Source organism: Microcaecilia unicolor, chromosome 2 (genome assembly GCF_901765095.1).
Source record: "Microcaecilia unicolor chromosome 2, aMicUni1.1, whole genome shotgun sequence".
Classification (NCBI taxonomy): domain Eukaryota; kingdom Metazoa; phylum Chordata; class Amphibia; order Gymnophiona; family Siphonopidae; genus Microcaecilia; species Microcaecilia unicolor.
The window spans coordinates 627,772,351-627,844,439 of NC_044032.1; the positions used below are offsets into that span (position 1 = coordinate 627,772,351).

Genomic DNA, 72,089 nt, shown 5'->3' on the forward strand with positions numbered 1-72,089 from the left:
AAAATAAGTTTATTTTTCTTCTATACTGGTGTAATATTTTCAATGATGCCTGTTTATATGCTCCACGGCCAGTAAAAGGGGTATGGCTAATGCAGAGAGTGGATACTGTAGGGGCGGAGCCATAGTGACCCCACCCCTGGATAGGGCACTGGCTGCAGGACGACGCCAGAAACCCTAGCACCGACCCTGTACAAAATACTGAGAACTTCAATAGGTGGCTCAAAGCCTGGTATCACCAAGAAGGTTTTAGGTACATAGAAGGATGCAGAAATACATGGAAAAACAAAAGTCTATATTGTAACGATGGGCTGCATCTCACTGTGGCATGAAGAGGATGCAAACATACTGGGCTATAATTTATTTATGAAGGACAGAAATATAGAAACATGATGGCAGATAAAGGCCAAATGGCCCATCTAGTCTGCCCATCCTCAGAAACCACTAACTTACTTTTCCTAAGGGATCCCATGTGCTTGTCCCAAGCGTTCTTAAATTTTGACACAGTCCTCACCTCCACGACCTCTACCGGGAGGCCATTCCATGCTTCCACCACCCTTTCCATGAATGAATACTTTCTTAGATTCCTCCTAAGCCTATTCCTCTTAACTTCATCGTATGCCCCCTCATTCCAGTTTTCCTTCATTTGAAAAAGGCTCATTTCCTGTACATTAATGCCCATGAGATATTTAAACATCTCTATCACATCTCCTCTCTCCCTCCTCTCTTCCAGCTGAGGTTCCTGAGCTTGTCTCTATATGTTTTATGTCCAAGTCTTACCAATTTTGTAGCCACCCTCTGGACTGACTCCATTCTGTTTATATCCTTCTGTAGGTGCGGTCCCCAGAATTGCACACAGTACTCTAAATGGGGTCTCACCAGACTTATATATACAAGGGCACTATCACCTCCAAAATTTAGAGACTCTGCTGTAGTTTACTTGCCTTAAATTAACTTTGAGTGTATTTTTTTTAAACACTTGAATTAGGTTTCTGAGATTCCACATGTTTCTGTTACAAAGCGTTCATCACATTTTGACCAGCTAAGTGTACCTAGCTCTGTGACGTATCATTAAAATGATGCCACTGCACTCCTGAAACATAAGGTAAACGGGATTAAGAAAAGAAATACTTGAGACAATATGTACTGCTTGTTGTCCAGTCATAAAAGTGTTTTTATTATAATGCTGGTCATTATCAACCATCTCCATGTTTTACAGTCAATGCTTATAGAAATGAAACTTTCATAATACAGTCAACCTCTGAAATCTTGTAACATCTGCTTACTGTAAAAATAAAAAAAAATAAAAAAAATTCCAAAAACAAGCAGCAACTAAGTCTCTGACAAAGGTATAAACATCTTTTCCTAATTATGTAAGGGAGGAATTGGAACTATAGTTAGACATAAAGGCAAAATTTAGAAACAACCGCCAGATTGAGATAAGCAGGCAATGCATGTTTATTTTGATACCCAATGCTCAGTAACCCTGGTTTGGAGCAGGACTTGGAATATTCTTTCCTAACTTTGAATGAATAGCTTATTTATTTTGGTTAGGAGTGCCATCTTTTCCCCCGCCCCCAGAAAAACATTCCTCATATTACGTGGATACATTTTGGTGAGACATCAAGTGTTGTGGCCAAAATCTGAGTTAGGCAGCCCCAAATGTTAAAAAAAAACAAAACAACAAAAAACGAAAGCTCATGTAAGTCAGCACTCAATACTGATCACATAAATGCTTTTGAGTATTATCCCCCCCCAAAATATCCATTTTGCTAGCCTGTGGCTCAGGCTGAAGTATTGTGCACTGCAGTGTGAAGAAGCCACTGGGGGCTTCACTACAGCAGTTGATGTGAACAGGTATAGGGAAGACAGCTACTGCAGTAGTGCCAGCCAACAAGTGGTACTGAAAGGGTGCCCCTTCTCTTTTTAGACTGCTAGGGATACTGTGAGCCATCTTTTCCAGGGGAGAAAGAACTGATGAAGGCTGCCTGGGGGGGGGGGGGGGGGGAAATAGAGATAAAGATAGAAAAAAATCTATTTTGCTTTGATTAATGCAGCAATCACATACAGGTATGTATCACTCCATGTTCCAAATCAATCCTTAAATAAGATTAACCAACCTAGAATTTCTACAGAAAACACCATACATATTTCTGTCATAAACGATTTTGATACTTCCTTGCATCATCATAGCTACCCAAGTGTCATGTGGTGATTCTGTTAAGCAGTATATACATTAATATTTCCCACAAGCTATACTGCAACAGAGTAAAGGACTCTCATTCTTGACACTCTTCATAGTGGGCATAGCCACTGGCATAGGTCCTTCCTAAATTTAACTGGCTAAATGGTTCGGAGGCTTCTGTATCAGAGTCTTTGCCATCACCATCCCCTTCCTCATCTTCATCATCTTCCTCTTCCTCCTCCTCCTCATCAATTTCATAATCATCGTAATCATCGCTCTTGCCAGATGCTAAATTCTTCCAGTAGGCGTCGTAACCAGAAGCTCCATCACCATCTCCATCATCAGCCCCACTCTGCCTACCAAACTTAAGATTGCGTGCTGCAGAAAGAAATTAAAAAGAAGCTTGAGAGATTCCTTCAGGATCTAAAACGAGAGACCATGACAAAGGAAAAGTACGTGGAATAGTGCCATACAACAGTAATCTAGACTGACTGCCACTCTTGCACAATGCATGTTCAGCTGGACGGATATCTTGTTTTCTTTCAGAAGACTGGGACACAAACCTGGCCCACCCCTCAAGACAGTGAAGGATAGGTTTAGGTTTATTATTTATAGCCCACCTTTACCCAAGGTGAGAAAAAAATAACAAACATAATAAAACATAAAAAAAACAAAGACACTCCACACATAAGTATTCCTAACCAAAAATTACAAATGACGGAAAAATATGAGAACTACAAACTGCATCCAGTCAAATCTGGACCAAGGTTCAAAGCAATGAATAAGCCTGTGGCAAAAGATAACGTCTTAACAGTTTCTTACAGGAAGCAACAATTTGTGGCTGTTCTAATGTCAAAGTTAAAGGATATTAGCAACTATATGTGAAAACAGTCCCTTATCATATCGACGGTTATTACTGACCAAATAAATGATAAGATAAAGCACTAGCCCAACCTGCGCCATCTGCTGGAGGTAGAGAAATACTGACTAGCTCTAGGCTGCACCCTCTCTTGTACCAGTGATGCCACTGGAAACTGTCTGTTTTTCTTTACCTCTATCTGCTGGTCAGGTGATATAACCCATTGGTTTGGGCTGGTCTAGCTGAACGACAGGAAATTGGCAAATGATTTGAACTTAAAAAACATTAAAAATAAAAAGAAAGAAAGTGCAATTTCCTCTGCCCTGCCCCAGGCTGCTCCTTCCATTTCCTCCCACAAAGCACAGACAACTATGGGGTGATGAGCACTTCCTATCAGCCATGGATCGCGAAAAGAGAGTTTGTAATCATTCAAATCAAGGGGTTATAGGAGGCATTTCATATTTTGGAAGTGCTGAAATACCCACCAGAGTTAGGCAAGCACTTCCCTCTGCCTCACCCACATGACAGCAATCTAATTTGGCATTATCCTATGCAAGATAATATGAATGCACAAACCAAAGTGGCAGTGGAGGGATTCATCGCAGCCAATTTAATGATCTGCATAGGTAGGCTTTATGAAACATATGCACAGTATTCTCTGGAATGCTAAGAGAAGGCTGTGTTCAGTGAAAGCTTTTTACCATTCAGTGCCCACATGTTTTTTTAGGTTAACACCAGTGGCTAGATTTATCCAACAGTGCTACTGCATTAATGCACAGTAACATACATTTACTTTAAGTCCCATTTTATATAATGGGACCTATCTCCTAATAACACGTATTAACTGAATAGGATGTGTTAACTTAGTAGCACACTTTAATAAACTAGCCCAAAAAGTCCCAACATGCAGGTATATAAAACATTTCATCAAGCAGGAATAAGGGGCCTAATATCTCAAAGCCAGTAAGCCATGCTTTGAGTAGCTTTCCTTCCCCCTTGTAAAGCCATGTTCAGGAAAAGATGCAGAGCTATTTCAATGAGTTTAGTAATTGTAAGATTTGGCAGACTGGCATCTAATTAACTGGAAAGTGAAGATCAAGAATTTAATAAAAATGTCTGTTGAGATGTCCTAAAGATGAGGGACTAATGAGCCCTTTTACCAAGCTGCGGTAAGCACTAAAGCAGTGATGGCGAACCTTTCAGAGACCGAGTGCCCAAACAGCAACCCAAAATCTAATGATTTATTGCAGTGCCAACAGGGCAATTTAACAGGTGGTGCATTCCCCCTCATCCCCCCTCCCTCTCCTGTCCCCCCCCCCTCCACCTGCCTCCAAGTTCCAGGCTCCCCTCCCTCCCAGTTCCAGGGTTCCCCCTCCCTCCAAATTTTAAAAGTCATCTATCTTACCTCGTCGGGGTTAGGGCGGCAGCAGCAGTAAAAAGCATGCAGGCTCGGCTCGGTGTTTAGTTCAGTTTTCCCTTCTCTCTTTCTCTCAGCTCTGGTCCCGCCCTCATTTCCTGTTTCCGCAAGGGCAGGACTAGAGCTGAGAGACAGAGAGAAGGGAAAACTGAACTAAGCACCGAGCCAAGCCTGCATACTGCTGCCCTAACCCCGACGAGGTAAAATAGATAGGTTCGCCATCACTGCACTAAAGCATGCATACCACAACAAAAAACTGGCTTACTGTGCGGCACGCTGAAACGTCCTGTGGTAATTTTTAGATGTCTGTGTGTGCTGGGGGTGGAGAGTGACAATGTTCTGAGTTAATCAGCACAGTTACATTGTTGCGTGCAAACTGATTAGCACATTCTTAGTGTGTGAGCCCTTACCACCTACATAATGGGCAGCAGTAAGGGCTCATATGCTAAAGGGAAAAATAGCAAGTGGCCACAAATACTAAAAAAAAAAGAAAAATCAGTCATTTTACCCTAGTGGTAAAAATGGCCTTAGTGCACGGGAATGACCCATGTAAGGACGAACTAAGGTCACTTTTTACTGCTGTTTGATAAAAGGGCTCCTAAAATCACTAGCTAGGAAGCAATAGGCAAATCCTGCTAAGTTACCTAAATCCTGGCTTTTCAACATCACCCTTAATCCTGTCTTAGGCTTCAACAAGGGAAAAGAGCGTCAGCTGTACCAACAACAACGATCCTTTTCTAGTATGAGCAAAGGTATTCTGATTTGTGGTTACCCCTGCATTGCTCTATGGCTATACCACCAACAGATCCCTAGCAGAAGGCTCCACAGGTCACTTCACTGGCTTCCGATCAGGTACCGCATACAGTTCAAGCTTCTCCACTTACCTACAAGTGCACTCAATCTGCAGCCCCTCATTACCTCTCTACCCTCGTCTCCCTTACGCTCCTACCCGTAGCCTCCGCTCACAGGACAAATCCCTCCTCTCGGTACCCTTCTCCACCACCGCCAACTCCAGGCTCCACCCTTTCTGCCTCGCCTCACCCTATGCTTGGAATAAACTCCCTGAGCCCCTACGCCAAGCCCCCTCCCTGCCCAAATCCTTGCTCAAAGCCCACCTCTTCAATGTCGCTTTCGGCACCTAACCATTATACTTCTACTCAGGAAATCTAAACTGCCCCAATTTGATTGACTGCACTTTTTGTCCTTTAGGTTGTAAGCTCCTTTGAGCAGGGACTGTCCTCTGTGTTAGATTGTACAGCGCTGCATAACCCTGGTAGCGCTTTAGAAATGTTAAGTAGTAGTAGTATTAAGAAGAGCAATGCAGTCACCCCAAGCACTTTTTTCAGTCATCCTTAAATCTAAGTAAAACCGCTTATGTATTGCGTTACCCAAAGTTTCACAACTCTAGTGAAGTGAGAAGCCGACCCACAGAAGCAGAGAGATGTTTATGAAGTCAGTTTTCAACACTCACTTGACATGCTCAGATCTTTGGTCTCCTGAGTCTCATGTCCGCATTTGGGGCAGGGGGGTTCTTTTCCTTTTTCCTGTTTGAAAACTTTGCTCCGAGTGTGATCTTCACAGAAACAAGCCTGTAAGATAGGAGGGAAAAAAAAAAACCCCTTAACTTAGATAAAAGGAGTACAGCAAGAAACAGAAAAAAAAAAGCCCAGGATTACCTAACACATCCAGTAAGAGTCCATTTCAAACATGACATTCATAGAACATTACATAGGGCCTACGTGAAGCCCCTCACCAGTGCACGCAGACAGAGCTGGGAGAGGGGAGGGGTGCCTCCATGCTGTAGATACCTGCATCTCTCAATGGATGGGTTCTGCATGTCATTCCCACCATTTTCTTCTTTTACAATAAGCAGCCGCCAATCATACCAACCAGGATAATTTTCTTAGCATTTTACCTTACACCGCAGGCATGAGTGCTGTCCCATTCGATTACAGGAAACACCTGTATGACAGAAGATACACACAGTGTAGCTTTGTGTTGTCCGTCACATCCTATCAGCTATCCCATTACTGTCAAGAATTATTCAAAGCCACGTTCAGTTAGCACCATATACCATGTGTTTCCTTCACAGTAGTCCCAAGCTTCAAAATAAATTAGCATCACTGGAAAAATTCAGGAAACATTCCTTTAAAGTTCTCTCTAAAGGACTTGGTACCATAAACCATAGACTGACTGTTGTTGAAACTTTCAACATGTTACTCAATCTGATTTTAGACTTGATGCTATGTAACTGCTGCCTGTTTAACTTTTGTAAACCACATAGAACTAGATTTTGGTATCTGGATGTTTGTGGGATGTAAGTTTAATAAAATGAAATGAAATAAACTGCAGGGGAAAAAGCTTCATATTTTAATAAACAGGTCAAAAATTACTTCTATGGTACAAAAAGTCCTTACTCAACTGTCAAGATTCATCTTTTTTTTTCTCCGAGATCAATGTCACACAGAGGGGCATAATCGAACGAAAACGTCTATCTCCATGGGCGTTTATCTCCGAGAACGGGTCCGTGAAGGGGCGGACCGAACCGTATTTTCGAAAAAAATAGACAATTTGTGAGCTGGGCGTTTTTGTTTTTCAGCGATAATGAAAAATGAAAGCGCCCAGCTCAAAAACGAATAAATTCAAGGCATTTGTTCGTGGGAGGGGCCAGGATTCGTAGTGCACTGGTCCCCCTCACATGCCAGGACACCAACCGGGCACCCTAGGGGGCACTTTTAAAAAAACAAAAAAAAAGGTAAAAGAGCTCCCAGGTGCATAGTACCCTTCCCTTGTGTGTTGAGCCCCCCAAATCCCCCTCAAAACCCACTGCCCATAAGTCTACACCATTTCTATAGCCCTAAGGGGTGAAGGGGGGCACCTACATGTGGGTACAGTGGGTTTGGGGGGGTTGAACGACTAAGCATTAAGCAGCACAACTGTAACAGGTAGGGGGGGATGGGCCTGGGTCCACCTGCCTGAAGTCCACTGCACCCCCTAACAACTGCTCCAGGGACCTGCATACTGCTGCCAGGGAGGTGGGTATGACATTTGAGGGTGAAAATAAAATGTTGTGAAACATCATTTTTTTGTGGTGGGAGGGGGTTAGTGACCACTGGGGAAGTCAGGGGAGGTCATCCCCGATTCCCTCTGGGGGTAATCTGGTCATTTAGGGCACTTTTTGGGGCCTTATTCGTGAAAAAACAGGGTCCAGGAAAAGTGCCCTAAATTCTAGCTACAAACGCATACTTTTTTTCCATTATCGGCGAAAGGCGCCCATGATAACCATGCCCCAGTCTCGCCTTCACCACGCCTCCGACACGCCCCCGTCAACTTTGTACGCTTCCGCGATGGAGTGCAGTTGAAAACGTCCAAGTTCGGCTTTCGATTATACCGCGTTATTCGTTTTTGTGAGATAAACGTCCATCTCCCGATTTAGGTCGGAACTTGGGCGTTTTTCTCGTTCGATTATAAGCAGGACAGTGACTTTTACAAAGAGGCTGAAAAGTTATGTTTGTAACTCGACCTGGAACTACCGCCACGCTGGGCCAGCGGAAGTGAATAAAAAGCAGTAAGCCCACATTGGGCTCACCGCCGCTCTGTAAAAGGGTCCCAGGGTGATCAAAGTGCTAGAGAAATAGTACCTCAGGATTGAAGGTTGGTGAATGATAATGCTATTTTCAACAGTTAAAGATTAAAATATAGACCATATATACTTGAATATAAACCGAGAAAGTTTTGCAAAAAAAAAAAAAAAAAAGGTGAGTGGGAGTGTCAAAATTGCCTCTCAGTTTATTTTACAAAAGAAAAAAAAGGGGTCAAAACTGCTTCTCAGTTTATATTTGAGTCCCCATGGTGTCCAGCATTTTCCCCCATACCTTCTCCTTTCTCGGTAAGGAGGAGCAGAGTCTTTCAGGTCAACGGCATTCCCGGATACAGAGTCTAGGGCAGTAACTCTTTGTAGCATCACGGTCAGCCAGTGTGGAGGCCTTGAGTATCTGTGCACGCTCAAGGCCTGCTGGCTTCTGCCTCTTAGCTGTCAAAGGCCGGTGGAAGCCGCAACTTGCTTCTGCACTACCACACACCATGCAGCACTGGCTCTTCTCTGCCAAGGCCATCCTGCAGCACCCCCACTGGAGACTGTGCTCCCGACCTGCAACTCGCCCCCCCCCTCCCCCGAGCCCTGCAAGACCACTCACCATCTTCTCTGTTCCTATGTTGGAGCTTTTGGGGAGGGGATCAAGGCACCCCAGGAGAGGCTCTGCAGGAGAGGTGGGGAAAGACCCAGAACGCACAGTGTGCAACCCCCAAGACTGAACCCAGTAATACCAGGCCACTACAGTCTGAAATCAAGCCTCAAGTGACTATATTTTTTAACCCCTTCTTCGAGGGCTGGACAACTCAGTGCCAGAAATCTTTAAACTGCTCTTCTTCGCTTAGTTTTTTTTTTTTTCTTTTTGTGTGCTCATCCTGAAGAGGTCCCCTAACTGGCTTCCTCAAACCAAACTGGAATGCACCTACCATCTGTTGGAAACTAAGAATGCCGGCTGGTTCAGGGATGCTCAGGATCCCTTATAGGGTGATGTCACAGCCTTAGTAGCCTGGGTCTCCATCTGCTGGTAGAAGACCATAACCCATTTGTCTGGACTTGTTTGGAGAGTCGAAGGGGAAATAGATGTTTATGCTGCATGCACCTGGTGCATAAATGTCTATTTCTCCCGTATTTTAGAATAGCAGATTCCGTTCCAAAATACTAGTAAACTTGAGATGCACTGACCTGCATCTCTCAATTCCTACTTCTATGCCCTGTCTAAAACGGGGCTGCCCATGTATTAAGTTATGCACTGGTGCTTAACTTAATATGGTGATCCTACCAGCTAAATACCGGCCTAAGGGAGACCATTGAAGCATCGTGTGAGGCACTAGAGGGACCTGGTAGCAAAATACTTACATTTAAAGGTTTCTGCCTCTAGGACCTGGCAGCTAGCTTGATGTTCAAACTGGTCATCTTCACAGAGGAAGTTATGACAAAAAGAGCAGCAAAATATTCTTCCACCTGGTTAAATTACAAAGGGGGGGGAGGGGAAGAAGAGACAGACATGGAATAAGCCTTCTCAAGTAGTTCCATATTACAGCAATATCATATGGCTGTTTCTGGTGGGAACATTAACGTTATACTATTGCCACTAGCAAAGAGTACAACTTTAGTTACAGTGATCTGACACTGCTCTCCGTATATAATCATTCTAATACAAATCTAACCAATTACTTTCTGATTCTAACACCTTGATACAATTACCAAATATTCAATTTGTTTTCTCTGTAAAGACTACTACTACTTATTTCTATAGCACTACTAGACGTACGCAGCGCTGTACACTTGAACATGAAGAGACAGTCCCTGCTTGACAAAGCTTACAAGCTAATTAGGACAGACAAACAAGAGATAAGGGAATATTAAAGTGAGGATGATAACATAAGGGTTCTGAACAAGTGAATAAGGGTTAGGAGTTAAAAGCAGCTTCAAAAAGGTGGGCTTTTAGCTTAGATTTGAAGACGGCCAGAGATGGAGCTTGACGTACCGGCTCAGGAAGTCTATTCCAGGCATAAGGTGCAGCAAGATAAAAGGAACGGAGTCTGGAGTTAGCAGTGGAGGAGAAGGGTGCAGATAAGAGAGATTTACCCAGTGAACGGAGTTCCCAGGGAGGAAGTAGGGAGAGATGAGAGTGGAGAGGTACTGAGGAGCTGCAGAGTGAATACACTTATAGGTCAATAAGAGGAGTTTGAACTGTATGCTGGAAACGGATAGGAAGCCAAGTGAAGTGACTTGAGGAGAGGGACTAATATGAGCATAACTGACACTGGCGGAATATTAGTTGTGCAGCAGGATTTTGAACAGATTGAAGAGGAGAGAGATGGCTAAGTGGGAGACCTGTGAGGAGCAAGTTGCAATAGTCTAAGCGAGAGGTGATAAGAGTGTGGATGAGGGTTCTGGTAGTGTGCTCAGAAAGGAAAGGGCGAATTTTGCTGATATTACAGAGAAAGAAACGACAGGTTTTAGCAGTCTGTTGAATATGTGCAGAGAAGGAGAGGGAGGAGTCGAAGATGACCCCACTAGTATACAAAGCACTTTATCTCTAAGACATATAAATGCAAAGCACTTGCACATAAAGACAAAAGGATTCCTCTCCCCACTGCAAACACGAGAGATACTGAAAGCACTTATCAGCAAGAATCCTACAGAAAATCATCTTATAATATTGTAAGCTTTATTCTGCTGAAAGCATTGGTTTTCAGGCCAGTCCTTGGGACACATCCAGCCTGTGGAGTATTCAGGAGCTGCACAATGAATATGGATGAAGGAGATTTCTACACACCACCTTCACTATATACAAACCTCTTTCAATATTCTATATGGATATCCTGAAAACCTCAATCAGATGCATCCAAAGGACTGAGGCGAGAACCACTGCTCTAATCCAATATTTAGTCTAAGCTTACCATGATCCCAGACGCCTCTCTCACACTCAACGCATTCTGCGTCGGTAAGAGGACAGATACAGGCATGGGTACTGAGACATTTCTTCCCGTGGCATACCCAGGCTTCACAGAAATCACAGATTGCTCCCTGCAAAACACAAAAGAGTTAAATGTTACTGTATGGACCATAATTGCTCAGACAGTAAGTGAACTGTAACACACATTTTCTTAGGATACAATGGAGGGCTCCAAGTTGATGGGAAGTGAGGTCATATTTAACAAAATCTTTCTTGGAGGAATACTACGAAGAACTTGGTTAGAAATTATTTTAGTTTGCCAATACCTTATGAGTTTAAGATCTCTGGTACATCTGTCAATGAATCAAATCAAATCAAAATCAATTCTTGTATACCACTAATATCCCCCTTGTCAGGGTTCAGGGCAGTCTACATTGTAAGTGAGACAAAAGCCAGTAATGTTAGTGTGAAGTATGAGAACAATTAGAGACCATTGGTGTAATGCATGAGACCAAAATCATTATAGGAAACAATAATGGATGATACTAGGAGGTAGAAGTCAACAGATTGTTATGAAGCAGTCTTTGGGAAGAGAAAGATTTTTAGCCTCTTCCTGAAGCTAAGGTAACGAATATATATTTTCCTTGTCAATAAATGACTTCAATTAAGGTACTGTAGAAGTATGTAATCTAAATGTCCACACATCCTGTCTCTACTACTCATGTCAATAATACAATCGGAAAAAAAGTTATTTCAAAGACAGTAGCAAAATATGAGCCCTGAGTGGGGTAGGTGTGCGGTAGGAGTAGGGGCGTGGGCAGGGCATATCAGGTGGCAGATGTTTCTCTAGTGCCCATCCATCCAACCTGTTGGCCCACCCAAACTTTGCCTTCTGGCTACGCCAATGATTCATAAGCATGTCAAACCCAAACCAAATTCCCTTGAAATCTCTTCATGGTGTAGATCTAAGCTAAAAGCCCACCTTTTTGATGCTGCTTTTAACTCCTAACCCTTGTTCACTTATTCAGAACCCTTATTTTATCATCTTACTTGAATCGTACCTATCTCTTGTTGTCCGTTGTCTGTCCTATAGATTGAAGCTCTGTCGAGCAGGGCGTCTCTTCATGTTACGTGACGGATACGTTAGTCTAGTACGCTTTAGAATGAAAAGCAAGTAGTAGTTAGTATTAGACCCCTCAAATCTAGAAACAGATCCTGTGCTGACGCGTTGATGATCTGCAAGGGCAAGCTTCTTGATAGTGTCTGAGTCAGAAACCGGAAGAAGCAGAAGCCTGCCCTTGCAAGGCCACTTCTGATGCCGCTTTTAATCCTAACCCCTTATTCACTTGTTCCGAATTATTTTATCTCCTCACCTTACTATTCCCTATCTCTTGGTTGCCTTTTGTCTGTCTAATCGATTGGTAGCTCGTCGAGAGGGACTGTCTCTTCATGTCAAGTGTACAGTGTGCGTACGTTTTAGTAGCGCTTAGAAATGGATAGTGTCGTAGTCGTTTACTAAGCTGCGTTTATGCAATTAGTTTTAACGGCGTTAACCATAAGTGTTACAATATCTCATAGGCACCTAACACGTGAGTGATGCCTACTTGTAGGTGTGTTAAAAATGCCAACGCGCCTTAGTAAACATATACCAGAGGGCTAAGCACAAATGTCCTCTCAATCATTGTTCAAAAGCTATGGTTGAAACGAGTATTTTAATATTACATGTGGCTTGGAGGAGGTGCAAAAGCTGAAGGGGGATTTTTTTTTTGTATGTATCTTCCTGTGTAAGATCAGGGATTCAGATTTACACATATTTTCTGGACTATCCAAAATATGTCCAAAGCATCCCTTTGAATCTGTTCATGTCGGAGCGGTTACATGTGGTATTGAAAAAACTGGCCTTTGCATGTGGATAGGAACAGGAAAGTATGAAAAAAAACCTTCCAATCCAATAAGGAGCAATATTAGAAATGTTTTAATGATGATTTTAAACAAGTATGCAAGAATCAACACGGCTCGCTCAACGCCTGCCTCTGGAGTCGAGTATCTTGTGTAGAGCTTGCTTTACAGCAGTATTTTGAACAAGCACCTAATGGTGCAACAGCAATAAAAGTATCTCGTCTCAAACCTCCTAACAAGGTCAATGCCGTGATGCAAGATACTCGACTCGAGGCAGGCGCTGAGCACCAGCGCTGTGTACGTCTAGTAGCGCTATGGAAATGATTAGTAGTAGATCACCAAAACATAGGTGTGTCTCAAGTCTGCTTGCATACTTAAAAGTAGTCTTTAAAACATTTCTGATATTACTCCTTATTGGATTGAAAGGTTTTTCCATGCTTCCCTACTTTTTCCTGCTTGGATTTGTTGTTGTTCTAATTTACACGTGGATGCCATCTATATATACAAATGCCATTATTTATATATGTAATTACCATGGAAGAATTCTAAAATAATCTCTTGATGTCTTAGGTACCTACTTAGACTGTAACTTCATTTAGGAAAGGGCTTGCATCTGAATTCTAATAACGTTACAAGACACCTTTAGTATCATTCTAAAGTAAGCTAAATAGTCCTATTCCCCCCTCCCCCATCTGGTCCAAAGAAAATTTTTTTAAAAGGAAGGAGAAACTTCACAAACAAAAGCTAACTAGCTACACATAGTTCTGGAAGTGTTGCACTGTGTTCTCCTTTAAGGGATTCACTGTATCAGTCGCACCATTCATGGTATACTTTTTTTTTTTTTTTGTTACATTTGTACCCCACGCTTTCCCACTCATGGCAGGCTCAATGCGGCTGCTGCCTGTGCCTGAAGTGGGAATCGAACTCAGTTCCTCAGTTCCCCAGGACCAAAGTCCACCACCCTAACCACTAGGCCACTCCTCCACTTCAGGTAGTCACAACATTAATTACTACTACAACTACTTATCATTTCTATAGCGCTATTAGATGTACGCAGCGCTGTACACTGAACATATAAGAGACCGTTCCTGCTCGACAGAGCTTACAATCTAATCAAGACAGGCAAACAAGATAAATAAGAGAATTACTTAAGGTGGGAATGTTAAAACAGACATGGATACTGAAAAAGTGAATAGGAGTTAGGAGTTAAAAGCTCCCTCAAAAAGGTGGACTTTTAGCCTAGATTTGAAGACAGCCAGAGCTGCAGCTTGACATACTGATTCAGCAAGTCTATTCCAGATGTGTGGTGCAGTAGAGCAGTCAGTGCTACGTCACCCTTCCTCCAATGATGCAGGTAACATAGGACTAGAAGCACACTTCCTCTGAGGCACACCTCCAGTGCTGCTGTTTAGGTGGTAGCAAATGACACTCTTGTGGCATCCACCTCTCCTGGACCTGATAGTGTTTTTCTCTATGACAGACCCAAGCCCCATCAGCCCCTCTGGATGGGAGAACAGAATCCAGATCTCCTACCTCACAGATACCCCCAATTGAGCCTGCAAATAGGTGGGAAAATGTGGGATACAAATGTAATAAATAAAAATGTGTTTTCAGTTCTGAAAAATATTTGTACATAGGAAAATTCAACACTGTCTTACAATAAAAACTGAAAACTCTTCCAATTCGCCTACAGTACATTACAGGCAGACAGAGTGCATATCTCTCCCCTACTCCCATTCTATGGATCACCTTCGTATTCATGTACAGAGAGCACCCTCTTCTGGCAAAAGAACATAGAAGTGTGATTAAATTATCTTGCAGTAAGAAAAAAACAGCACAAAGGGCTCTCAAGAGTGGAATAAACAAATGTGCTTTATTCAGAGGCCCGACACTGGGCCGTGTTTTAGTGTCACTGCACTAGCGTCAGGGCGGTCAGTCTAAAAGCAACACACAAAATATGTACCAGAGCAGAATAAAATGTAACTTTTGGTCCACTCAATGAAGTCTTTCCGATAAATTCAAGAGCACAAAGAGTTATGTTGCGCTGGTGCCAAAAAGGTGTGGCATAGCTCTTTGCTCTTGAATTTGTTGGGAAGATTTCATCGAGCGGGCCAAAGGTAAAATTATGTATCATACCTGATAATTTTCTTTCCATTAATCAGAGCTGATCAATCCATAGACTGGTGGGTTGTGTCCATCTACCAGCAGGTGGAGATAGAGAGCAATCCTTTTGCCTCCCTATATGTGGTCATGTGCTGCCGGAAACTCCTCAGTATGTCGATATCAAAGCTCCATCCGCAGGACTCAGCACTTAGAGAATTACACCCACAAAGGGACACTCTGCCCAGCTCACCACCGCCGAAATGGGGGAGGGGAATTAACCCAGCTCATCCCCACACAAGTGGGGGAGGGGAATCCGTCCAGCTCATCCCCACGGAGCGGGGGAGGGACACCACCCCGCCGATGCGGGGGGATCTGGCTTATCCTGCAACCGCGGGAGGAGCTGACTGACCCTAACACCGCCGAAGCGGGAGGGGTTCAAAGCTGCCCTACAGCCGCATGAAGCGAGAGGGAGCGCCGGCAGAATTTAGGTCTCAATCCAGCCCCGTAAAACGGAGGGGAGAGGAATGCAGCAGCTCACTGTAACACAAAATCGTCTCAACTCCTTAAGAATCCAACTGAAAAAACTTGAACACGAAGATCCTCCTGAACAGGAACTGAAGACTAAACTTGAACCTGAAATGCAACCAGAATATAAACAGTACAGATATCTGGGAGGGGCTATGGATTGATCAGCTATGATTAATGGAAAGAAAATTATCAGGTATGATACATAATTTTACCTTCCATATTATCATGCTGATCAATCCATAGACTGGTGGGATGTACCGAAGCAGTACTCACCCAGGGCGGTACATAGAAATCCCTGACCGCAACACTGAAGCTCCAAACCGGGCCTCCGCCCGAGCAGCCACAGTCAAGTGGTAATGCCTGGAGAAGGTATGAGCCGATGCCCAAGTTGCCGCCTTGCAAATCTCTTCCAAGGAGACGGACACGGCCTCCGCCATCGAGGCCGCCTGAGCTCTAGTGGAGTGAGCCTTCAGCCGGATAGGCGGCACCTTCCCCGCGGCCACATAAGCCGCTGCAATGGCTTCCTTGACCCATCTTGCCACTGTAGGCTTAGCAGCCTGCAGACCCTTACGAGGACCTGCAAACAGGACAAACAGATGATCCGACTTCCGGAAATCATTGGTCACTTCCAAGTATCTGATGATGACTCGTCTCACATCTAGATATTTGAGAGCAGAGTACTCCTCTGGGTAGTCCTCCCTACGAAAGGATGGGAGACAGAGCTGCTGATTCACATGGAAGCGAGAAACAATCTTGAGCAGGAAGGAAGGCACTGTGCGAATAGACACTCCTGCCTCAGTGAACTGCAGAAAGGGCTCTCGACATGATAGCGCCTGGAGCTCGGAAACTCTTCTGGCTGAAGTGATAGCCACCAAAAAGACTGCTTTCAACGTCAGGTCTTTCAGAGATGCCCTCGACAAGGGTTCAAAAGGCGGCTTCTGCAAGGCTCTTAGCACTAGATTGAGATTCCACGCAAGTACCACTGAGTGCAGAGGAGGGCGCAGGTGATTAACTACCTTGAGAAAGTGCACCACATCTGGCTGCGAAGCCAGGGAAGCACCCTTCAGGCGGCCCCTGAAGCAAGCCAGAGCCGCTACCTGGACTTTAAGGGAACTGAGCGACAGGCCTTTCTCCAGACCTTCTTGCAGGAACACCAACACTGACGAAATTGGAGCAGTGAAGGGAGAAAGGGAGCCTGCCTCACACCACGATGCAAAGGTACGCCAAACCCTGGCGTAAGCAGTAGAAGTAGAGCACTTCCTCGCTCTCAGCATAGTGGCGATGACCTTGTCTGAGAAGCCTTTCTTCCTCAGACGCTGCCGCTCAATAGCCAGGCCGTAAGACCAAAGGGGGAGGGATCCTCCATCACCACGGGACCCTGATGCAACAGGCCCTGCTCCGCTGGCAGTCGCAGAGGTCCGTCCACTGAGAGCCTGATCAAGTCCGCATACCAGGGACGTCTGGGCCAGTCCGGACCCACCAGGATTACCCGGCCCGGATGCTTTGCCACCCGGTCTAGTACCCTGCCCAACATGGGCCAGGGCGGGAACACATAGAGAAGCTCCTGTGTCGGCCACTGTTGGAGAAGAGCATCTACTCCCAGAGATCGAGGGTCCCGTCCTCTGCTGAAAAAGCACAGCACTTGGCAATTGGCCGATGACGCCATCAGGTCTAGGCTCGGCTGGCCCCAGCGCTTCGTGATGTCCAAGAACGCCTGAGCAGATAGCTGCCACTCTCCCGGATCCAAGGTATGGCGACTGAGAAAGTCCGCCTTGACATTCATGACTCCAGCAATGTGGGCCACCGACTGCTGTTCCAGGTTCGCTTCTGCCCACTGGCATAGATTCATGGCCTCCTTGGCTAGAGGAGCGCTCTTGGTACCTCCCTGGCGATTGACATAGGCCACAGCCATGGCATTGTCCGACAGGACCCGTACTGGCTTCAACGCCAGTACCGGGAGGAACTCCAAAAGCACTTTTTATTGGAGAAGGTATTAGATGCCGCGGAAGGTGGTGGAGATGAAAACGGTAACAGAATTCAAACATGCGTGGGATAAACATAAAGGAATCCTGTTCACAAGGAATGTATCCTTGGGAGCTTAGCCGAGTTTAGGTGGCAGAGCCGGTGGTGGGAGGCGGGGCTGGTGGTTCGGACGTGGGAATAGTGCTGGGCAGACTTATACGGTCTGTGCCAGAGCTGGTGGTGGGAGGCGGGACTGGTAGTTGGGAGGCGGGGATAGTGCTGGGCAGACTTATACGGTCTGTGCCAGAGCTGGTGGTGGGAGGTGGGACTGGTAGTTGGGAGGCGGGGATAGTGCTGGGCAGACTTATACGGTCTGTACCAGAGCTGGTGGTGGGAGGCGGGACTGGTAGTTGGGAGGCGGGGATAGTGCTGGGCAGACTTATACGGTCTGTGCCAGAGCTGGTGGTGGGAGGCGGGGCTGGTGGTTGGGGGTGCGGGTCTGGTGTTGGCCGGTCTTGTGCGGTCTGTGCCCTGGAGAGGACAGGTACAGATAAAGGGTAGCACATGTGGGTTTGTCTTGTTGGGCGGACTGGATGGACCGTGCAGGTCTTTTTCTGCCGTCATCTACTATGTTACTATGCCTAGAATGCACTCCTAGTGAAGGTGTGGGGGGAAAAAAGCAGTAACAGAATTCAAGAATGTGTGAGATTAAAACAAAGGATCCCTATATAGAAAGAGGATGGAATCAAAACAAAAAACTTAAATGACCGCATAGCTTTTGATGTGTTATGATGAGTGGACTGGTGCTTACACAGCAACTCCAGTAGTTGGAAAGTAAGGCCAGCGCCCAGCAGACTTGTCTGTCTGTCCCCCGAACAAGAAAGATCAGGATCAAATATACATACTTTATATCACATTCATCTCAAATGCCATGAGTGCAAGAGCTGTGTATCTCAAGGAGGGAGGGGAAAATATCTTAAGGTTGAAATTAATAAGTAAAATCTTTGTCAGCAATATTGTTGGTTTAAATCATGCAACAGCATCATACATAATTGTCTATATGTGGTTCGTATGGTGATAAATTGCCAACTGCCCTGTAATGCCAGTGTTCAATCACAGAGGAGAGTAACCTGCATGGAGCAGCGAATGCAGCTCTTTATCTGCTATCACTGGACTATCTACCAAACTAATTCTGCACTGTCTTAGCTATGGGAAAAGGGTGCTAATGAGGATTATAGCAATTTTCTCTCTCCTACTGTGGACTAGGGCAGGGCCATGGGGGGGGGAGGGGGGGAAGATTTCCCAGGCCCGGCACCAATGGTCAAAAGAGACTGCTCTGCCAGCCGCAGGTCCTTCTTCCTGCCGCGTCCTACCTCCTGTGAAGTAACTTCCATTTTCCGCACAGGTAGGACGCGGCAGTAAGGAGGACCTGTAGCTGGCAGAGCACGTTCTCTCCTGTGAGAGGGAGGCGGTGGGGGAAGCAACGGTGGGGTGGGCGGCGGGCCTCTGAAGATTGTTTGCCCCAGGCCCAGCTGTGTCTCTCAGCAGCCCTGACTAGGGATAGGTCAAAAGAACAAGTAAGGCTAAATTGTCAATTTGCTTAATGGTGAAAAGTAAATAATGGAGCACCCCCAGGGATCTATACTAGAAGCAGTATTTTAGGTTTTTCAAAACACTTTTTATAAATGATCTGGAAATGGAAGCAAGTGATGTGATACAAAATTAGAGTTGTTTTAATCTCAAGCAGATTAAAGGAAAGCAAATTAGCAGGTAAGATCTAATTTCTCCTTTCTTGGCATCAGTACTAGACCAATCCAAGAACGTGTGGGATGTAACAAAGTAATCCTCAAGATGGAAGGAACAGATGCTCATGCTCTGGTCACTGAAGTTCCAAAAAACAGCAGTGGTGGTCCAGGAAAGGAGGATAAAAAAAGACTTTTATTGAAGTCTTTTGTGAACTTTTGGTCTTCCCCTCCTTTCCTGGACCACCACCATTGTTTTTTGGACTTTTGGCTGACAATGCAGAGGTTCTCTCTCAGTGGGTTTTTTTTTTAAACTAGCTTTATTCCTCAATTTTTAAAGCAGCCCATCCAATTTAAATTAAAAGATTTCCTATGGGCTGCCTGAAGCTGCAGGAAATCCCAGGGGTGGGTTTGGGAGCCAGGAGGATAAGGGTCTCCCACAGGGTCTGAGTCAAGTGACTTACCAAGTTATCACCTGTGGACGATGACTCAAAGCTGCAGAGTCCAGCTCCGGGCTCTACCAGGTCTTGTCCACGAAGCGGAAACCTAGGAGCAACGCTGTTAGGCTCTACCAAGCAGTGTGGCTGTAGCCTGACCAGCTTGGAATTAGGCCAGGGACAAAGTGCACCAGTCCACACAACCTACCATTTGCTGGAGGTAAAGAAAATACCAGCATTTTCCAGAGCACCAGTGATGTCACTGGGAAGTCAGTTTCTCTACCTCCATCGGCTGGTAGGAAGGGGATACAACCCAATTGTACAGGATGGTGCAGCTGGGCTCTAAGGAAGGGTGCAAATTTTTGTAGGGGAAGGAGGGGGCTGTAACAAAAATAAAATAAATAAAATAAAAGGTTAACTTTCAAACGCTTCCTCTCACAGAAACACAAAGAGTGACAACATGTTATACTCATGCAATCTGGCCTCTTAAGACCCTAATTCTGAAGTGCTAATCATCTTCTGTGCCCATCTTATGCCTCTTAGAAATTATTGTATTTAAATAGGCACTTGAGTACTATATGCTTTGCTACAATTTCCATCCACTTCATTCTGTGGTAGCCTGCTGTTCTGTGCCACTGTCAGTATTTCCACTTGCCATCTAGTTAATAATACCATTCAAGTCACTGAGCCGTCTCCTACTTCTGCAATATTTTCTTTGCCTGCTTTCCAATTAAAAAAAAGCCCCTTCACTTCCTTAAGGCAGGGAATGGAAAAAAAAAGGCCTTTCTGAATAAGAACCATTAAATTCTGACACGCAATTTTTGACATATCACCTCAGTAGGGAGGGTACTCCATGCATTTTTCACCCTTTTTGTCTGTTCTAGATTTAGCCCCATCCAGTTCCATTTATAACTGTTCAAGAACAGAGCTTCCCCAACTGGGGTCAGGACCCCCAAATGGAGTCAAAGAGGCATATTTTCAAAGCACTTAGTCATCTAAAGTTCTTTAGAAACCTATGGAACTTTGGAAGGCGAAGTGCTTTGAAAATATACCTCAAAGTGCATGTTTGGGGTCAAGACCTAGGTGGGCTCTCCATAGGTGCATCATTATTCTGCACCTCCGGGAAAGGGGAAAAAGGGGGTGGGATTTGATATACCACCTTTCTGTGGTTACAACCAAAGCAGTTTATATATTATATGCAGGTACTTATTTTGTAGCTGGGGCAATGGAGGGTTAAGTAACTTGGCCAGTCACAAGGAGCTATAGTGGGCATTGAACCCAGTCATTCTGATTCTCAGGCTGCTGCACTAACCATTAGGCCACACAATTTTATTTTGCTGCAATCATGGGGTGGGGTCAGCACCACAAAAACATTGTTAAGCACTGCTCTAGAATATCTTTACCAAGAAAAGAAAAGAGCCCCACCCCACCACAAGAGACAGTTCTCTTGTATATTATTTATACTCTTAGTATATATAAATGTCTATCATATCCCCCCCTTTCCGACTATACCAGAGAGCCATCCTGTGGTTCATCTCTACTCAGACAGCCCTACCAAATATGTGCCTGAAAAACCAGACCTAAGACTCCAGGTGAGATCTCATCTATGAGCTGTTCCCATGGTATTGCACAACCATGATATCTGCTGGGCCAGCTTCTTTGTATCCACCCTAACATCCCAGTAGCTGTCCACAAAATCCATTATTGCTACTTATTTCTGTAATACTACTAGACTTGCATAATAGCCTCACAAGATAGTCCTCGCTCCGAGATACACAAAAACATGACATTTATGTAAGGACCCATTGGTATCCTTACCAAGGACGGTGGCCTAGTAGAGAGGTCATACTATGCAATGTAAACTAGCAGGATGTACTATCCTTGTCATACCAACCTCTCCTGGGAGGCTCTGCAATAATTTACTCCTGCTTTCATAACAACAAGAGACTCCCAATGTGTGTGGTATGTGTGGATTTATGAGTTGAAGTTTTGAGAGAAAGAAGGAACTTTTTATTCTCTTAGTCCTCCATTTTGAAGTGGCAATCTTGGTCCTTGGCGTTTGCTAAAAGATTAACCACTATTTCAAGGGGCTGATGACTGATTTCTCTTTTGAAATGGAAGAAATGTTTTATGCACCTCCTGGCTACAGTAAAAAGGATTGAGGTGGGTTAGGACCTGGAAGAGGACAGGGGTGGGGGAAGTTTCTGGAACCAGCTCAGTCACCCTTGTCTCTCAGTCTACAAGACTGCCAACAAGGCAGAAATCTGGAGAAGGCATGGATATACAGCCAATGCCACACAGAGGAGAGAGAAAGCTGGTTTGCTGCTCACCCAGATCAGACTGCACAGGAGCTACTCACAAAGTACAACAGAAGAAGTAAGTACTGGAAAGTACAGATCAAGCACTGAACCTTCGATATTGAAGGAAATCCTTATCAGCTAGGATGAACCTTTCCAGTTTGCCCAGTCAGCCCCAAAATCCAAAAGGGAGCAGAAGGAACCCACAAAAGACAAGCAGAAAACACAGATTCACCAATTTATTGACTTTGCTTGCCATTTCAGAAGCTAAGAGAGAAAACTGTACAAAGGACTACTGAAGGAGTCCAGCCTGATTGCTGGAACTCAGAATTCTATGCATAGAACTAAACCATAAAGGTCAAGCCTTTTCCCCAGTGATTTTGAGAGTGAGTTAGGGGCCAAGCCCTAGTACAGAGTGCCCTTTACCCTTGGGAAAGCGTCACATTTACCAGTATTATAAAAAACACTTAAATTCAATATGGCTACTATAAGGAGAATTAAGATTTAAACACAGGACCTGATTATGGCCAGAGATGGGGCATGACACACTAACTCCAGAAGGCTGTTCCATGCATACGGTGCACAAGTTAGAAAGCATGGAATCTGCTGTTGGCAATGGTGAAAGAAAGCAAAGATAGGAACAGTATGCCAAATGAAGAGAGGTCAGCAGGTGTTTAGAGGAAGTACAAGAGAAGAGATCATGAGGAGCTGAAGATTCTATACATTTGCAGGTGGGCAGAAGCTTGAACAACTGGATGGGGACTTCCATCTCCTATCTACTGGTAATGGGAGAATATTTTAGACCAAAATTTGTGTGTAGTAATCACCATCACAAAAAATTTGTACAGCAAATTTAAAATGACAGAATATGATTTTAAAAAATTCTTTGGAAATTTACCACTTATCTGCCATCTGTCCCTCCCTTACCCATCGTTCCTCAAACCAACTCTCCATTATTTTTCTGTCTCACTCTTACCTCCCTTTCTCTCTGTTCTTGCTCTCCCATCACTCTCACATTCTCATACCTTGTCCGCCCTTTCATTTCTTCCATTTGCCCCATACACCCATTTCTTCTTCTCTTCTACTTCATTGATCCCTTTACCTTCTATCTTTCCTTCTCTGCCCAGTTCCCATTGCCTCTGCTATATTGTCTTCTTTTGGGACTGATCTTTCCCTGTCCGCCTCCTCTTGATGACTCGCTCCACCCCACCCCTCAACTCATCAGTCTTGGAGTTCATCTCACCAGGCTGTGCTGCTTCTCCTCTATCATCCCTCAGGCCACAGAAGCTTAGCTCTCCAGACCATGTGCTATCACTTTCTCTCTCTCTTGGCACATGGATTGGGAAGCTATGGCCCATCTGTACTTTCGTCCCTTGGGCCATAAACATATCTCCCCCTTGCTCTAGAAGTTCAATTTCCACTGAACACTAGCTCCTTGGACATACTTACACCTCTGAGGTATCTGAGCTTCTCTAACACATCTCCTATCCTTCTTCCTACATATTCTGAGGTCCTCATGTCTGAACTAAAAGGGTTTATAAATAAAATGTGTTATAAGGAAATAGTATGGTTAGAGATGACGCCAAGAAAGAGATATCAGTAACCTCAATCTTACAATTTAAAAGATTTGTTAAACCAATACAAAAGTCTCATTACAAATCTACTTTAATGGTTTAACAAACTTTAGCAGCATCTGGAGATACAGAAATCTCTAGGAAACACAACGGCCATTTTGAAAGCCACCACTGAAAACTGGTTACAAAATTAGCTCTTACAAACTATCACACTGAACATTAACAAAGCCTATAAAAATTAAACGTTTTTTTAAACATTCAAACAAAAATCATACTTTGCTGTATTTGGACTGCTATTATTTTCATGCGACAGTGCCTTCTGTGTGGCTGCAGATTGGTGCATGAATCTCTCTCCTAGTCTAGTGAAATGAAGAATGCAGACACATTATGTGGACACTAGAACTTCTTCCTTTATTGTTGCAGGTACACAACTATGGAACACTCTTACAGGACACTTATGGATTTGTAGTAATATGATGACATTTAAGAAACTTCTTAAAACACAGTTGTTTGTGGCTGCATTTTATTGAGATTCTGGAATATTACGTCCTTTGATTATAATATGAACTGACCTGTGATTTTGTATATAAATGATTGTTTGCACGTTACGTTTTATAAAACATTATTATGTATGTTCATTTGTAAATCACTTAGTTGATTAAGTGATATATAAGATTTTAAAATAAATAAATAAAATAAATATATGCTGATAAATAAAACCACGTTAAACGAGCCTAAACAAAACACCTATAGTAGTTGTATACTCCAACATAAGATAAAATATAAATATTAAAATATTAGCAAAATGCAACTATACAGTTGCTTTTGCTCGGGCTCAATTAATGTAGTATTTATAATTATAGTCTTCCATTTCATTAGATCTTTGGTGTTTGATAAATAAAACATAATATTAACAGGTTACAGGAATATACTTTTTTTTTTATTTGTACCCCGCGCTTTCCCACTCATGGCAGGCTCAATGCGGCTTACATGGGGCAATGGAGGGTTAAGTGACTTGCCCAGAGTCACAAGGAGCTGCCTGTGCCTGAAGTGGGAATCAACAGTCCACCACCCTAACCACTAGGCCACTCCTCCACTGTTGCTACTATTGGAGATTCTACATGGAATGTTGCTATTCCACTAGAAGTCGGCCCTTGCAGATCACCAATGTGGCCGCGCAGGCTTCTGCTTCTGTGAGTCTGACGTCCTGCACGTACGTGCAGGACGTCAGACTCACAGAAACAGAAGCCTGCGCAGCCTTCTACATGGAATGTTGCTAGTGGAATAGCAACATTCCATGTAGAATCTCCAATGGTAGCAACATTCCACGTAGAATCTCCAGTAGTAGCAACATTCCACGTAGAAGTCAGCCCTTGCAGATCACCAATGTGGCCGCACAGGCTTCTACATAGAATGTTGCTAGTGGAATAGCAACATTCCATGTAGAATCTCCAATAGTATCTATTTTATTTTTGTTACATTTGTACCCTGCGCTTTCCCACTCATGGCAGACTCAATGAGGCTTACATGGGGCAATGGAGGGTTAAGTGACTTGCCCAGAGTCACAAGGAGCTGCCTGTGCCTGCAGTGGGAATCGAACCCAGTTCCCCAGGACCAAAGTCCACCACCCTAACCACTAGGCCACTCCTCCACTCCATTGGTCATTGTGCTTTATATTCTTGGGCTCAAGTCTCAAAAGATGGAAAACAAACGAAGCAGATCGCAAAAATAAAACAGTAATTTATTATTAAAACCTGAAGTTATATATACATAAATAGCCCGACACAGGCCGTGTTTCGCCCGACAGGGCTGCTTCAGGGGCTATACAACAATCCTTTACTCACAAGTTTAATTGATAATATTGGATATGTGCTGAGATGAACTAAAATTTCATACATAGGAGATCACCTTGATTAATTAATTTAGAAAAACAGCTCTATCAGAGATGCCAAAAGAGCCCCTGAAGCAGCCCTGTCGGGCAAAACACGGCCTGTGTCGGGCTATTTATGTATATATAACTTCAGGTTTTAATAATAAATTACTGTTTTATTTTTGCGATCTGCTTCGTTTGTTTTCCATCTTGGAGCTTGCAGACCATTTGCCCTTGTGTTTTCTTGGACCCCAAGTCTCAAAAGATGTCATGATTTAAGCTTGTTAAAGTGATTCCCAAGTCCTAGCAATTCAGACACCAGACAAGAAGAAACTCATATCAAGCACTTATACAAAATGCTTTCATGTTTGTTAATATAGATCATATGACTGAGAGGTTATCACAACCAGAGCTTTAGGACAGAGAACTTATAAGCCTGGATTCTTTGTAGACTGAATACCCTTTGTTTGATCAACATTTAAAAAAAAAAAAAAAAGGATCCATGTCTAAAACAGGAACACATGGCTCCAAATTTCAGGTATATCATTATCTCTGGAACACCAAACAAATTTAACACACAAAAAAAACTTTATGCTGGTTTAATAAAGCTATTACTTGTCTGCACAGAAAAAATTATTTCACTTCCTATTTTCCAGGCAGAGTGTCTCTAATGCTGCTACAGCTCCATGGTCCACTAAAGCAGGCTTATCCAAGTTCAGGCACAGGCAGCTCCTTGTGACTCTGAGCAAGTCACTTAACCCTCCATTGCCCATGTAAGCCGCATTGAGCCTGCCATCAGTGGGAAAGCGCAGGGTACAAATGTAACAAAAATAAAAAAATAAGTTCAGTTCTCAAGGGCTGAAACAGGCCAGGTTTTCAGGATACCCCTGATGAATTTGAATGAGAAAGATTTGCATGCCCACTATATCTGAGTGCAGATCTCTCATGTATATTCATTACATGAATCATAAGGAACTATGTAATCCAATAACATATTATTTATTCATTACAAGCTTCGTAAATTCTTTTAAAACCTTAACGCATTTATTCATCATTCATCCCTACTAATTTAAAAAACATTTACTCAGCTCGCTCATAACACACACAGTTAAGCTTCATACTTTTTCCATTTATCTCCAACCTCCTTTCTTATATAGATAACAATTACATTTATCAATATCAAGGGTACAGTAAAGAACATATGAATGGATTGAAGCATACAGACATTGTGAGAAAGAAGCAGCTGGTAAACGTTTGGAATGGATTTGGAATTTGTATAACTCCATAACTGAGAATAAGCAGAGCAATATTTAGTTAGTACCTCTTTAACGGATTTTGGACTGTTTTAAGGGGAAAATCCAAGACAATGTTTCAAGGGGGAAGTCATTTAGACTCAAGTGTTAATAAGATAACATGTGGAGTGGAGGAGTGGCCTAGTGGTTAGGGTGGTGGACTGTTGATTCCCACTTCAGGCACAGGCAGCTCTTTGTGACTCTGGGCAAGTCACTTAACCCTCCATTGCCCCATGTAAGCCGCATTGAGCCTGCCATGAGTGGGAAAGCGCAGGGTACAAATGTAACAAAAATAAAATAGATACTATTGGAGATTCTACATGGAATGTTGCTACTATTGGAGATGCTACATGGAATGTTGCTATTCCACTAGCAACATTCCATGTAGAAGGCTGCGCAGGCACGTATGTGCAGGACGTCAGACTCACAGAAGCAGAAGCCTGCGCGGCCACATTGGTGATCTGCAAGGGCCGACTTCTACATGGAATGTTGCTAGTGAAATAGCAACATTCCATGTAGAATCTCAAATAGTAGCAACAGTGGAGGAGTGGCCTAGTGGTGGACTTTGGTCCTGGGGAACTGAGTTCGATTCCCACTTCAGGCACAGACAGCTCCTTGTGATTCTGGGCAAGTCACTTAACCCTCCATTGACCCATGTAAGCCGCATTGAGCCTGCCATGAGTGGGAAAGCGCGGGGTACAAATGTAACAAAAATAAAAAAAATAAATAAATTTAGAGATTAAAACTTGAGTGATACTCTTTAGATTATTTGAGAAAAGTTTAGTATAGGGAAGAAATATTGGGTATAGTACCCTTGATATTGATAAATGTGATTTATCTATATACGGAAGGAAGCTAGAGATAAATTATTGGAAAAAGTATGAAGCTTAACTGTGTGTATTTTGAGCGAGTTGAATGTTTTTTAAATTAGCAGGGATGAATGATGAATAAATGTGTTAAGGTTTTAAAAGGGTGGTGGACTTTGGTCCTGGGGAACTGAGGACCTGAGTTTGATTCCCACTTCAGGCACAGGCAGCTCCTTGTCACTCTGGGCAAGTCACTTAACCCTCCATTGCCCCATGTAAGCCGCATTGAGCCTGCCATGAGTGGGAAAGCGCAGGGTACAAATGTAACAAAAAATATATATATATTATGAAGCTTGTAATAAATAAAGAATGTATTATTGGATTACATAGTTACTTGTGATTCATGTATAGAAACAGTTGTAACTATATTGAAATTGAGATACCCAAAATAGTAGGTTACGCATAGTCATTAGGGATGAAAACCTGGTCTGCTTGCAGCCCTCCAAGAATGAACTTGGACACGCTTCCACTAGAGCTTGTGGGCTCCTCAGTCAAAGCATGGAGCCTTTTCAGAATCTGGCCCAGGGAAATGGCTATTCCAATTCTATGTACTTACCACCATGGCAAGGCCCGTGCTGTACACACCAGCATGCTTAATGACGCAGTCGGAGGATTTCATCATGCACTTCGTCTTACCTGAAAACCAAGGAGCACATATCATGAGAACCAAACCACCATGGGAAGACTGCAAATTCCAATGCTCGGCCCCATTACAAAAAATAAAATATTGGCATCAAAGCAGAGAAAGTGGCTAAAAAATAAAAAAAAACATACCGTTCAGACCCAAACAGCTTCTACATGGCAGTGCTTTACTAGTTTTATGGAAAGGCCTCTGCACAAAAGGCACTTGGCATCTCATTACCACCCCAACGGAAAACCGGGCCACTTAAAGCCAGTTAGAAATGTTAAAAAAAAAAAAAAAAAAAGAGAGATTCAATATTCTTTACAAGACAACACATGAAAAAGCTTACTAACACTGAACACACTCTTAAAGGCAACAAGACAAAAAAGAAACTGATCCTACATGGTTTATCTCTTAATACCAATAGGAAAATATTCTGCACTTGCACATAACTAAGTAACTGAATTTTATGTGCAAAGAAAACAATTTTTCAGCAAAGAACGCCTGTAATTCCACACATCTATCTACCTACTATGCAGGTTTGAAAGTGGTCCGTGACACGCAAGGTCTGACAGTATCTCCATTTCTCCTCACCTCTCATGTTGTAAACAAAGTGCTTTCGTAAGCTAATGTAAGCCAGGGCAAACATCTGTATTAGATCTCTGCTATTTGAATTTCAGTGCTATTAAAACTAGGAGTGGCCTAGTGGTTAGGGTGATGGACTTTGGTCCTGGGGAACTGAGGAACTGAGTTTGATTCCCACCTCAGGCACAGGCAGCTCCTTGTGACTCTGGGCAAGTCACTTAACCCTCCATTGCCCCATGCAAGCCGCATTAAGCCTGTCATGAGTGGGAAAGTGCAGAGTAGAAATGTAACAAAAATAAAAATATATTTTGCACCCGGTTTCATGGTAGTCCTATTATTAGGCTTCAATTTGTTGTTTTCAAGTTTACCTCATTTATTGTATTTAAGTTTATATTTGGTTATTTTACTATTGTTATGCTGTTAACAAAATTGTAAGTTTGATGTTAAACTGTACCTGCTGTACACTGCCTTAGGTGAATCTCTTCATAAAAGCGGTTAATAAATCCCAATAAATAAATAAATCTGTACAGTCAACCTTTAAGTGCAAAAAAGGGAACATTCCTTTAGGCCAGTGGTGGGCAACCTGCAGCCCATGAGGCCATGGGAAGTAAACACAGAAAGTATCATTAACCAGAGTTTTGGTCATTTTAAACATTGCATTTCGTTCAGAACAACCACTCTAGCAGTTTGTTACCACTATTTTTAGTTACATTTTTACTTATTTAACACTATCAAAAAAGGCCCGTTTAACGCAATGAAACGGGCGCTAGCAATGTAATGAGTTCCTGCCATTAATGTTTCCACGGTTGTATTCTGAATATAATTGTTGTTTACATGTGTAAGATTTCTTTATATACAATATTTTTTGTGTAAACTGTGTTACAATGTGGTAAAAGTTTTTCTTGTTCAGGCCCTTCAATCAGTTTAACAATCACATCAGAAGAGCTCCTTACTCATGAGAATGCAACATACAGTTGCCCATGTGAGAGACTGAGAGTGACAGTGTGTTTTACAGACAGTGTAAGAGAGAGATACACAGAGTGATTGAGTGTGTGCGTGTGTGATGTCTGTGTGTGTGTGTGTGATGTCTGTGTGTGACAAAGCGATTAAATGTTTGTCTTCCCTTCCGTTCTGTGCACTTGCCTCCACTGATGTTCGTACCTCCCTGTATATGATTGTTTGTTAGAGATTCAATCCACTCCACTTCCCTCCTCCAAGTTCCGTTCTGTCTGATTGGTTCTTCGTTGACAGTGAGAGCCAATGAAACGCTGAACTACAGACTTACGAAACCTACACTGCCACAGTGTCAGGGAGTCAGCTTCAGAATGCTGGAGGTGCTTTTTATTATATAGGATAGGTGGTCTATGAGCTTCCAAAATTCTAAACGAGAAGCTAAACATGAGCAGTAAAACCTCTCCTCAGTGACATACAAGATTATCAGACAGCACACTTCCTTACATATGGAAAGCAGCTCAGGCAGCTGTATTGATCATGGAGAAAAAAATACTTTTTAATGACGACACCAAAAATGTGCGTCAGTACACAAGCTTCTGAGACCCTTCAAAAGATGTGTGAGATCTTGATAGTTCCTATACTACTCCGATTACTATAATTTTGCTTGTATGCAGATACATGTGGCTTTCCTTCAAGTAACAGTGCCTCCTATTGTTGGCAGAATTACAAGATGGCATTAGGAGGATACATTTTTATGAAGTAGTTAAGGATTCTACTGATCAGTCCTTTACCAAACAGACCATGTAGAAGTCTAGCACATAATACAGAAGTACAATAAACGCTTAGGTTGATATATTAGCATATTGTGAGAGAAGTTAATATTATTGTTTTCCATTTCTGAACTTTTCGTGATGTATGGTGCTGTGGGTTTAGGCAGATCCAGTTGGGAAAGACTTCTTGAAAAGATGTGTTTTCAGGTTTTTTCTGAATTGTAGGTAGTTTTCTGTGAGTTTCAGGTCTTTGGGTAGTGAGTTCCAAAGTTGTGTGCCTATAAAGGAGAGGCTGGTGGCATGTGAAGATTTGGCATTTTATACCTTTGCAATTGGGGTAGTGAAGGGTTAGGTAGGTTCTTGCTGTTTGAGTGATGTGTGGACACCTAGGAAGCTGCAGAACTTGATGGGGAGCCATAAGAAATGTGGCCATTGCTCTGTATGCCACATCATGCTGGGGGGAGATACATTCATCCACCAAAAATCGGGCAAAAGATGCAGGTTGAAAAGTAATGCGACATGTGAATCCATGGGGGGTGGTATATGTGATCAGATGCCCGTGTGATTTACTTTATGTTGGTCAGATGTCTAGAAGTTTGAAGACCAGATTGATGGAGCATCGCTCAGGTTTAAAAAATTTGAAGTGAGAAGCGCCTTTGGTGATGCATTGTGAAGAGAAGTAGCATCAATTTGATTGTTTTCAATGTATAGTCATTAAGCAACTTCAACCATCTTTAAGGAGAGGCAATAAGAGTCAGGTCCTCAGACAAATGGAGCAGAATTGGATTTTTTTCTTCGAATCAGTGGAACCGGACGGGTTGAACATCCGGGTGGAGTGGTCGGCGTTTTTTTGACAATTTTTTTTTTTTATTCTCTTTTTTTGAAATTACATGTTCTATTCTGAAGAATTGTTTTTGTTCTTTTTTATTTTTTGGATTTTTGGATGGCAATTTGGTGTTTGAATTCGTTGGGACATTCAATAACGGCTAATGATGAGAATGACGTCAGGACCCCTGGGTTCGTGGGATTGGAGGATTCAACCACAAAGTCACTTAACCCTCCATTGCCTGCCGCATTGCGCCTGTCATGAGTGGGAAAAAGTGCGGGGTACAAATTTAAAAAAAAAAAAAAGGGGGTGGAGCATTAAGTATATATATAGAGGAGGAATGGCGTTTGTGGTCAGTTACCTGCCGTGTCTTCGACTCAGAAATTGGGATGCAGGAGTAGAACCCCTGAGGCAGCTTCTGCCGAAACGGGGACTCCCTGTGGGTGAACTGGACTCAACTCAGTGGTGTATTGGGCAGCACAGCGCTGGAGACATTGACAAGGATGAGTGGAGTGTCAGGTAAGTGCTGAGGGGCTGCGACACCTGAGCTGTATGATTGAATTTTGGCATTCTGTGTCCGCTTTATATGCACAATTTGTCACTGGGACTCTTTAATATACACTCAAATACCTCTAATGTGTGGAGTTTTTTTTTAGGCAAAATGATGGTACACCTAACCCATGCCAAATAGCTGTGTATGCAGGCTGGCTGGAAGGTATTACTGAAGCCTTTTTTTCTCCACCTCGAGAGGGTGGGAGCGTTTGTGGGTCTAAGTGGCATCGGGTGCATTGGCAGAATAGTAGTATAATTGCAGCCACGGAGGCTGCGTGTTTGGACTTGAGTTAAAATTTAATGCCAAAAAGTGTAGAGTGATGCACTTGGGGTGCAGAAACCCGAGAGATACCAGAGAGGAGGGGAGAGATTAGTAAGCTCGACTCAGGAGAGAGACCTTGGGGTGTTGGTGTCCGAGGATCTCAAGGTGAAGAAACAATGTGACAAGGCGATGGCCGCGGCCAGAAGGATGCTAGGCTGAATAGAGAGGGGTATAACTAGCAGAAAAAAAAGGAGGTGTTGATGCCCTTCTACAAGTCGTTGGTGAGGCCCCACTTGGAGTATTGTGTTCATCCTAGCTAAGGATGTAAAAAGACTGGAAGCGATGCAAAGAAAAATTACGAAAATGGTATGGGATTTACGTTGCAAACCATATGAGGAGAGACTTACCGACTTGAACATGAACATGTATACTTTGGAGGAAAGGAGAAACAGGGGTGACATGATACAGACGTTCAAATATTTGAAAGGTATTAATCCGCAAACAAACCTTTTCTGGAGATGGGAAGGTGGTAGAACTAGAGGACATGAATTGAGGTTGAAGGGAGGCAGACTCAGGAGTAATGTCAGGAAGTATTTTTTCACGGAGAGGGTGGTGGATACGTGGAATGCTCTCCTGCAGGAGGTGGTGATGAAAACAAACATGCGTGGGATAAACACAAAGGAATCCTGTTTAGAAGGAATGGATCCATGGAATCTTAGCAGAGATTGGGTGGCGACGCTGGTAATTAGGAAGCAAAACCAGTGTTGGGCAGACTTCTACGGTCTTCAGTGTAAATTTTAAGGGGCTTCGACGTTAGCTTCAGAACTTTTAGTACAAGAAGAGTGCTGGGCAGACTTATACGGTCTGTGCCCTGAGAATGGCAAGGACAAATCAAACTCGAGTATACATATAAAGTATCGCATATCATGTAAAATAAGTTTATCTTGTTGGGCAGACTGGATGGACTGTATAGGTCTTTATCTGCCGTCACTTACTATATATGTTATGGTTACTATTACTTCTTCAATTTCATGTCATTTAGAGGAACTTCAAAGTATTCTCAATACTTTAGAATTGTGGATGAAAATGTATAAGCTTAAGTTAAATTCAGAAAATTCTTGTTAATTGGCCATTCCACAGATATGGATGAAAACTGATATAATGTCTTCTTTATCATAATACTCTTCTTCATTTATAAAGGTATCGGGGGTTTGGTTAGATAATGAACTATCCATAGAGGTTCAAATCAATAGTCTTATACAAAGATCAATTTTTGTTGATGCAACTTACGAAGTGATCTTAAGTTTACTTGATTACTGTAACAACCTACTTGGAAGCTCCAAAACAAATACTAAAGAAATTTCACACCATTCAAAACGTTGCATTACGTTTGATTTATTCACTAAAAAGATCTGATCGTGTTTCTTCGTATTATGAAAAACTTTATTGGTTTCCAGTGCAGGCCAGGATATTGTTCAAATTTTCCTGCTTTAGTTACAAAACTATGTATGTTTTACTTCCATTATATCTCTTGGATCATTTTGTCTTTATGCAAAAATCTACAGTTACTAGAACATTGGGTTTTTTCACTTTCCCTCCTTTAAAGAATTTAAGAAGAATCAGATTATAGGACACTTTTTTTTCATATCAAGCAGTTCGTCTGGATAAGGCAATTAAAGATTCACTGTTGTCTAAGGTTAATTATGGTCAGTTTCATAAACAAATTAAGACCTATTTCTTTAGAGAGTTTGTTCTAAATTATGATTAGAATATGTATGTTAAGCAGGATTTCATTTCTTTTGCATAATGTTTGTATCTCCTGGGAATTCCCAGTTTTCTTAGAGAATGGCGGAATATAAATTTATTGTTAATATTAGTCTGGCTCATGAACTTTCTTTTTGCTAGCAATTTATTTCTCTGAATAAAGGAAATTTTAAACCACCACTCTGCTTTGAAAATGTTAATGAAGAAGCCTGAATCCACAATATCCTCCTCAAATAGTAAATTGACCTCTGAATTATCTTTGAAATATAAGAGGAAAAGGTCAGTTGTTGATCTAAGATTACTCCCAGAGATGTTATAAAAGTCTTAAGAGCAATCAAATTATTATTTATCTTAGGAACAAACGGAGGAGGCGCTGATGTCCTCGCTATCCGAAGCGTTTCACATTTGGTGGGATTTAAATTAAGCTTATGATCTATAAGCCATTGATCCTTTCCTAAACCACAAGAAGTAGGGCACAAGTATATATCTGAGGAATGCTGTCCTGCTTTTGGTACAAAATTATACCAGCAAGAGCTCTTTTCAGGGTATGATATTCCATAGCAGTGGCTCCCAACTTTTTTTTTTAATTTACAGCACAAGCAACAAGTTCACACCATTACCTTCCCTCCTCCCACATGCCCCCGACATTCCTCCCCACCCACCCCACCTGATATTAGCATTATTTTTCCACTGTGCTGGTATCAGAACCATCTGCCCTTTCCTCTCACCCCCTAGATAATTCCTCTTACTGGCAGGAGGCTAAGTGACACATACGAACATAAGAATAGCCATACTGGTTCAGACCAATGGGTCTATCTAGCCCAGTATCCTGCTTCTAACAGTAGCCACTCCAGGTCACGAGCACCTTGCACAAAACCAATTAGTAGCACTTCTTACCTGCTATCACCTCCTCTGCTGGTTTCCTTCTTAAATTAATTGTATGATTCTCTAGTCTCTCTCTACATGCAGTTCAGACTTCAGAAGGAAGCCAGCAGAGGAAACGGCAGCATTAAGTATGGAACTTTGCTTACTAGCTTCCATGAATGGCAGCAGATCATAGGCACTGCGGCAGGGAAGGTATGAAAACAGCAAGACTGCTGTCAGCCACAACCTATTGTGGACCTCCCTATGCAGTCAGCCAAAATGTTTACAGCACACTGGTTAGGAACCTCTATCCTACTGTGTAAACAGATGACTACTTTCACCTGGCTTAAATCTTTGAGTGTGCTTTCTTTAAACATCCTTAAGTTGCTACCATGCATTCCCTGTTCCAGCCCTAAGAGCAGCAATAACTGGAAGAAAATCACAAAGCCCTCACACAATAACTACTTTCACCTATGTGACACTCAGGGCCACCGAGAGACTGGGCCAGGCCCGGGACAAGGCCGCACCCCACCCACCCGAGGTCGCTGGGCCCCACTCCACCCGCCACTGGGCCCTCTCTCCACCCCCGGGCCCTCTGCATAGACCTTAAGCGCCTCACCTTCGAAAGCGCAGCAAACAGCAGCAGACCACTCCTTCCTTCTGTGTCCCGCCCTCACGGGTTACGTCAGGCAAGGGCAGGACACAGAAGGAAGGAGTGGTCTGCTGCTGCTTGCTGCGTTTTCGAAGGTGACGTGAGGCGCTTAAGTTCATGCCAGGGAGCAACGGAGGGCGGGCGGGTGGGCCGGACTGCAGCGGCGGCGGCACCGGGCACCCCCCAGAGGCCGGGGCCCGGGGAATTTTATCCCCCCTGTCCCTCCCTCTCAGCGGCCCTGGTGACACTGATCAACAAGCAACAACAAAAGTCATAGCATAAAAACTCGAGTGTTTTTTTCTAACATAGGTGCAGGCAGGGACACAGGGAATTTCAAGGAAGCTATTTAAATGTAGGAAGACCAATTTTATAGTGAAAGTTTCAGCAAAGATAAAATGTAATGTAGGTATCTCCACAGATTCCTATAGTCAGCTTACTTTCTAAATTCAACCAAATGTAACCACTCTCCAGGATTGTTAGAATTCAGTGAAATATCAAACCTGGGACCCAATCAAACCTTTTCAAGTAAAGTGGTGCAACCAATGACTTGTTATGATAAAATCTTGAAATGTAAATTTCCTAAATAAGAAATGAAAATTTAATTTCCACTTACCACACTGTGCGCAAATAGGTAACTTTTGTACAGAACTGCAAAAGTAGCAAAAGGCTCTGTTCTTCTGCCGCCTTGATTAAAGGGAAGAAAAAGTAAAAAAACAAAACCCAAATTACCCTGTTGAATGGTTTTATTTGAAAAAAAAATGTGCTATGATATTAAAACTGGCAACTATGGGGCATCTCATTGTGCTTCTCTGTTCTGTCCATCTTTCCAGATCTTGACCATTTTTTAAATGTCATCGCCTCAGAATGCTCTCTGCTTTCCTCGCTCACTTTTGCCCTCTCTCATTCCCCTGAGGTACAGAATTAGCAATCTACTGGCATTTGAGTAAAGGAAAACAGAATGTGCTGGTCATACAGATTTACTTTATGTATTTATATCCAATATAGTATAAGCTGCATGGTTTTACCAGGTGCTCTCCGTAGACAGCAGAATACAGAAGTGGGTGACATCTGATGACAACAGAATGGAACAGTTCTCCTGGAGCTGACAACTAATAAAAAGTTCTAAGCAGGTGTGGCTACTCCCATATACAATAGTCCAATGGTCTCCTTAGTTTAAAGCTCAATGTTCATTCTCACAGAAGCAGGCAGGATTGTGTGGGTGATTAGTCCTGCTGTCTACAGAAACAGCCATACAAACAGGTTACTCACAACTTCATGGTTGCTCTGGCACTAGATAGAATTTTTTTTTTGTTACATTTGTACCCTGCGCTTTTCCACTCATGGCAGGCTCAATGCGGCTTACATGGGGCAATGGAGGGTTAAGTGACTTGCCCAGAGTCACAAGGAGCTGCCTGTGCCTGAAGTGGGAATCGAACTCAGTTCCTCAGTTCCCCAGGACCAAAGTCCACCACCCTAACCACTAGGCCACTCCTCAGTTAAGATCTCAGTTATCCCATGCTATCACAGCCACAGTCTGAGTGGAGGTTGAGCAGACAACCTCTAGAGGAAGCTCTGAGAAGCATGAACCAGTACTTAATATTTTGCAAACATTTAAAACCTACCTCTTCAAAAAATTGTTTTCTCAAACTACAATACCCAACAATAGAGCTAAAAGAGTACCAGCTCCCGCCCTCAACGCACATCTACTCTCCCTGACATTTTTCATTGTAACTTTTGTAAGCCACATTGAGCAAAATCATTTTGGAAATTTGTGGGTTATAAATATGGTTATAAATTAAATTAAATAAGGGAAACTAGTTTTGTAGAGGCCAGTGCAACATTATGAGAATCACTGCACTCAGATTGGGCTTCTTTAAAATTTCTGTACAGTTTTGGCTATTAGGGTTATGGAAGGATATACATAGAGAGAGAGACCAATCCCAGTCAATGGCTAATGCATCCTGGGCAAGACAAGCCTACTCAAAAAAGGTTTTGTGCTCTCCTTGAATTGAGGTTGAAGGGGGGCAGACTCAGGAATAATGTGATAAGATACTTGGAATGCCCTCCTGCAGGAGTTGGAGACGAAAATGGTAATGGAATTCAACAATGCATGGGATAAACTCAAAGGAATCCACTCAAAGGAATTCTGTTTAGAAGGAATGGATCCACAGAAGCTTAGTGGAGACTGGGTGGCAACACTGGTAATTGGGAAGCAAAGCCAGTGTTGGACAGACTTCTACATCTGTGCCCTGAAAATAGCAAGGACAAATCAAGGTCAGGTATACACATGAAGTTATCACATACCACGTGTAATGAGTTTATCTTGTTGGGCAGACTGGATGGACCGTACAAGTCTTTACCTGCCATCATCTACTACGTTAATATGTCCTGTCTCATGGCAGGGTTCTCTTGGCCACTGCATAAGGGGACAGAGGCAATAATCAAGGAAGACCTGCTGGACTAAGCAAAGCCAACCAGCTTCTGTGCTGAACACTCTCCATCTTAACATGTACTTCTCAGCTTCACAATGTTTGCGAAGATGGAAGAGGCACCGTTTCCCAGCCCTGGGAAACATCCTTCTACACTTGTTGTGCTGTTGTTGAGCAGAACCCAGGCAAATGACAAAGATCTCATAGTGGTTGTTCACCATCCTCCTATTGCAGGTGGAGCAGGTACAGAATCCTAGTTTGTCTTGCTCCATGCCTATGTGGTGAAAGAGGATTTAAAAAAAGCCTAAAAAGGGAAAGATTATATTTTTTCTTATCTTCAAAAAAAAAAAAAAAGGAAAAAAAAGATGAGGGTAGCACTGGTAACACAAAACACGAACTCTCTCCAAACAATCTAGTATGTATGATCAGAAAAGTGGAAAAAAAAAACAAAACAGAGGAGACAGAGGCCTGCTGCAGGTGGAAAGAGCGAGGCATGCTCAGAACATTTTCCCTAGATATGAACAGTTCTGTCCTGGTGTCATTAGATGACATCATCTCCTTTAATTAGCTCAATTCTGCTCATCAATGGAGAATATGCAATTTATAGAACCTCACTGTATATCACCACATTATAACACAAAATCAATACAAAGCATTCAATAAATCATTCAAAGGAAAACTAATCAGGTTACAGATCAAATAAGACCCACTAACCCTTCCAACCCATTAGGTACGCTACCAGAATTCTTCCATTTCATACCCCTTTATTTGAAATTGTCTTCCCAGAGTTCTCCAGAATGTTTCTAACACCCTACCTTTAAATACAGGGTTTTTTTTTTTTTTACAAAACAACCCCCCCGCCCCAAAAAAAACAAAAAACAAAAAAAAAAAAACTTACCTTTGGCATTTATCACATTCCTAAAAATGAAAACACAAAACATCATATTAAGCAGATGTAAATAAAATCAAGCAGCTTCAAAAGGTATGTAAAAGTTTATCATTTTCATGTAAATTATAAGTTGATGTGACTATGACCTGAATGTAGGTCACTAGGCCTGTCTACATGGAGACTGATCTGTGCAGGAGATTACAGGGAGGGTTTAGTTATTAACACATTAAAAGAATAAGCAGACGTTTTATATTTTAAAGCTTGCAAATGGGCAAAATTGTGCATTATTAATTTACCGTAACACACATTACATAATACCAATATACAAAATGCAAAGCACCTCATTATGCACCTAAAATAACTAACTAAGACTGCATGAAACTTCACAAGCTGTGTTGGTTATTCATGGAAAAATAAGGCCAGTTTGAAGTTTATCTCCCAGTAGCACTGAAATGCTAACATTGCAATCATCACCAAGTGTCCAAAGTTTAAAATGTGCCATGTGGCCCTTATTTGTCAGCTGGATCCCTATGGGTAATATCACAAGGGATCAACCGGTACCATTCTGAACCTGGAGCCTAATGGGGAAGGAATGACCGGGGATAGCACCTACCCCAGCTGCTAGATACCAGTGAAACCTCTAGAAGCAGGAGAGGGGACGAGGGGGTCCATTCAGCACATTTTAAACTCCACCCTCCTGGGAGCAGAATAATGCAGCTTGCAGGTTATGTTCTTTATTTACCACAGGAACCACCAACATGTGGTACTGTTGTAAATTAAGCTGCAATAAAAAGCGATATTTTACTCAGCTTAGTAACTATGCGTCTGTATGACTATCCATATATGTGATATTGGACTACCAAGAAGACCATGAATATCACATTGAAACTACTCTCTTCTCTCATCAAAACAGTGTAAAATCAATTAAAAACAGGGCTGAAAAGGCCTGAAAAAAAGGCAGCTTGTCCATCTCCCAGAGTTTAGGCAGGATCAGTCCTAGAACACCCCAGCCATATGCTTGTGCAATCCACAGCGTGTCCTGACAGATCTTCAGGTTTACCATGAAAATCCATCTGCCTGCACTCGTTTTGCTCTCTCTAACCCCTGCTCCCCTGGCCTCTCAACATGGCCTCCCATCAGCAAGGTGAGTCATCAAACAGTGCTCTTTACCTGTCACACTGTTGCGTGCTCTGTCAGCTTCCTCATAAAGTCAGAACCACATGGGGCGAGACTACAGGGCCCAATAAGATTCTGATTTCAAACAGAGGTAGCAGGTAATGCTACTTGCTTGGTTCCTCTTACTGGTGGGGAAAAAAAGGGAAGATGGGTGCTGATGTGGTTTGGGGAGATGGAAGGAGGGGTTGGGAGTCGGAAGGGGAGGGAAAGTGACGACATTCCATAAAAGTGAATCCAGTATTTCACAGCTGGGTTTATTAAATTCAGTGCAGTCTCAATTATCCAACTTTCCAGAACATCCGACAGACCCCCTCCCCCCCTCCGGGTGAGGTCACTGTATCAACCTGGCTTCTCTTTCCATTTTCCAACGGACTCCAAAGGGAAGTTTCACACCCGAGACAATTTGTTTTGGACACGGAACCCTGCTAAAGTGTTGTTAATAAACAATTTTTTTTAAACCAGGAACTCTATGCCTTTGTTTATGCATTGTTTGCAGGGTTATCATTGTTTTCTATTTTATCCAACAACGGATCGGTCCCATTTATGTCAGATAATCGAGACTGTACTGTAATAACGTCCAGTTATTTTTAGGTTTGCTTTTCTGAAGTAGGCTGTGAAAACTGTAAGGCTGTTTATAGCTATTTTACAAGCTGTTTTAGATTCTTTAATTTGTAATTTTTCAATTTGTATTTATCTTTTCATTACTTTTTGTTTTTTTTAGGGCTGCATTTCAAAATAGCTTTCATTGCGATTACAACATACCTCTAATCTCGTGATTACAAATTTTAATCGCAATGCAAGCCTAGTTAAGTGGGCACGCGCTTACCATTGATGCATTGCAAGGATGTTTAGCCAAATCTACATGCCCTCTTGATGCTCTTAGCTGCTTTTCACGTTCCCTGCGATGTTCAGCTTTCTTCCGCGCACCAGTCTTTTTTTTAGGCATTTTCACAAACTGTAAGAAACAAAAAAAAAAACAAGTATGTGTCAGGTCTTAAATATTTACTTATGCTATACCTAGATGATCTCAGTAACGTATAAACTTTTGAGATTCTATCAGGGCACCATCTGCTACTTAACATGTTTTTACAAGTTTTACTATAAGTAACTGGCTTTTTCACCCATAAAGACCACAAATCCCAACCTAATATCAAGACACATCTTCCAGGATACAGTTGGGGAAGTGAAGTGAGGAGCAGTGACACTGTCCCTACATTTGTTGCTTTTCAGGAGCTGCTGTTTATTATTTTATTTTTGTTACATTTGTACCCCGCGCTTTCCCACTCATGGCAGGCTCAATGTGGCTTACATGGGGCAATAGAGGGTTAAGTGACTTGCCCCAATAGAGGGTTAAGTGACTTGCCCAGAGTCACAAGGAGCTGCCTGTGCCTGAGGTGGGAATCAAACTCAGTTCCTCAGGACCAAAGTCCACCACCCTAACCACTAGGCCACTCCTCCACTGTTGCTACTATTTGAGATTCTACATGGAATGTTGCTATTCCACTAGTAACATTCCATGTAGAGGTCGGCCCTTGCAGATCACCAATGTGGCCGCGCAGGCTTCTGCTTCTGTGAGTCTGACGTCCTGCACGTACGTGCAGGACATCAGACACACAGAAACAGAAATCAGACACACAGAAACAGAAGCCTGCGCAGTCTTCTACATGGAATGTTGCTAGTGGAATAGCAACATTCCATGTAGAATCTCCAATAGTAGCAACATTCCATGTAGAATCTCCAGTAGTATCTATTTTATTTTTGTTACATTTGTACCCCGCGCTTTCCTACTCATGGCAGGCTCAATGCGGCTTACATGGGGCAATGGAGGGTTAAGTGACTTGCCCAGAGTCACAAGGAGCTGCCTGTGCCTGAAGTGGGAATCGAACTCAGTTCCTCAGGACCAAAGCCCACCACCCTAACCACTAGGCCACTCCTCCACTGTTGCTACTATTTGAGATTCTACATGGAATGTTGCTATTCCACTAGTAACATTCCATGTAGAGGTCGGCCCTTGCAGAACACCAATGTGGCCGCGCAGGCTTCTGCTTCTGTGAGTCTGACGTCCTGCACGTATGTGCAGGACATCAGACACACAGAAACAGAAATCAGACTCACAGAAACAGAAGCCTGCGCAGCCTTCTACATGGAATGTTGCTAGTGGAATAGCAACATTCCATGTAGAATCTCCAATAGTAGCAACATTCCATGTAGAATCTCCAATAGTATCTATTTTATTTTTGTTACATTTGTGCCCTGCGCTTTCCCACTCATGGCAGGCTCAATGCGGCTTACATGGGGCAATGGAGGGTTAAGTGACTTGCCCAAAGTCACAAGGAGCTGCCTGTGCTGGGAATCGAACTCAGTTCCTCAGTTCCCCAGGACCAAAGTCCACCACCCTAACCACTAGGCCACTCCTCCACTCTTGGACGTGCAATTACTAGCAAGGGAAAGCTTTGATTTACCCTTTGTTAGTGTTTGGTAATCCCTTGATGTAGCCTATTTGGTGAAACATAGCCATGTCAGGTTTATAAAGTACAACTGCACAAGTTTACTACAAGAAACTGAATATTTCACCCATGAAGACGAGAAATCCCAACCTAATATCAAGAAACATCTTCTAGGACACAATCCTGGTCTGCAAATATCAGTTAAAATATTTTCTATATTAAAATGAGCGGCAAGAGCTTGAGACATAGAAAAGAGAAAGACATAATATACATATAGTAGATGACGGCAGAAAAAGACCTGCACGGTCCATCCAGTCTGCCCAACAAGATAACTCATATTTGCTACTTTTTGTGTATACCCTACTTTGATTTGTACCTGTGCTCTTCAGGGCACAGACCGTATAGTCTGCCCAGCTCTATCCCCGCCTCCCAACCACCAGCCCCTCCTCCCAACCACCAGCTCTGGCACAGACCGTATAAGTCTGCCCAGCACTATCCTCACCTCCCAACCACCAGCCCTGCCTCCCAACCACCGGCTCTGGCACAGACCGTACAAGTCTATCCAGCACTATCCCTGCCTCCGAACCACCAGTCCCGCTGCCCACCACCGGCTCTGGCACAGACCGTATAAGTCTGCCCAGCACTATCCCTGCCTCCGAACCACCAGTCCCGCTGCCCACCACCGGCTCTGGCACAGACCGTATAAGTCTGCCCAGCACTATCCCCACCTCCCAACCACCAGCCCCGCCTCCCAACCACCGGCTCTGGCACAGACTGTATAAGTCTATCCAGCACTATCCCTGCCTCCGAACCACCAGTCCCGCTGCCCACCACCGGCTCTGGCACAGACCGTATAAGTCTGCCCAGCACTATCCCTGCCTCCGAACCACCAGTCCCGCTGCCCACCACCGGCTCTGGCACAGACCGTATAAGTCTGCCCAGCACTATCCTCACCTCCCAACCACCACCCCTGCCTCCCAACCACCGGGAAAAGACATGACTGATGGTGCTTCATTCTGCTCTATTGCAGTGTTTCCCAAGTCCAGTCCTGGAGTACCCCCTTGCCAGTCAGGTTTTCTGGATATCCACAATGAATATGCATGAACTTGATTTTCATACACTGCCTCCATTATATGCAAATCTCTTTCAAGCATATTCATTGCAGATATTCTGAAAGCCTGACTGGCAAGGGGTACTCAAGGACCGCACTTGGGAAACATTGTTATACTGCATAATTATTCATTCTCAGAGATACTCTCCCATATTTATTTGTTACATTTGTAAGCCACATTTTCCCACCTCTTTGCAGGCTCAATGTAACATAGTAGATGACGGCAGAAAAAGACCTGCATGGTCCATCCAGTCTGCCCAACAAGATAAACTCATATGTGCTACTTTTGTGTATACCTTACCTTGATTTGTACCTGTCCTCTTCAGGGCACAGACTGTGTAAGTCTGCCCAGCACTATCCCCGCCTCCCAACCATCAGCCCCTCCTCCCACCACCGGCTCTGGCACAGACCGTATAAGTCTGCCCAGCACTATCCCCGCATCCCGCCACCGGCTCTGCCACCCAATCTTGGCTAAGCTCCTTAGGATCCATTCATATATGTGGCTTACATGGTACTGGAATGGCATTTACCGATTCCGGTGTGAACAAGTACAATGTGGTGTGGTAGGATGAAGATCATATGGCAGGGCCACAGTAAGAATCGTTGAGCAGAAGAGTGGAATAGCAACATTAACATTCCATGTAGAATCTCAAATAGTAGCAACATTCCATCTAGAATCTCCACTAGTAGCAACATTCCATGTAGAAACTGAAATAGGGAAAGGGAACTGGGACTTGATATGCTGCTGCCTTTCTATGGGGTTTACATATTATATATTATATGTACCTGGGGCAATGGAGGGTTAAGTGACTTGCCCAGAGTCACAAGGAGCTGCCTGTGCCTGAAGTGGGAATCAAACTCAGTTCCTCAGTTCCCCAGGACCAAAGTCCACCACCCTAACCACTAGGCCACTCCTCCACTGTTGCTACTATTTGAGATTCTACATGGAATGTTGCTATTCCACTAGCAACATTCCATGTAGAAGTCGGCCCTTGCAGATCACCAATGTGGCTGCGCAGGCTTCTGCTTCTGTGAGTCTGACGTCCTGCACATACGTGCAGGACGTCAGACTCACAGAAACAGAAGCCTGCGCAGCCTTCTACATGGAATGTTGCTAGTGGAATAGCAACATTCCATGTAGAATCTCCAATAGTAGCAACATTCCATGTAGAATCTCCAATAGTATCTATTTTATTTTTGTTACATTTGTACCCTGCGCTTTCCCACTCATGGCAGGCTCAATGCGGCTTACATGGGTCAATGGAGGGTTAAGTGACTTGCCCAGAGTCACAAGGAGCTGCCTGTGCCTGCAGTGGGAATCGAACCCAGTTCCCCAGGAACAAAGTCCACCACTCTAACCACTAGGCCACTCCTCGCATGTAGAAATCCACAAATGGCATTCTACAGCCACTCTCCCCACGCCCCTCGTCCCAACTGTCAAACCTGAACCAGTAAGTACCGGAAATACTAAGTCACACACGCATTCGGCTACTCTCCCAGGCCAAGCAACACATTCGGGGGGGGGGGGGGGGGCGGTCTCCCCTTCCCATGGTCTACCGTCATTCTCTCTTCTGCTCTCCTCGGTCTAAAATGTCTCCCCTGCCCCCCAATCCATTCTACCATCTCAAACTCATACCTGAGATTGCCCACCAACAGTCCTGCTGCTTTCCTTCTACGGTGGCCTGGTCCCTCCTCACACAGGCAGCAACTCGTTCTCTCCCTCCCTCCGTGACCTAACAGCCCGAAACAGGAAGTTGTGTCAGAGGGGGGGTGGACACACCGGATGGAGAAGGAAAGCTGTAGGGGCGGGGCCTATCGCAGGCAATCTCCAACCGTAAGTTGGAGTAGAGAGCTGCACGCGAACGGGGTTTGCGGGGATTCCGCGAGGATGGAACTGGTTCTTGTCTATGGAAGTGCACGAGCCTCTTCTTGGTGACCACCTCACGGAGGTTTGACTGAGAACAAGAAGACCGCATGACGTCAAAAAGTTGAAGCCACTTACGTTAGTCTGTGTATCCCTTTCCCCGCGCATCCGTCCTTCTGGTACACTCAAAATAAAGCAAATAAATCTATGAGCTGCTCTGTCTGCGTTGTCGTTCTTTATTTATTGTTTGCATTTGTATCCCACATTTTCCCACCTCTTTGCGGGCTCAGTGTGGCTTACAATAAGATATGAATAAAGAGAATACAGTTGATACAAATTGGTTATGGGTTACATTGTACAAGTTATGCGAGATAATCAAATTATCATTAGGAATATCACAATATCACACTTTATTGTTGGTAATAGCATTTTTATTTCGTCTCACTTATATTTTCAAACATGCCAGCTTGTGCAGCATACGGACGTACATAGAGGAAGTATAATAACGGAATAACTTTTCATAGTAGCAATTTGTTATAAATCGTATCAGTTTGTCATTTGGAAAGGCTGGTTATAGGGACACTCTATCAGAGATTCTCTTTTCTCGTGTAAAGGGCCACTAAAACAGAATAAGGTGTTCAACATTCAGAGTTGCTATCTGTAGATGTATTTATTTATATTATTTATGATATTTAAATCCCACATTAAACATGAATTAGGTTGAAACCTGGGAGCATTTAAAAAAAAATTTTCTGTGCCTAGATCAACAGATAAAGATGGTTTGTGTGAACTTGCCCATTTTGTTAGGTGGAATGCAGTGTTATATTATAAAAATGCAGTTAATATTGTGTATTACTACTATTTAGAAGAAAGATATTCAATAATGAGGGCAAGTCCAGAGTCAGTCTAAATCTGCTAACATTTTGCAGTTCTGTGATATATATTTATTTCTTCAAGTCATTTTCAACAGCATTTTCTCAGTTATTACCCAAATGCAAACACGGTTATGATGTTAATTATTACATTTTGTATGTTACTGAATTCTATTATTCTGTCTCACTGTATTTCCAGTGTTGGCAAAGTATAAGTCATCACAAGTACAACATAAAAGAAAACCAATGGGCTGCATTAGGGGCTTATAGCCCATTTAATTGTGTTTAAATAAATGAGAGATCTCCAACTGGAACAACTTTTGCCTTTTTACAGATGGACCACTCATAGGCAGTCCCTTATTTCTAATAATCTTTTTGCTATTGATTTCAATAGCATTTGCTATTGTTTTGGACGAACCAGTGTGTCGGCTATCTAGATAGCCTCGTTCTGGGGCCTTTTTACAAAGGCACACTGAGAAATCGCCTGCAGTAGTGTAGAGACACGTGCTTTGGGTGCATGCAGAATCATTTTTCAGCTTACCTGTAAAAAATGCCTTTTTAAATTTTTGCCAAAAATGGACATGCGGCAAAATGAAAATTGCTGTGCATCCATTTTGGGTCTGAGACCTTACTGCCAGCCATTGACCTAGCGATAAGGTCTCGCACAGTAACTGGGCAGGAATGGTCTACGCATGTAAAATGCCAATTACCGCCCGCACGCCAGAAAATAACAATATTTTCCAGCATGCATAGTAGACACGCATCAAAAATGAAATTACCACAAGGGCCATGCGGTAGCTGGGCGGTAACTCAAAATTGACGCGTGTTGGGCACACATAGGCGCCTACGTAGCTTAGTAAGAGGGCCCCTCTGTCTCCTATTCTCACTCTGACCTCCTTGACCTACCTACCCAGGGTTATCCAAGACATCTAAGTACTGCCTCCTCTTTCCTTCACTAATTTGGTGCAGCCACACTTGCTCGTTGCCCATTAAACCTCCTTGGGCTCACTGACACAGGCATGGACCAGTAGCAAGGAGGTTGGAAAAGAACAGGAGACAGCATGAGCCTGTCTGGCTTCTGGCCTGTTATGTGTGATGAAGCCAGTAGGTGGAGCGTGCCACCACCACATTGGTATACCCAAAACAATAACAAACACTATTAAAAACAATAGCAAAAGCTTATTAGAAATAATGAACTGCCTATACGTGGTCCATCTGTAAAAAGTCTAAAGCTATTCCAGTTGCATAAAAGGTGGAGGATAAAAGATTTTATTGTATTTTTTATTTATTTTGACAGCTTTATTTGAAAGTTTCCCATATCTAGATATATATCATGAAATAAAATTGAATATCACTAAAACAGCATACAAATTATTGTAGCTGGTAGAAACAGCAGTAATAAACTCTGTATTTTGTGCTCACTTTTCTACACGGCTCAATAGAATACAGTAATATAATGCCAAATTTCTGTGAAGATATCCTAATGGGTTTCTCTTAACTGTTGTTGTAAGCTGCCTTTGAAAGCCTTGTGTTATAAAGATGGAATATATTGAAATTAAATGTAAATAAAATTAAACTCTCCTTTCACTGGGGCACATGGAATCAAATCTTCACTTCATCTCTTTTGTAGAAGTTGAAATTTTAGATACACAAATGGATTCTTCTGTTTTGAGCATGTTTCAGGGACAAGTGGTTTTCTTATAATTTTGTTCTTGTGATGATCTGTTAACACGTTATACTTATGTTCCACGAGCCCTGAAGGTCATGAAACCTTGGCCACGGCCGGCAGTGGAATAGCATTGCGGGACTGAGATCCAAAGTGATACGAGCTAAAAGCTAAGTAGTTGCTCGTTATTTTGTTGAATAATTAAATAAAACATATTAAGGAATATTGGAAGGTTTTTTAGCCAATGATGAAGGAATCAGATGAGGCTTTTTCCTTCCTTTTTATAAGATTGTGGGTGTGTGTGTGTGTGTGTACATTTATACCCTGCATTATCCCACAAGAGCGGGCTCAATGTGGCTTACAATGCTACAAAAGGGTACAGTTCAGGGAGGGCACAGATCAAGGGGAGAGACAAGATCATGAGGAAAAGACAAGGGAGCATGGCAAGGTTGACATAATCGGTGGTGAGGTGGTTACAGATATAAATCAACAAAAATTATTGTAAAAAATATCAAATCACCAATATACTTGATTGGGGAGGATTATTTGATGTACATATTGTATCATTATCCTCACAGACCACTATTAGACAATTTTAAGTACATAAGTATTGCCATACTGGGAAAGACCAAAGGTCCATCGAGCCCAGCATCCTGTTTCCAACAGTGGCCAATCCAGGTCACAAATAGCTGGCAAGATCCCAAAAAAGTACAAAACATTTTATACTGCTTATCCCAGAAATAGTGGATTTTCCCCAAGTCCAATTTAATAATGGTAGGGATACTAAAAATAGCTCATTATGAACGCTATCCACCTTAAAAGATTGTTTTGTGACTGTACGTGAGGAATTGTGATATTGCATAAATAAGTGTGTGTTTGTGTTCCTAGTCAAGCATCCAAAGGTTATGTAATCCTTTCAAGAAAGCCAGTTAATCATTTAACTTATTAGTGGAACATAACCACAGAGGTATGGTCACATTTTCAATACCGTAATAGTATAACCCAGCTAAGGAACAAATTATTTTGAGTTAGTCTTCACTGGACCAAATTTGCTTTCTTTTGTGCCACCACCATCCAAGCTAAGCAGTGCCTTAAAGGTGGAGGAGAAAGAATTTTGTTTTAACTCTATTTATTTGGCATCCCACATTATCCTAAGCAAACTCAGGTTCAATGTGGCTTACATTTGAAAATACAGTAGACAGAATAATAGAATTCAGTAACATCATGGAAGCAAATAGATGGATATGTCTGAAACATTTAGTAAAGTTGAGATTAGCATATATACCCAAGTGGGCATTTAAAAGCTTGTCCTTTAATGATGCCGCGTGTTCAGAAATCATAGCCATAAGTATAGATAGTTATTCAAACATGATCACTTGCACGCACCAGAAGAGGCATCCATGTACATGCAAAAGTAAACAACTTCTACAGAGTAGTGCATTGCCAAGAGTGACCTTAGTCCAAATGTTTTTATTTTGATGGATGGAATGCTTCCTTAGATTTTTCCCTTATCTATATGTTTTGAAATCTTACATTAGTAGACTAACAGGCTCATTTTCAAAAGAGAAAAATGTCCAAAAAGTGACATGTCGGCATTTGGATGTTTTTCTCACAAAAACATCCAAATCAGTATTTTTGAACCCTCTTTTAGTTGTTTTTCTCAGAAGTCCATCAGAAGTGCGTCTAAATCTCAAGGGGGTGTGCCAGGGGCGTGTTCAAGGCAGGACTTGGGTGTTTTTCAGCCATAATGGAACAAAACAAAAATGCCCAGGACTAAAACGTATACATTTTGAGCTAGACCTGTTTTTATAACGAATAGCTGTAGTGGGAATTGAACCCACTACCAAAGGATCAAGGTCCACTGCACTAGGCTACTCCTCCCCTCCACACAAAAAGGTGACCACTGGAGGGAATCAGGGATCACCTCCCCTTATTCCCCCAGTGGTCACTAACCCCCGCCCACCCCCACAAAATGTGATGAAAAACATTACTTGCCATCCTCTGTGCCACCCTCAGATGTTATACTCAGGTCTATCAGAATAGCATGCAGGTCCCTGGAGTAGTCTAGTAGTGGGTTCAGTGCACTGCAGACTGTTGAGCCCAGCCTTCTACCTCTCCCTACCTGTTACAGTTGTGGAGGAAACTGGGAGCCCTCCCAAACTCACCAGAAACCCTATGCACCCACATATGTAGGTGCCCCCTTCACCCATAAGGGCTATGGTAGTGATGTATAATTGGGGGTAGTGGGTTTGGGGGGGCTCAGCAGACAATGTAAGAGAGCAATGGTCAGATGTGTACCTGAGAGCATTTTATGAAGTCCACTGCAGTGCTGCTATACTACTGTATTGCTGTCCTGGGATGTCAGGAGGACCAGTCTACTAAAAATGCTGACTCCTCCTACATCCCAATGGCTTGATTTTAGACATTTTGCACTTGGACATTTTATTTTCCATAATGGACCAACAAAAAAAAATCCAAATTACAAAACATCCAAAATACAAAACATCCATAGTATTTTTGGAAAAAAAAAAAAAAAGATGTTTTCCTTTTTCGAAAATGACCTTCTTTCCTGTTCAGAATTTGGATGTTTTGTGTAAAACGTCCAAATTCAGATTTAAATGTCATATTGAAAATGCCCCTCTTTGTAGTCACTGAATAAATGTATTGTACTGTAGGTCCAAGTTATTCATTTATTAATTTTTTTATGCAAATAAGTCTGCCTTAAAGAATTTGAACAGAGGATACAAAACCCACACTGCAAGTAAGAGTATTTAGCAACTACATATGCAATCTGTGTGTTAATCACTAATTATTTTACTGCTATGCTAATAGCTAATCAAGACCACAAAGATCATGGGAACTAATCAGGGGGAAACAAAGTTAATTAATGGCAATGCAGAATAAACTGTAAATACTGCTAGATCATCAGTACAAGAATAATGGGATGCTCCTGTCAGTTTAGAGAGATTATTTAACATGGACAGTTCAAAGCTTTTAAATGATCCTGGCATAGGACCAATGATATCATTTCAGCACTGTAGTTGGCCGTTGCAAACTGATGCTAGAAAAAAATCTCATGGAAGAGCAATGGCAGCACCAACCTGTGGGACCTGATTCAAACTTCTTACCTACCCATGTTGTGCAGGTGTTAATGACTTAAGAAACACTTTTATTTGACTGATTGATGACGTAATACAAGTGAAGGTGGTGGAGACAAAAGAGCTGATGGAATTTGAAAAGGATTGGGATATATACAGATGGTCTTAATGAATTTATACAAAAGTTCTCCATACTACATGAATCACAATCGGGATTTCGACCTGCGAACAGCACAGAAACAGTATTACTCAACCTGGTTTCCAAGTTCAAACAAGAAATTTCAATTGGCAACAAAATACTTCTTCTGCAGTTCGACCTATCCAGTGCATTTGACATGGTAGACCATGAAATTCTCACAAAACTACTGGACAAGCTAGGGATCGGCAGAAACATTAAATTACCACCAGAACTTATCAGGTCAAATCAACATCTTCAGTATCGCCTGTGTGGCCATCAAAATGTGGAGTCCCCCAAGGCTCACCCCTATCCCCGATCCTCTTCAACCTCATGATGATTCCTCTGGCCAAATCCCTATCTAAATCTGGCCTAAATCCCTTCATCTATGCTAATGATGTCACAATATTCATCCCCTTCCAATACAACCTCACAGAAATCTCGGATAAAATAACTACTGCCATGAACATCCTAACATCCTGGGCCAACGTTTTCAAGATGAAAATGAACAAAGAAAAAACTCAATGTCTAATCCTTTCATCACAACACTCTGCTCCCAACTACCCTGAACACCCCAGACATTACAATCCCAATATTCGACAATCCTAGGAGTAACATTAGACAAACACTTAACTTTAGACACTCATGCAAAAGCAACGACAAAGAAGATGTTCAACATGATGTGGGTACTGAAAAGAGTGAAACCATTCCTCCCACAGAAAACTTTCCGCAATCTAGTACAATCCACAGTACTTACCCATGCCGACTACTGCAACAGCATCTTCATCGGTTGCAAAGCCCAAATCATGAAAAAAAGCCAAACTGCCCAAAACACAGCAGCAAGACTCGTTTTGGGCAAATCACGTTTTGAAAGTGCAACACCACTTCGAGATAAGCTACATTGGCTCCCTATCAAGGAACGAATAAACTTCAAAGCCCACACTATGATCCACAAGATTCTCAATGGCGAATCTCCAAGCTACATGTCCAACCTGATCAATCTTCCAGCCAGGAACCGGTCTAACTCTTCTCGAACATATCCAACTGTAAAGACCTCAAATACAAAATCTACTACGCATCCAACGTCTCTGTTATAGGCAGCCAACTCTGGAACGCCATACCTCGAAATATCCGAAAAACCAGCGAACACCTACCCTTCCGAAAGCTGCTGAAGACTTACCTATTCAAACAAGCCTACCCAAACGACCCTACAAAGTCTCGAACCTAACCCACACCACAAACAATACCCACACTCCAATCCTTTCCCCACATCGCATACTTTTGTCCCACTCTTTATAACTGTGTTATCTCCATGATACTTTGTACCATACTTTGTATTATCTCTGTGATACTATGTACCATACTTTGTAAGCCGCACTGAACCTGCTATTGAGCGGGAAAGGGCGGGGTATAAATGCCACAAATAAATAAAAAAATAAAACAGGGTGGAAACGCTGGCATAGAATACTGCAACTCAGAACTGTTGCGAAATGATTTTTATACTTCTTAAGAAGAGTAGGAGATAAACCTGCACAAGGCCCGTGCCCTTATGTTCAGACCTACTGTTCTCTGTATCTAGTTCTGTGACCTCTCCTGTCTGCCTTTTTTCCTGTTGTTGTTCTTCCTGTTAGCCAAGCAGTATTGCCAGATGAAAAATTTTCCCCGCCCAAACCCAGCCCCAAACCCACATAAGTCAAACCCCACCTCCAACGTCATTAACCCCGCCTCCGACATTGCCTCCAACATCATTAACCCCGCCTCCAATGTCATTAACCCTGCCTTCGACGTCATTAACCCCGCCTCTGCGGGGCTTCTATTGGACCAAATTGGACCAATAGAAGCCCCCAGTTAAAGTGCCCAAACCTGCACGGTGGCCGCTAAAAAGCCGCCCAATTTCCCGCAGCCCGCAGCTGTCAAAATTCCCCACAACCGGCCACGGAAAGCCGCCCAATTGAGCGGGAAAACCTCCCATCTGGCAACACTGTCTAAGCCAAGCCTCGCTTTGGTCTCCCTGCTTCTGCTTCATTTCCTACTTGTGACATCATCAGCCTCCTTCTTTATAAGGATCCAGGGAGCTTTCCTATGTTGCCTTTGCAACAGGTCTATTTTCCTTTTTTTCTTGTTGTACTGTTGTTTGATTCTGAGGGAACTGGTCCTCTTTTCTTAATCTGTGTCTCTGGGCACTGCCCTGAGCCCTGTGTGAGTGGAATTACTTCCCTGTTAGGTTTGTCCTCAAACAAAGCCCTCTTCTGTTTCTCTGTGTGTGTTGTTCTGGTTTAAACCTGTATGGAGTGTTTGTTTGCCTGTTAACTTTGCTCCTCAAGCAAAGTCCTGTTCTGTTTTCTTGTGTGGTTTCCCTTGTTACCTTTCACTGTTCAGAGAGCTGGCTGTTGCCAGCCCAGCTGCTTTTCTTGATTACTTTGCTTCCACAGCCTAGCTGCTTCTGCAGCTGGGTGTACTCTGTCTCTGCCTGCTTCCCCCCCCCCCCCCCCCCCCCCCCCCCCCCACACCCGTAAGAACTTTGTTGTTTTTTTCCTTTGTTTGCTTTAAACCTTTGACTGCAGTGTAAGCCCTGCTTCTTGCTGAGTTGTGTTTTAGATGCTTTAACTCTTTGTCTGTTGTGTTTGTCTCCTGATTCTTTTGAGCTTTGCTCCTTTGTGTATGTAAAGGCAGCTTTCACTGTTTGCTTGATGTTCTCTAGTGTCTGTTATTTGATTCTGTGGCACAGCCTTGTGTATTTCCTTTGAGTAGCTTACCCTTTCCCTGAGTGCTGAATGGTTCAGCCTAGAGTGTGTTCCTATAGTTGGCTCCCTTTTCCCTTGAGTGCTGTATGGTCCAGCCTAGAGTATTCCTTTGAATGGCTTCCCCTTTCCCTGAGTGCTGTATGGTACAGCCTAGAGTGTATTCTTTGTTTATCTTTCTGCCCTCTCCCAGGTATAAAGGTACTAGTTACCTGTAACCTGGAATGTCCAGCACTCCAGGGATTATGGTCCTAACGCCACCAGGTGGAGAGACAGAAAGACACAGAAGGCTATAGTAATATGAGAATAATCAGTAATTGTTTATTACATAGTAACATAGTAGATGACGGCAGAAATAGACCTGCACGGTCCATCCAGTCTGCCCAACAAGATAAACTCATATGTGCTACTTTTTGTGTATACCTTACCTTGATTTGTATCTGCCATTTTCAGGGCATAGACCGTGGAAGTCTTGCCCAGCACTAGTCCCGCCTCCCAACCAGCAGCCCCGCCTCCCCCCCCCCCCCCCCCCCCCCCCCCCCCCCCCCCCCCACCGGCTCTGCCACCCAATCTCGGCTAAGCTTCTGAGGATCCATTCCTTCTGAACAGGGTATGAAGATGATGTACTCCTGGTGGCAAGTGTTTTACCTTTGACCTTACTTTAGATTTTCTCGAAGCAGTATTTTAAAAGGAGGGACAAAATGTTAATTGATCCGAGGCTTACTAAGTTTCTTTGAGGTGGGAACCAGGCTAGATTTTGTCTTAATTTACTGTCCAGCGTGGTCAGATGGGGAGGACTGGCACTGGCTGCATTGTATCTTTATGGTAAGGCTTGTCGTATGTGGCAGGTACACGATTGGCTTCAAAATACTCAATAATACACTGCATTGGAATGTGAGATGGAGCTTTTATCCCCTCTAGTTATGCTCTTTACGTACATGATAAGGACCTATCTCGGAGATTTAGGTGGAAACTTAGCACTTACCAATCAGGACTACAATTAGAATACATAATATAATTAATTAATGCTCATATGAGACAGCAACCAGGACACAAACGTGACCTCTGACATTAGCTCTCTGATTGCCTCTGTCCATGATTCTCCTTTTATACCCTTTTCTCTCATAGTCTAGTATTGGAAGTACAAAGTCAGCATATTCTAACATATTCCAGCATATTCTAGTAAATTCTATCTTACAGAAGCAAAGTTCTTCTTAACATATTTGCTTATCATAGTAAGGTCAGTAAGGTTATCCTACTTTGCAAAAACCATCTTTCCAGCAACCAAAGTTGTGTCTCTTCATTATCTGCTTTAATGGTCAGCAGCAAATTCCCCCTTACATTAGTACATTCATGCACAGTATTCTCCTGCCACACATATCTCTGTTATGACTCCATATCTGCCTGTCTCTCCAACAGATGGGCAAGCGGACATGAGATTCACATTCTGTGTAATTCTTATTATTTAGCTTCTCAGTGACTCTTAACCTGTTCATAGCCTGTTCACAGAGGCCTAGCTTTGCTCATAATTCTCAGTTACTGTTGTAAAGTTATTTTATGGTTCATGACCTGCATGTCCCATATAAACATCTTATAGTTGGTTCCCCCTTACCCTTGAGTGCTGCCTGGCCAGCCTTTTATATTTCTCTGAGTGGCTTCCCTTATCCTTGAGTTCTGTATGGCATAGCCAAGTTCTGTTCCTTTTGTGTGTTTTAGCCATGTTCTGCCCCTGCTCTGTGTTTGAGCTAGTTCCAGAATCCTGTTCCGGTCAAGCCAAGCCCATTCCAGAAGCCTGTTCCAGCCAAGCCAAGCCCATTCCAGAAGCCTGTTCCAGCCAAGGCTGTTCCAGAATCCTGTTCCGGTCAAGCCAAACCAAGCCCGTTCCAGAATCCTGTTCCAGCCAAGCCAAGCCCGTTCCAAAATCCTGTTCCGGCCAAGCCAAGCCCGTTTCAGAATCCTGTTTGAGAATCCTGAATCCTGTTCCTGCCTTGTGCATTGTCTTGAGTGTGCTCTGTCTACTTGCCATGTCTGGTATCTTGTTTGTATTTAGTGCCTGGTTTGCCTCTGTTCTGCACCTCCCCAGAGGACTTGTCTGCTGCAGCCCAAGGGCTCACCATCCTGGGTTCCATAACAATTACATAAGTATTGCCATACTGGGACAGACCGAAGGTCCATCAAGCCCAGCATCCTGTTTCCAACAGTGGCCAATCCAGGTCACAAATACCTGGCAAGATCCCAAAAAGTACAAAACATTTTATGCTGCTTATCCCAGAAATAATTAGTGGAGTTTTCCCAAGTCCATTTTACTAATGGTCTATGCACTTTTCCTTTAGGAAGCAATCCAAAACCTTTTTTTAAACCCCACTAAGCTAACCGCCTTTACCACATTCTCTGGAAACGAATTACAGATTTTAATTACACGTTGAGTGAAGAAACATTTTCTCCGATTCATATTAAATTTACTACTTTGTAGCTTCATCGCATGCCCCCTAATCCTACTATTTTTGGAAAGTGTAAACAGATGCTTCATATCTACCCGTTCAACTCCACTCATTATTTTATAGACCTCTATCATATCTCCCCTCAGCTGCCTTTTCTCCAAGCTGAAGAGCTCTAGCCGCTTTAGCCTTTCCTCATAGGGAAGTCGTCCCATCCCCTTTATCAGTTTCATCGCCCTTCTCTGCACCTTTTCTAACTCCACTATATCTTTTTTGAGATGTGGCGACCAGAATTGAACACAATATTCAAGATGCGGTCGCACCATGGAGCAATACAAAGGCATTATAACATCCTCATTTTTGTTTTCCATTTCTTTCCTAATAATACCTAACATTCTATTTGCTTTCTTAGCCGCAGCAGCACACTGAGCAGAAGGTTTCAATGTATCATCAACGACGACACCTAGATCCCTTTCTTGGTCTGTGACTCCTAACGTGGAGCCTTGCATGACGTAGCTATAATCCGGGTTCCTCTTTCCCACATGCATCACTTTGCACTTGCTCACATTAAACATCATCTGCCATTTATACACCCAGTCTCCCAGTCTCGTAAGGTCCTCTTGTAATTTTTCACAATCCTCCCACAATTTAACGACTTTGAATAACTTTGTGTCATCACCAAATTTAATTACCTCACTAGTTACTCCTATCTATAGGTCATTTATAAATATGTTAAAAAGCAGCAGTCCCAGCACAGACCCCTGGGGAACCCCACTAACTACCCTTCTCCATTGAGAATACTGACCGTTTAACCCTACTCTCTGTCTTCTATCTTAACCAGTTTTTATTCCACAATAGGACAGTACCTCCCATCCCATGACTCTCCAATTTCCTCTGGAGTCTTTCGTAAGGTACTTTGTCAAACAAACACCTTCTGAAAATCTAGATACGCAATATCAACCAGCTCACCTTTATCCACACGTTTGTTCACCCCTTCAAAGAAATGTAATAGATTGGTGAGACAAGATTTCCCTTCACTAAATCCATGTTGATTTTGTCTCATTAATCCATGCTTTTGACTATGCACTGTAAATTTGTTCTTTATAATTGTCTCTACCATTTTACCTGGCACCGACGTCTGGCTCACTTGAGCAATGGAGGGATAAGTGACATGTCCAAGGTCACAAGAAGCTGCAGTGGGAATCAAACCCAGGTTGTCAAGATCAAAGCCCACTGTACTATCTGGCTACTCCACTCTAAGGTGATCTGGCTTAGGCTATAGAACCTGGCGGAGTTCCAGGGAAGAAGGGTGGCCCTAGCTCAGACCTTATATGCTGAGTGAGAAGAAGTCTAAAGCTTATGCTTGATGAAATTCCAGAGTTGAGTGCCTGTAAGAGAGAAGACTGCTAAGGTAGGCTCAGAATCCCTTGGTTGCTGAATTATGGTAATTATACAACCCGTTCTGTATGCCCTAGAGGGACGAAATATGCCCTATGAAGCACTGTTATGATTTTTTAATCTGTGGATGAATAAGAAGTCATCAACAGTCTCAGGATTCAGTCTAACTCTCCTGATTTCCACAGTCCTTCCTGCAATAGAAGATGTCTTCTTAGAAGATGTGCTGGTAGCAGGATGTACAGGATCCCCCATGCAAACTTTGCTAGTTGTGACCAGCATGTTTGTTTGTTTTTCCAAAAAAAAAAATCAAAATATCGTTGTCTGCATCACCTAAACATAACAGTCCAGTTCATTAACAGGTTTCAAAGTAGAAAATGACACAGGGATAAAGTTTGTCCCCCGCCCCGTCCTTGTGGGATCTGTCCCCGTCCCCATGTAATTCTCTGTGCACTTCCTAGCCTGGAATTTGGTAAGTATGCTGTTGGCCTGGGGGATTCCCAGGATCCTTCAGTGTTGGTGGACATGTTTTCTTTTTTTATGTGACCAGTGTCATGACAGTGGAACTGCTGATGCTGTCTGAATAGTATCAGCCCATAGAGAGTGCAATGGGATGGGCCACTGGGTCCTTGGCCCCACCAATATTTTGCCCAACACAGCATCAGCATTTAGAGAGCTTGGGGGCAGGAAAGAAGATTGATATCTTTGGCCTCTCTAACCAAAAAGGTTTTCTGCCGCTCCTGTAACAGCCTTTATCAAGGTAAGATTAATAAAGTATTTATCACCATTAAATGTTTGACAGCTTTAGTGTTCACTCTGGTGGATCCTCTTCTACTTCTATCCCTCTGCCTGTCGGCGTACCTCAGGGTTCTGTCCTTGGTCCCCTCCTCTTTTCTATCTACACTTCTTCCCATGGTTCATTAATCTCATCCCATGGCTTTTCCTATCATCTCTATGCTGATGACTCCCAAATCTACCTTTCTACCCCTGATATCTCACCTTGCATCCAAACCAAAGTTTCAGCGTGCTTGTCTGACATTGCTGTCTGGATGTCTCAATGCCACCTGAAATTAAATATGACCAAAACCGAGCTTCTCATTTCCCCCCCCCCCAAACCCACCTTCCCGCTCCCCCCATTTTCTATTTCTTTTGATTGCTCTCTCATTCTCCCTGTCTCCTCAGCTCGAAACCTTGGGGTTATCTTTGACTCTTCTCTCTCCTTCTCTGCTCATATCCAGCAGATCGCCAAGACCTGTCGTTTATTTCTTTACAACATCCGTAAAATCCGCCCCTTGCTTTCTGAGCACTCTACCAAAACCCTCATCCACACCCTTGTCACCTCTCATTTGGACTACTGCAATCTGCTTCTTGCTGGCCTCCCACTTAGTCACCTCTCCCCTCTCCAGTCGGTTCAAAACTCTGCTGCCCATCTCGTCTTCCGCCAGGGTCGTTTTACTCATACTACCCCTCTCCTCAAGTCGCTTCACTGGCTCCCTATCCGTTTTCGCATCCTGTTCAAACTTCTTCTACTAACCTATAAATGTACTCTGCTGCTCCCCAGTATCTCTCCACACTCGTCCTTCCCTACACCCCTTCCCATGCACTCCATTCCCTGGATAAATCCTTCTTATCTGTTCCCTTCTCCGCTACTGCCAACTCCAGACTTCGCTCCTTCTGTCTTGCTGCGCCCTACGCCTGGAATAGACTTCCTGAGCCCCTACGTCTTGCCCCATCCTTGACCATCTTTAAATCTAGATTGAAAGCCCACCTGTTTAACATTGCTTTTTGACTCGTAACCACTTGAATCCACTCACCTCCACCTACCCTCCTCTCTTTCCTCTACACGTTAATTGATTTGTTTGCTTTATTGTCTACTAGATTGTAAGCTCTTTGAGCAGGGACTGTCTTTCTTCTATGTTTGTGCAGCGCTGCGTACGCTTTGTAGCGCTATAGAAATGCTAAATAGTAGTAGTAATTGTTCGCTGCCACCCAATCCGTGGGCTTAAGAAAGAAAATGAAACTACTATTGCAGCCCTTCTTAACTATATTTGCTTCTGGGAAATGTAGACTGACAGCGCTGATGATTCCTTGATTCATTTTTCAACGTTTTCCTTATGCAAATGATAAAAGCACTCCTTGTACTTTCTCATTTTTTATCCTTCACATGGATCAGGGATAAAACAAGAAAGATGGTGTGAGCTGGTGGTCTGCCTTTTTTTTTCTCTGAAGTTGACAATGACAGGCTTGGTAAAGGCAAGTTGTGTTATCTGGTGGTGGAGAACTAAGACAGTCTTAAGATTCATCATCAAAGCGGCCCTGCTTCTAAATCTGACATTTCAAATAGCCAGAAAGCAAATTATTTTAAAGCAGTGGTTCTCAAAAAGTGGGTTTGGGCTCATTAGTAGCTTCCAGAAGACCAGCAGGTGCTGACAGAGTGGATCACCTTTGCGGAGTTTCAGCAACTAATTTTTAAGTTTTATATGAAGCATGGTACCAAAGGCTTTGATATGGGTAGCATTGAATGCTGCTGGACTTCTTTTGAATTTTTGATTTATAAGTTTAATAGAACTTATAAATCAAGCATACACTTGCTCAGAAAACTTTTTCAAGACTGAGAAACAGAAAAAAAGACAAAGTAAAATCAATTCCAATCTACATCTCTAACCAGTAACATTGGACCACAATCACCTTAAGGGCGGACCTAGAAATATTGGGGATATCTAACAATAACATTAAATAAACAAAACATAACAGGAATAGGCTTAGCTGGTACCCTCCTGATTTAAACATTATTAAACAATTCAGCCAGTGAGGAAGCTGTCAAATCAGACTTCTTTTATAAGTTAATAAACGTATAGTAACATAGTAGATGACGGCAGAAAAAGACCTGCACGGTCCATCCAGTCTGCCCAACAAGATAACTCATATGTGCTACTTTTTGTGTATACCCTACTTTGATTTGTACCTGTGCTTTTCAGGGCACAGACCATATAAGTCTGCCCAGCACTATCCCCGCCTCCCAACCACCGGCTCTGGCACAGACCGTATAAGTCTGCCCAGCACTATCCTCGCCTCCCAACCACCAGTCCCACCTCCCGATCTCGACTAAGCTCCTGAGGATCCATTCCTTCTGCAAAGGATTCCTTTATGCTTATCCCACGCATGTTTGAATTCCGTTACCGTTTTAATTTCCACCACCTCCCGCGGGAGGGCATTCCAAGCATCCACTACTCTCTCCGTGAAAAAATACTTCCTGACATTTTTCTTGAGTCTGCCCCCCTTCAATCTTATTTCATGTCCTCTCGTTCTACCGCCTTCGCATCTCCGGAAAAGGTTCGTTTGCGGATTAATACCTTTCAAATATTTGAACGTCTGTATCATATCACCCCTGTTTCTCCTTTCCTCCAGAGTATACATGTTTAGTTCAGCAAGTCTCTCCTCATACGTCTTGTAACACAAGTCCCATACCATTCTCGTAGCTTTTCTTTACACTGCTTCAATTCTTTTTACATCCTTAGCAAGATATGGCCTCCAAAACTGAACACAATACTCCAGGTGGGGCCTCACCAACGACTTATACTGGGGCATCAACACCCCCTTTCTTCTGCTGGTCACACCTCTCTCTATACAGCCTAACAACCTTCTAGCTATGGCCACCGCCTTGTCACACTGTTTCGTCGCCTTCAAATCCTCAGATACTATCACACCAAGATCCCTGTCCCCGTCCGTACCTATCAGACTCTCCCCGCCTAACACCTACGTCTCCCGTGGATTTCTGTTCCCTAAGTGCATCACTTTGCATTTCTTCGCATTGAATTTTAATTGTCAAACCTTAGACCATTCTTTTAGCTTCCTCAGATCCTTTTTCATGTTTTCCACTCCCTCCCGGGTGTCCACTCTGTTACAGATCTTAGTATCATCCGCAAATAGGCAAACTTTACCTTCTAAAGAACATAGTTTACCTTCTAAAAGAACATAGTTGATCTGGGGCAAGGAACATATATCTGGATCCAGGGTAATTGACAAGGGTAACACAGGAAAAAAATGTTTCTCTCCATGCACCAAGAAGTAAATTTTACTGATATGCTAATAGTTAATAATGGTGCATGGAGAGAAATAACTTTCTCCTTTCCTGAGTTGAATATGCCATATTCAGGTACATAAGTATTGCCATACTGGGACAGACCGAAGGTCTATGAAGCCCAGCATCCTGTTTTCAACAGTGGCCAATTCAAGTCACAAGGACCTGGCAAGAGCCCAAAAAAGTACAAAACATTTTATGCTGCTTATCCTCGAAACAAGCAGTGGATTTTCCCAAGTCCATTTTAATAATGGCTTATGGACTTTTCTTTTAGGAAGCTATCCAAACCTTTTTTAAACCCCACTAAGCTAACTGCTTTTACTACATTCTCTGGCAACAATTTCCAGGGTTTAAATCCATAGCCTCTATCCCAAAAATAAGGAAACCACCTTCCCAAAGTAGAGGTGCATAATGTGGTTCAGATTTTGTTCGAACCCAAAACTGATGCGAGGAGGGTAGATCTTTCCTGTACTTCTTCCATAGAAGTTTCTAATATTGCAGAAATATGTAAACCATCATTTCCCCTCTCTTGATATGGTCCTTTGTGCGTGAGAACTTTGAAATTAGTTTTTCTATCTTTAAAAAAGATATTTGTTTTAAAACTATTATTGAGAATTCCTTTTATTTTTCTGGGACAAGATTATGGAATATGTTACTTTCAGATTTAAGGGAAAGGGAAATGGGACTTGATATACCACCTTTCTGAGGTTTTTGCAACTACATTCAAAGCGGTTTACAGATATTCAGGTACTTATTTTGTACCAGGGGCAATGGAGGGTTAAGTGACTTGCCCAGAGTCACAAGGAGCTGCAGTGGGAATCGAACTCTGTTCCCCAGGATCAAAGTCCACTGTACTAACCACTAGGCTACTCCTCCACTCATTCCACCAATAAGAGCCAACCTCATCAGTGATGTCACAATGGCTTGACTGCCTGATACTTGGCTCACTTCTGATATTGTGATGTCATAAGGGAAAGGGGGAAAGGGAAATGGGACTTGATATACCACCTTTCTGAGGTTTTTGCAACTACATTCAAAGCGGTTTACATATATTCAGGTATTTATTTTGTACCAGGGGCAATGGAGGGTTAAGTGACTTGCCCAGAGTCACAAGGAGCTGCAGTGGGAATTGAACCCAGTTCCCCAGAATCAAAGTCTGCACTAACCACTAGGCTACTCCTCTACATCTACCATCTAAGACATCTACCCTCTTATTTTTCTTTTAGTAAAGGTTTAAAGACTTATCTTTTTGATTGTTAATTTGCATATGTTCATTGCTGTTTTATTATTATTATTATTTATTTAGATTTTGCTCACACCTTTTTCAGTAGTAGCTCAAGGTGAGTTACATTCAGGTACACTGGGATATTTCTCTCTCCCAGGAGGGCTCACAATCTAAGTTTGTACCTGAGGCAATGGAGGGTTAAGTGACTTGCCCAAGATCACAAGGAGCAGCGGTGGGATTTGAACCGGCCACCTATGGATTTCAAGACCAGTGCTCTAACCACTAGGCCACAGTGAGGAAAGGGCCAATGTGATGAGGCGATTTGCCTCTTTTACAGCAGAGCAGACGCGAGGCGCTTCACAGATTTTTTTAAGGCTGGGTGCCGGGTGGCAGGAGAAGAGGATCGTCTATCAACAGAGCTGGTATGCAGGTGGGGACTGTGGCGCCAGTGGAACACCCCTCCCACCTGCTGACACCCGGGGTGGACCGCCCCCCCCCCCAATCACTACTTAGGCCACCAGCACCGCAGTCCCCGGTCTCACCCACCCGCCCTCAGCTCCGTCGACAGCCCCTCTCTGTCCGCCACCAGGGCCCCCTGCATTCAAATCAATTCGGCAGCACCTCACCTCTGTGTGAAAGCCCAGCGGCAGATCGCCTCCCTTCTGGCCTTCCCTCCCTGTGTCCCGCAGGGAGGAGATCTGCCGCTGCGCTTTCACACAGAGGTGAGGCGCTACTGAATCGATTTGAATGCAGGGGGCCCTGGTGGCGGACGGAGAGGGGTTGTCGACGGAGCTGAGGGTGGGTGGGTGAGACCGGGAACTGCGGTGCTGGTGGCCTGAGTAGCGATTGGGGGGGGGGGCAGCGGGGGCGAATCGATTTGAATGCAGGGGGCCTGGTGGCGGACAGAGAGGGGCTGTCAACCGAGCCGAGGGTGGCCAGGCCCGGGGAATTTTGCCCCCCCCCCCCCCTCGGCGGCCCTAGACAAAACCACACTATTATACCAACAGTGCAAGGGAAAACATTTGAGAACCAGAGCATTAAAATGGGCACTGAATGATTTAAAAAAAAAAAAACTTTGCAAAAAAACAAGATTGGCACATTGTCTTTGAGAGTGTTTTATAAGGTATGCTAGAGGGGTCTATTTGAAACTAAAAAGTGTATTGCTCAGTGATAAGACATTGAGGGTGTATCACTAAACTTGTTAGTTAGTTAGTCAGCTAGTTATTGCAAATATATACCACCTCTTTCCAAAACATTTGAGCCCGACGTGGTTTACAAAAGAAAACCATGGAAGAAAAAAAAAAGATTTCAAGGTACAGACAAGCCTTTTAAGAAATAAACCTCCCTGTTTACTAAGCCACGCTTGCGGCTGCCATACGCTAATGGTGACACAGCCCATTCAGAATGCGGCTTAGAAAACGGGGGAAAATGCTTTCAAATTTCAGTGAAATATCTTGTAAGAATGAGACTGACGAATAGAAGTTCCAGAGCAAACGGCCTGGTACGAAAAAGATTGCTCTTTTGAAGTGAATCACTTTAAAGGAAGGGAAGTGCAACATGCCAAAGATAGAATTTCGAGCCACAATGCCAGAGGGAAAACAGGCTAATGATAGGAACTCTTCTGAGGTCAACCCTTTAAAAAGTTTAAAAGCAAAACATAATATCTTAAAAATAAATCTCTCATGCACTGGAAGCCTGTGAAAATCATAGGATAAGACCATTCTTCCCAAGATCTGTCTTTCACAGCCTAGTGCAATCCCTCGTACTCAGCCATCTGGATTACTGCAACTCACTATACGCAGGTTGCAAAGAGCAAATACTGAGGAAACTTCAAACAGCCCAGAATACAGCAGCCAGACTCATCTTCGGAAAACCAAAATATGAAAGTGCAAAGCCATTACGAGAGAAACTACACTGGCTACCACTCAAGGAACGCGTCACTTTTAAAGTATACACATTAGTCCACAAAATCATTCACGACGAAGCCCCAGCCTACATGTCTAAGTTAATAGACTTACCACCCAGAAACGCCAAAAGATCATCTCGAACTTTCCTCGACCTTCACTTCCCCAATTGCAAGGGTCTGAAATACAAGACGCTACACGCGTCAACCTTCTCTCACATAAGCACACAGTTTTGGAATACACTGCCGCGCAACTTAAGAACGATCCACGAACAAGCTTCCTTCCGCAAATTATTGAAGACCCATCTTTTTGAAAAAATCTACGGAAAGAGCCAAAACACATTAAGTCCACACTCACTGTTCACTAATGCATCATACATCCACTTCTGCAATCTCATCCCCGTAATCTCACATCACTCATACCTCCACTCAGAGAAACATGTATACCATATGTCTTCATGCCTTAATATTGCCCTTTAAGCCTCCCATTGTCTCCTTCCAATGTTTCAATGTCTGTGTTCCATCGATATATTCCTTAACGTTACTTCGACTGTCTCGCTTAACTCTACACAATGTAATCCATAACCAAGTTGTAACAAATTGTATTTCCAACATTCAACTCATATTGTAAGCCACACTGAACCCGCAAAAAGGTGGGAAAATGTGGGATACAAATGCAATAAATAAATAAATAAATAGAAGAGAAGACTTCTATGATCAAAAATGAGCTGCCGTGTTCTGGATGAACTGTAATAGACCTTTTGCAATGCCTCCGTAGAGGGGGTTGCAGTAGTCTAACTGTGACAAAATCAAAAATTGAGCCAGAACAGCAAAATAAGTGGGAACAAAAAGAGAGTGGGCTGATCTTAACTGTTGTAGTTTAAACAAATACTTCTTCATTAATTCATTCACTTGGGGATGGAATGGTAGCAGTGAATCTCGAATAATACCTAAAAACTTTGGAGGAGGTATCTATCAAGAGAATAGTATTGCTGTTAAGGATTAAATTCTAGGGAAGGAAGAGGATTGTGGTCCTAACCAGAGTAGCTTGGTTTTAGCAGGGTTTAATTTCAAACGATTACCAACAGCCCAGGGGCGTAGCCAGACAACAGATTTTGGGTGGATCTAGGTAAGAAGTGGGCGGGCACCAAATGTTCTTCCCCCCCTCCCCACCAAAAAAATATCTCAGCTGGCAGGAAAATGCTTCTTTCCACCTTGGCAGTCTGCAGCAGGCATGCACTGAAAACTGAGCATGCGCAGGTGCCAGTATTGTGGAGAGTAGAATTTAGTTACTATCAGGGGAAAGTCTTCAGCTGTCAGAGCTTGGGATCTAACTGAGGGTGTGCCAAATGTAAAATTATTCTATCAGTTGAGAGCTTGGTTTGACACTGAAATATAGTTTGGATGTATTTCCAAATTTGCATCCAGAACAACTTAATCATTGGACATAAATATATCATATGGGTTAATGTACCTTTGGATCTGATACAATGCCAACAAGAGTTGTTAGGGGATAGAACCACTTTCCATGTTTTCATAGGGGTCCAAATTGCCCTATGTAGTGTGAAGGATCCCTCCACTCCTCTGAGGAAAACTCTGGCCTCCGGCCCAAGTTTTCTATATGATATTCCACTTAGGTACAACTCCCTGTAATCCTCCAGGTGTACCCTCCGACCTGAGGTACGTCAGCAGTACTATTCCAGCACAGCTCCCAAGATATCTGCCAGGGAAATTATCCCAGCGGTTTCAAGAATGCAATTCCAAAAACAAACAGTTTAGAAAAAGTAGTTTTTAATAATGCAGTTCAGGAATCTCCACAGCTTCAAAAATGAAGTTCATAAACCAACAGGACATGAATCTCAGCAGTCTCAATGATGCAATTCAAAATAAGTAATCCCAAAAGCAAAAAACATTCCACAAAGAAAAACAAGCAGCTCAAAGAAAACAAGCACTTCCAAACAGGCAGTTCAGACAAGTAGTTTAGAAATCCCATCAGTAGTTCAGAGGCAGAGAGCTCCCAGGGGTGAGCTCCCTCCCTCCCTCCCTCCTCTGGCCAGCTCTATCTCCTGGCTTCCTCCCACTTGACCCCCTCGCTCCCTGGCTCCTCCACAATAGCCACTGCCTTCCCTTGTTTACCAGCCCCCGCACCAAGCAGTTACCTGCTGTCTGAGCCTTTTACTTGTGGATCCATCGGCTCATCTTGTGTCACTTCTTCCCCCTTCCATTCCATGGGCTCCTCGCCCCACCCATTCCCCAGCTGATCCTCCTCCCCCTGATTAGCTCTGCTTAGAGGCTCCCCCTCCATTCCTGGCCTCCCCTCCGTGTCTTGGGTTTCACCTTTGCCTGCCTTTCCCTTGGGCTCCACTGGGGGCTGCTGGGATAGAAAGTCTTTGATTCTGTTGTAAGACTTCCTCAAGGGCTGCTGGGAATCGTAGTTTTTACCCTGCCTCCAGCCCTCTGGGGAAAATGATCTATGCTTTCTCCTGACATTTGGAACTCCCTGAGCTAAGAATCTGGGTTGTCCCCTTCTCTGGGCTCCTCCTCCACCGGTACCCCCCCCCCCCCCCCTGTTCCCTTATCCCCTTCTTCACAGTAGATATAGAGGGTTATAAATAACGTTTTATTATTATTATTATTATTATTATTATTATGCTGGTGGAATGAGTTGGCCTATTTACTTGGAGCCATAAATGAGACCAATCAATATTATCAATTTGTATATCCAGGTCCTTAAACCAAACATCTTGAATACCAATAGAATGGAATACGTTTAGAATTTTTATAAAATTCCAACATGAATTTACCTTTTGTAAATATAGAAACACAGAAATCATATAGATCAGGTGATGTTGATAAAGAAGTTAGATCAATATTACTTGTTTTGATAGCGTGTGTTAACTGTAACCACTGAAACATTTGGTTGGGAGGTAAGTCATATTCACAAACTAAGAGCCCCATTTACTAAGGTGCACTAGTGTTTTTAGCGCATGCTAAACGCTAGAGTTGCCCATATGTTTCTATGGGTGACTTTAGCGTTTAGCTCATGCTAATCGTTAGCGCACAATAAAAACGCTAGTGCCCCCTTAGCGCTGCTTAGTAAACAGGGCCCTAAATCTTGAAATGAAAGAAAAGCCTGTCCCAATAGGAGTTGATTTAATGACCAAATATTTAGTTATTTCCATAAGGTCTAGCTGTCTTCTAGTGATACGATCACATTTTCTCACCCGATATTCAGGCATGTGCTAACGTGTTTTAGGACCGTAATGCATAGTTTCTGTGGTATACTTATTGGAAAGAACAAAGAATGAAATACAAGTTTGGCACTAAAAAAAAAAACCCACTGTTGAATTTTACTCTTTTACAGTGGGGGAAATAAGTATTTGATCCCTTGCTGATTTTGTAAGTTTGCCCACTGACAAAGACATGAGCAGCCCATAATTGAAGGGTAGGTTATTGGTAACAGTGAGAGATAGCACATCACAAATTAAATCCGGAAAATCACATTGTGGAAAGTATATGAATTTATTTGCATTCTGCAGAGGGAAATAAGTATTTAATCCCTCTGGCAAACAAGACCTAATACTTGGTGGCAAAACCCTTGTTGGCAAGCACAGCGGTCAGACGTCTTCTGTAGTTGATGATGAGGTTTGCACACATGTCAGGAGGAATTTTGGTCCACTCCTCTTTGCAGATCATCTCTAAATCATTAAGAGTTCTGGGCTGTCGCTTGGCAACTCGCAGCTTCAGCTCCCTCCATAAGTTTTCAATGGGATTAAGGTCTGGTGACTGGCTAGGCCACTCCATGACCCTAATGTGCTTCTTCCTGAGCCACTCCTTTGTTGCCTTGGCTGTATGTTTTGGGTCATTGTCGTGCTGGAAGACCCAGCCACGACCCATTTTTAAGGCCCTGGCGGAGGGAAGGAGGTTGTCACTCAGAATTGTACGGTACATGGCCCCATCCATTCTCCCATTGATGCGGTGAAGTAGTCCTGTGCCCTTAGCAGAGAAACACCCCAAAACATAACATTTCCACCTCCATGCTTGACAGTGGGGACGGTGTTCTTTGGGTCATAGGCAGCATTTCTCTTCCTCCAAACACGGCGAGTTGAGTTCATGCCAAAGAGCTCAATTTTTGTCTCATCTGACCACAGCACCTTCTCCCAATCACTCTCGGCATCATCCAGGTGTTCACTGGCAAACTTCAGACGGGCCGTCACATGTGCCTTCCGGAGCAGGGGGACCTTGCGGGCACTGCAGGATTGCAATCCGTTATGTCGTAATGTGTTACCAATGGTTTTCGTGGTGACAGTGGTCCCAGCTGCCTTGAGATCATTGACAAGTTCCCCCCTTGTAGTTGTAGGCTGATTTCTAACCTTCCTCATGATCAAGGATACCCCACGAGGTGAGATTTTGCGTGGAGCCCCAGATCTTTGTCGATTGACAGTCATTTTGTACTTCTTCCATTTTCTTACTATGGCACCAACAGTTGTCTCCTTCTTGCCCAGCGTCTTACTGATGGTTTTGTAGCCCATTCCAGCCTTGTGCAGGTGTATGATCTTGTCCCTGACATCCTTAGACAGCTCCTTGCTCTTGGCCATTTTGTAGAGGTTAGAGTCTGACTGATTCACTGAGTCTGTGGACAGGTGTCTTTCATACAGGTGACCATTGCCGACAGCTGTCTGTCATGCAGGTAACGAGTTGATTTGGAGCATCTACCTGGTCTGTAGGGGCCAGATCTCTTACTGGTTGGTGGGGGATCAAATACTTATTTCCCTCTGCAGAATGCAAATAAATTCATATACTTTCCACAATGTGATTTTCCGGATTTAATTTGTGATGTGCTATCTCTCACTGTTACCAATAACCTACCCTTCAATTATGGGCTGCTCATGTCTTTGTCAGTGGGCAAACTTACAAAATCAGCAAGGGATCAAATACTTATTTCCCCCACTGTATACTTCAGTGAAATTGGGCATATATAATTTTGAAATCCTGTCTGTACTCCAGGCTGAATTTACTTAGCTTGCACTAGGAAATGACACCTTACAGGGAGCACAAAGTGGAACAAAAGGGTTGGTGTGTTCATTGCTTGAAGAAAATAAACTTTAATTTAACAGGAGTTGTTTTTGTGTGTGGGCGGTCTCTGAGAATGTCTGTGAGCTATCCATTATCTGTCTTTCCAGAGCTTGCTTTGCTTTGCACTGTGAATGTATGAAACATTTATAAAGCTTGGCTGCAAGTGGGTGACTTTATTAATATTTGGAAAGTGAATGTAGGATATACTCTCTGGCCCTGAGAGGACATTTTGTAATAATGGTTATGGACTGCAATTATAAGAAATACTTCCCACAGTTGTTTTTATGCAGAGTTGTCTTTAGGTTGGAGTAGGGTCTGCAAGGCTTTAGATATAGAAAAGGAAACCACAGAGGCTTGGTAATACAGAATTTCAGAAGACAAAGGACATTATTGTAGATCCCCTATGGGTGAGGTTTATAAAAGAAGGTGGTACAATAATAAAATCACGGTGTAGGGTCCCACGCTGAACACTCACCACTTAGGGGAAGGTACAAAGAAAGATGGGGAAATTCTCTATATTATACAGTGTGCAATTGAAGATGTTAAGCGAATTTCCCTAGATGTTACAAAATTTGAATGATGACAATTTTGCACACTAAATGTTAGATTTAAATAATTTATTGCACAAGATGGTTTTAAGGTGCAATGAATGTTTGAGAATAACAAATACGTTCAGCTCACAATAACTTTCAACTCTTGTATAATTTCATGTATTAACAGATCTACTAATGTCTATTTCTTTTCTTTAACAGCAAGCAATCCTAGCAAATTAATCTAACAACTGTGTCAGATAAGTTTTCAACAATTTTAACTCTCAACCAACACTTAATAATGTTAGAATTGTTTTCCTATGTGAAGAAGTGATTCTTTGTGTTGTTCTCTTTTCGGCCAGGTCTCACCATCAAGAATCCGAAGGTAAGTATACAGTATTTCAGTTTATTTCTTTTAACCTTTTAAGTTAATTAAAATTTCAGTCCAAAACTCGAGCAGGTAAGTACTTAGCTGCAAATCTGCTGCAAAACTTCTTCAGCTTCTCCCCTTTCTTGCGTTGGAGCTCTTTCAGTCGGGATGTTTGCAGGGTGGACGGTACCTGAACTATAATTAAAAAAGAGGGAAAAAAAACCCTACCTCCTTAATGAACATATACTCACTAATTTTAAACAATAAATAATTATTATTCCCTTTCTCTACCCTAGACTCACTGGTTATTCCCTATTATAAACTGTTGCAGAAGAAGGCTTTTGCACTGCATTCAGGGATCTCACACAGTAACCCATTCCATATTCAAATAGTAATACAACGTTCCATCTCACAGACTTCACATAAAAACATAACATTTCCCTGCACAGCTATCAGATCAGTCTGGAGAATACAGCACACTCATACAGAAGCAGTGCTTAATCTGCCACCTTACAAACCTTGCACTGAACTCAGAGCACTTACAAACAACAAACCTTTTCCACAGACACAGCCTAAAAGTTTCTTTCTCCAAATAACAGATTCACCTTCAATTTCCCCTTAATTCCCCTTTAAATTCTAGCACATTTCTTTCCCTGACACCTTTATAGTTTCTTTCACTTAGTATAACTACCAGCAGAAATCACAGTCTCCCACACTTCTACCAGTCTCTCTCAACATGAGTCTCAACTGTTTTTCCCTATTCTAACAAGAGTAGGCAGCCATGTGTCCACTTAATACCTTAATAATGTTAGAATTGTTTTCCTATGTGAAGAACTGATTCTTTGTGTTGTTCTCTTTTCGGCCAGGTCTCACCATCAAGAATCCAAAGGTAAGTATACAGTATTTCAGTTTATTTCTTTTAACCTTTTAAGTTAATTAAAATTTCAGTCCAAAACTCGAGCAGGTAAGTACTTAGCTGCAAATCTGCTGCAAAACTTCTTCAGCTTCTCCCCTTTCTTGCGTTGGAGCTCTTTCAGTCGGGATGTTTGCAGGGTGGACGGTACCTGAACTATAATTAAATAAGAGGGAAAAAAACCCTACCTCCTTAATGAACATATACTCACTAATTTTAAACAATAAATAATTATTATTCCCTTTCTGTACCCTAGACTCACTGGTTATTCCCTATTATAAACTGTTGCAGAAGAAGGCTTTTGCACTGCATTCAGG

General features: G+C 43.0%; 1 protein-coding gene across 1 annotated transcript; it reads right to left on the reverse strand.

Annotated features, from left to right (window-relative positions):
• Positions 1–1,144: 1,144 nt before the first annotated feature.
• LOC115461683 (zinc finger protein 330) lies at positions 1,145–45,158 on the reverse strand. Its single transcript, XM_030191699.1, has 10 exons — positions 45,062–45,158; positions 40,694–40,822; positions 38,701–38,720; positions 35,987–36,057; positions 28,079–28,158; positions 10,957–11,083; positions 9,407–9,511; positions 6,374–6,420; positions 5,930–6,047; positions 1,145–2,560 (listed from the first exon to the last, which is right to left on the reverse strand). Exons 2-10 carry the CDS (start codon positions 40,811–40,813, stop codon positions 2,277–2,279), a joined length of 972 nt encoding a protein of 323 aa, XP_030047559.1. The 5' UTR covers positions 40,814–40,822; positions 45,062–45,158; the 3' UTR covers positions 1,145–2,276.
• Between the last annotated feature and the right edge of the window lie 26,931 nt (positions 45,159–72,089).

What these genes read in the sequence shown, in the direction of transcription:
- LOC115461683 (XM_030191699.1), bottom strand. Translation starts at nt 40,813, where the DNA reads ATGCCTAAAAAAAAGACTGGTGCGCGGAAGAAAGCTGAACATCGCAGG. An exon ending in ATCCTTGCAATGCATCAATG is followed by an intron (nt 38,721 to 40,693) that starts GTAAGCGCGTGC and finishes TTTCATTTTTAG; the next exon opens with GAATGTGATAAATGCCAAAG. An exon ending in ACCTATTTGCGCACAGTGTG is followed by an intron (nt 28,159 to 35,986) that starts GTAAGTGGAAAT and finishes CTTGGTTTTCAG; the next exon opens with GTAAGACGAAGTGCATGATG.